We start from the raw sequence: 72,089 nt of genomic DNA, 5'->3' as shown, positions 1-72,089 counted from the left end.
ACAACAGTCTTTTGAGAAACTGGGGTTTGGCTTGTTTGGGTAACACTCACCTCTCCTACCTTATTCTGGGGTTTTTCTTTATGTTCACCCCTCCCCTCACCACTAACACTCTTTTCACGCCCCTCAGGGTTTATAGTAGTTGTTACAACTATTTTCTTTTAAGAGACAACAGAGGTGGCTTTCTTTGACTTGGATTTGGAAATTTTAGGTTTGGTGGCCTTGTAGGAATCTTTTGGGGCATTGATACAGATCCATGGCCACACCTGAAGACAAAGAAATGGTAGGGTTGGAAGTAGTAGGAGTTGAAGAAGTATTTACCTCACTTACCTGAGGTGCATCCATTATTGGTAAATATACCAATGGCACCTTATTGTTGAGGTCAATCCATAAAAGGTCTATAAGGACCCTCTTCTTTTGGACCCAGCATTTGAGCTTATTACTCTCATTATTGATGACCAAACCTTCAGCAACATAGTTAGCCAATAATATAAAGAATCTAGCATAATAGATGTTTTGAGCTCTATTAGCCTTGTTACCTAATTCGGTACCTAATTCTAGCATAACATAGTTGCTAAAATTATAGTACCTATCAGAAACTAGCATATAGAGCATATTAACAAGAGCTGAGGTTATAGCATCAAAGTTGCTAATTTTCCCAGAGAAAACCTTGATAAAGGCATCACTGAGAAAACTCCACTCCTTCCTAAGGCATTTTCTCTTAATACTGCCTAAACTGGTGGAATTAAGGGAATAGCCTATGGAATCTAACATGCTAGATACATCATTATCAGTGTGTGGTGTCATGGCATTATTTTCAAGTAATTTAAAGCAAGACTGTATATCATCAGAGTTAATACAGTAATCTTTACCTTTGAGAGAGAAGAAAATGGTCATATCAGTGGAGTTGAACTCAGCAGTTGTCCATATCTCCTCAACTACCTTATAGTATATTGTTGGGGCCTCCAGCTTTGTATAGCTTAGTTTACAGTTCTTGATGAAATCCATCATCTTGTGGTAGTCTGAGTGAGCTTCATTCTTTTCCACCAAAGCTAGGAAATTGTTCTTCTCATTGACAAACCCGGATTGGGACATCATCTTTACTACTGGTGCCATTGTTGTGGGTATGAAGTTGCAGAGAAAGTTGGAGAAGAAGAGTAAAAGCTTTTGAAAATTCAAGAAAGCGTAAAGTGAAAATAAGAAATCAAAAGGGCTTTTATACTTTCTCAAATTAAAACATATAGAAAATGATTAAACAATATTTTGGGTAAATTACAACCGTTTAAGAATTAAGGAAAAACTATAGGTATTCTAAAAACTACCCGTTAATACATATACATACAACTGTATACATGTATCAACGGATAAGAAAATAGAATCAACGGTTGTGATTCACTTGAATCCACTGATGTGACACTTCAACGGATAAGGTAAACTGTCATCCGTTGAAGAGTAACACAGTTTTATCTATCGAAGGATAAAATTTCCAGAAATGTAATTGTCTTTCAACGGATAATGGACATCCGTTGATAGAACAACTTTGGCTTTCAACGGATAGGGAATATCCATTGATATAATAAAGTTAACTTAAAGCCAACTTTGCTCTTGCAATAAATTCATTTCAGGCTGCATATCAAATTACAATTTGGACATGAATTTAAGAATAATTAAGCATACACAACTCACTAACCAACCTTGTGAATGTTGATTCATCAAGTGGCTTGGTAAAAATGTCTGCAATTTGTTTTTCACTTGGAACAAAATGAAGTTCCACTGTACCATTTATCACATGTTCCCTTATGAAGTGGTATTTGATGTCAATGTACTTGGTTCTTGAATGCTGCACTGGGTTTTCAGTAATGGCAATGGCACTTGTCTTGTCACAGAATATTGGAATTTTGTCAACATTTAGCCCATAGTCAAATACTTGATTCCTCATCCATAATATTTGTGCACAGCAACTACCTGCAGCAATGTACTCAGCCTCTGCTGTTGATGTAGAAACAGAATTTATGCTTCTTACTGAACCATGATACAAGCTTATTCACTAGAAATTGACAGGTGCCAGTTGTACTTTTCCTGTCTATTTTGCAACCTACATAATCTGCATCTGAGTAGCCAATTAGATCAAAACCAGACTCTCTAGGTACCAAATTCCTAGATTTGGAGTCCCTTTGAGATATCTGAAAATTCTTTTAATAGCAACTAAGTGAGATTCTCTAGGATCAGCTTGAAATCTAGCACAAAGACATGTAGCAAACATTATATTAGGTCTACTAGCAGTTAAATATAGAAGTGAACCAACCATGCCTCTATAGCTTGTAATGTCCACAGACTTTTCAGCCTTGTTTAATTCAAGCTTAGTGGCAGTGGCCATAGTAGTTTTTGCAGATGAACATTCCATTAAGTCAAACTTCTTTAAAAGATCATAAATATATTTAGTTTGACTAATGAAAATTCCACCACTAACTTGTTTAACTTGTAAACCAAGAAAATAAGTTAGCTCTCCCATCATGCTCATTTCATATTTACTTTGCATTAAATTAGCAAACTTTTTACAAAGTTTATCATCTGTAGAACCAAATATAATATCATCTACATAAATTTGAACAAGTATTGTAGAGCCATTAGAATTTCTAAAGAAAAGAGTTTTGTCAACAGTACCTCTAGTGAAGTGATTAGCTAGAAGAAATTTTGACAAAGTCTCATACCAGGCTCTAGGTGCTTGCTTTAGTCCATAGAGTGCTTTCAACAGATAATACACATGGTCTGGAAAATTTGGATCTTCAAACCCTGGAGGTTGACCCACATAGACTTCTTCCTCCAATTCTCCATTCAGAAATGCACTCTTGATATCCATTTGATAGGCTTTGAAATTGGCATGGCCTGCATAGGCTAGAAAAATTCTGATGGCTTCAAGTCTTGCAACAGGAGCAAATGTCTCATCAAAATCTATTCCCTCTTGTTGCGAGTAGCCCTTAACAACCAATCTAGCTTTATTCCTTATAACAATGCCATTTTCATTTATCTTGTTTCTGAACACACATTTTGTGTCAATAGAACTCTTGTTATTTGGCTTGGGTACCAGCTTCCATACTTTGTTCCTCTCAAATTGGATTAACTTCTCTTGCATTGCTAAAATCCAATCTGGATCCAATAGAGCTTCTTCCACTCTCTTAGGTTCCTCCTGTGATAGAAACTATTGTATAGACATTCATCTTGAGTAGCCCTTCTTGTTTGCACTTTAGATGTTACATCACCAATGATAAGTTCAAAGGGATGACTCTTGGTCCATTTCCTTTGAGGTGGTAGATTAGCTCTAGATGAGGTGGCCTCAGTATTGTCATGATGTGAGATAGAGCGTTGATTAGTTGAGATTCCCCCTGAGTTGGTCCTTTGCAGGGAACTAGGAGTTCTATCAACTGATGATCTAATTTGATTATCCGTTGATGAACTATGATCAACGGATGCTCTATTATGTACTTCAACGGATGATGCACTTTGTGAAAGAGATATGTCCTAAGTCCAATCACGTATGAGGATTTAGGAATAACTTTTATGTAATCTGTTTTGATTTCATTTATATTAATAAAAGACTTGTTTTGTTTTTTATTACGGGCTCTATCTATTAAGTGTTTAAATAAGATATACCATAGTTTAGAGTAAAGCTTTTATGGATTATGATGAGATCATAATAGTGAGACCTAAAAGATGATACTCTAAACTTAAATAGTTCCTGGTCATAGGATTACTAACTGGTAATTAATAATCCGCAAAGATTGGTACATACTATGCTTGCTCCCTTCAGGAGGATGTCTGTTCTCATAGGCATTTATGTGGTGACACTATAGCTAGTATGTAGGTGCTTATTATAGAATAAGTTCACTGAACATGACTCGCACAGCTGAACAACTGATGGAGTTCACTCACGTGTCAGCAGTTGTTCACATAGTGATAGTTGTACAAGTATCCTTAGACTTGAGGTCATCATAGTCATCTTGTGTACACTGAACTATGCTTTGGTTTAGTTCTTAGTCTCCAGGGACAATTATTAGGGCTCTACTGGGTATAGGAATTTGTACATGAAGATAGTGTATGATCAATAAAGCATCTACCCCTTCCAGTGAAGGAAGAGAATGTTCTAAGCTGATCCACTTATGCTAGTTCAGGAATCTCTGGCCAGAGTGAATGAAATTAGAAAGGAGTTTCTAATTTACATAGAACTGAGCATAGTGAATGGAAAAGCAAATGATTAAATTAGATAGGCTTGACACAAGATCCATGCCTTGTATTTAATCTGGACATTGGTGGGTAGAAGGAGTTAATTGTACGGTAACTATTCACTGACAGGTTCTTGGTATTCTGAGCAGTGAATTCATATTATCCGGATAGTCGCGATATGTTGAGAAGCATCACTCACGATGTAGAATAAATATAATTAATCAGATAATTATATTTAGTGAATTTTAATATTCATATAAATAATTAATAAAAAGTTTATTATTATTTATTTCTACTACTGGCATAATATTGAACCTACAGGGTCACACCATAAAAGAATATTTCCTTTGATGAATAATGAGAGAGAGAATTATTTTTTCTAAATAGTTAAGAAAAAGAAATAATGATTAAAATAGTTTTAATTATTATTAAAGCATTTTATGAAGATAAAATGTGGGGGTTAAAATATATAAAGATATATTATAAAACCCTAGGAGAGTCCTATAAATAGAATGAGATGGATGGCTCATTTGACAAGACACACAATTTTGGTTTTGTGAAAACCCTAGCCTCCATCTTCTTCTTCTCTCTCTCTCCCAAAACTCCATTTTTATAAAAGCTTAGTTTTATAAAAAGGTTCATCGAAGAGGATCGTTCTTGGTGGATACCGGTAGAGTGCTTCACACACTGAGGAGCAACTGCTAGCACTCCAATTTTATAAAGCTTCGATTCACGAGGTATGGTTTCGATTCCTCAGTTTTTCCCTTTTATATGTTTTTTATATGTGCGGTATATGGTTTTTACGGAATAATTGTTATTTCACGCTTCCGCTCATCCGTAAATTCCTTCATTGGCATCAGAGCTAGGTTCTGCATATAGAGATTCATATAAAAAATTTCAGATTTTTTAATGCATGTATGGATTTATTATGATTTTTGCAAGTTTATTTGGATTTAATTATGAATTAATTCGAAATAATTTTGCATGAGATTTTGACTACTGATCTGGGTTCTACAAGTGTTGTAGATCATCTAGATATTTTTTTCATAATTTTGTGATGTGTAGATTATTTGTTATGAATTTTTTAAATTGTTTTAATTAAAATTCATAAAATAATTATGCATGTGAATAATTATGATTAAAATTTGCACAAGGACCCATGGCTGATTTGGTATTTTTCTGCTACTCCCTGATTAAGAAATCATATTATTTTGATTTTTATTAATTTATTAATTAACTGTTAATTAATTTATTAATAAAAAATTAAAATAATAAAAAAATATTAATAAGAGTTATTAATATGGGAGTAAAGGGAAAGGGGGGTTACATCTCCTAAATTGAAACAGCAGCAGAAAGGCAACAGGCATTAGCAGGAAGAAGAAACAGAAATAAAAAAAACCTGCTGCGGCTGTGCAGGCGCGTGCGCTGCACGCGGGGAAGGGGTGAGTTGCGCATTCCGTGAATGTGTTACACACTGTTGTGGATTTACGGAATGCGTTACACGCGTAAATGGCTCAACAGTGTTGTAACGCATTACGTACATGCGTTACAGCCCGTATGTCCACATTAAATTTGATTTTTGGGAGTTTCGTAACTCCATTTTGGGCGTGCAATATATCGTTGGATTCGTTTTTCCGAGACGGATCTAATGGAGTGGTCAAATATTTTTTATATAAAAGTTTTGAACTTTTTATATTCCCGAAAGTGTTTTAAAGCTTGTTTTAATTGTTTTAATTGCTTTTAAATGCTATAATAAATCCATACATCAATATATCAATGTGTGACATGATATTATTTGCATGCTTACTTGTTTATTTATTTTTATATATGAGATATGAGATATATGCCTGTGTTTACCATGCGATGATAGATTTAGGTGAACTTAAATCAATATAAGGCGTGCTCTAGAAAATCTAGAATAGAAATCATTTCTTGCCTTGACAATAATATTATGAATACAATCATGAGATTCTTGTGTTTATGAAACACGTAATTAAATATGAATTTTCAATTTGAGAGAAAGGATGATTCTGTCAACAACAGATTTCTATCTGTAAGAAAGGGTTATTAAGTGACGCCTCTTGACAATGCTCCACCCGATCTGGGAATCATCTGATTATCGATTATTGATTTGAAATATTTAATTTAAAAGGAAGAATCTCTTTATAATATGATTATGATTGTAACGTAATATAATCCCTCTAAAATTAAATAATATCAAGTAGTAATTGGCCAATGATACAACGGGCTTGTGTCGGTCATAGCCTTCCAACATAATAGAAAGTGGTTCTTATTTTAAATCATTGTCGTTTCGTGCTACAGCCGAGGGCTTTGATTTTGAAATAAGAAATACTTGTCTATTACATAGAGATGTGTACATTGAATTAGAATCTAAAGGTCGTTACGTGCCACAGCCGTGGGCCGTTGGAGACTGATTCAATTGTACAGAATGTTGGGTTAGACTTGACTTAGAATATTGAGTTTGTCGTGCCAAAGCCGTGACTCAAGTATTCAAGAGGCTAAAGTTTGATTAGGGAATAACATAAGATGTAATTGACAAGAGTTGTCTGCCTATTGAACATTACATGGCGGTTCGTGCCACAGCCGAGGTTGTGTGATGGAATGTAGAATCCCTATTCCCACTAGCATTATGAATGCTTAATTTTTCACGTAGGGGGTTGAATAAATTAGATAAACTAGTGGGAGCCACTTATGAATAAAGACCCGATTCATATAGTGTTTTGAAATGAAATTGAATATTTGCTAAGTGTTGTTATGTGTTTATCATTTATAGATTTACTATATACGTTATGTCTTCTGCACTATCACTCTGGAGTATACTAGATGCTCACAAGTTGACTGGTCCTAATTTTGCTGACTGGCTTCGAAACTTAAGAATTGTTCTCAGGGTGGAGAAGCTGAAATATGTGCTTGACTCACCTAAGCCTACTGAACCTGCTAACGATACACATAATGATGAACATGTTGTGTATCGTAAGTGGATAGATGATGCAAATGTTGCTCAATGCATCATGCTAGCTTCCATGAACATTGAGCTACAGAAGCAACATGAGCATATGGATGCTCACACTATCCTAATGCATCTACAAGAGTTGTATGATGTGGCGGGGAGGACAGATCGATATGAGATATCGAAGGAGCTGTTCGGTTGTAGGATGTCTGAGGGATCATTTGTGAATGACCATGTACTTAAGATGATCAATTTGATTGAACGTTTTGGACATCTTGGTTTTGCCATGGATGGGGAGCTGAGCCAAGACTTGGTCTTGCAATCACTTTCGGGTTCGTTTTCGCAGTTTGTTGTGAACTTTCACATGAATAAGCTGGATGTCAGCCTGGCTGAACTCCACAACATGTTGAAGACTGCGGAATCGAATTTTCCCCCTAAGAAGAGTTTTGTTCTTCTAATTGGTGAAGGTTCCAATCCTAAGAAAAGGAAGAGGAACCCTTCCAAGAAGAAGAAAGTAGGTGAAGAAAAGTCGGTTCCACCAAAAGCTGAAGACCCCAAGAGCAAAGTTGTTTGCTTTCACTGTAACAAGGTGGGGCACTGGAAGAGGAACTGCAAGGTTTACCTTGCAGAGTTGAAGAAGAAGAAGGGGAGTGAGACTACCACTTCTGATTCAGGTATGTTCATGATATAAATGAATATGTCATTAAGTCAAATTTCTACTTGGGTATTAGATACCGCCTGTGGTTCTTACATCTGCAATTCGTTGCAGGGACTAAGGAGAAGTAGGACTCTTGAGGAAGAGGAGGTGATTCTACTGATGGGAAATGGAGCAAGAGTTGTTGTTGAAGATGTAGGATCTTTTATACTAAGGGCATTAGCCACCATTTTGGCTTTCCCTGGATGATAAAGAATCTCATAATCGTAATCCTTGATTAGCTCTAACCACATTCTCTGGCGCATGTTGAGCTCTTTCTACGTGAAAATGTACTAGAGCACTTATGGCTTATGTAAATCTCGCACTTCTCTCCATACAAGTAGTGCCTCAAATCTTTAGGGCAAAACTATTGCCATGAGCCCAAGCTCATGGGTGGGGATATCGAATTTTATATTTCCTTAATTGTCTTGACGCGTACGCGATTACCTTGTTGTGCTGTATAAGAAGCACCCTAATTCCTTAAGCGAAGCGTCACTATAATTCACAAAATCTCCTTTTTCATCCGGCAACGCCAACATAGGGGCCGCCACCAACCTTTGCTTTAGTTCGTAAAAGCTTTTCTCGCATTTCTCTGTCCATTCAAACTTCTCAGTCATACGAGTAAGCCGCGTTAAAGGGGTTACTATCTTTACGAACTTGAACGAACCTCCGGTAGTAATCGGCCAATCCTACCTCTGGTAGTCGCCCTAACCATATTCATCAATTCCTCAGTGGTCCTTTATTTATTCTTGTCAGGATCCTCCACGGGATTCTTCTCAGCAACAATCCCTTCTAGGACAACATCCTCAACCGCTACATCCTCAATATGAACATCATCCGGTCCCGCGTTAGGACGCTCTATCGGATCCATAATCTGATCTCCAATAAGTAATAAAACATCATCGCGTTGTTGCTCCTCAACCTCAGGGTTCGGAGTCCCGCTACCATATACGATAACGAACTACGCTTCCATCACGATATTTATAAGGGTTCCCATAAGGGTTCTAACTGTCAATACTACGTTAGGTAGTCCGACTATGAACTTGGCAAAAGTTCTTATTATCTTAGTGAACTTATTATTTTAACGTCATACCATCTCTGAGGTTTATAACGCTTAGCTCTGATACCATTTCTGTAACACCCCCAAATCCGGGGTCGGGGATTCAGGTTGTCACGAGTTCCATTTCACTTATCAATACTTAATCTTAACAGTCAACCAACTAATGCGTATTGTGACCCCAAAATATACACACACACACCACAAGTTATAGTCTCAGAGATGAATACCAAAAATAACACAAGTCATTTTATTCCACATTTATAAACCATTTCACCATAAAAAAGGTTTGTGAATAATTTACATATTCTTTGCCATTATTACAATTCATAAATATACATAAGTCTGGCACAACAAAAGTTGAAAGCCAAGCCTACTGGTAGCTCCTACCTCAGCTACAACGGCATCAACGCCTACAGGAAACTGCGGAACGTTTCCTAACCGCTCACGAATTGGGAGCTTGATCCTGTTCATCTTGTCTATCTGTTGTTGTGTGATGAAAGAAGAAAGCAAGGGTGAGCAACAAGCCCACCGAAATAATATGTATAATAATTAACAATATATGAGCATCTTCATAGTACTCATGAAAGTCTTGGTCAAAAAGAAATGAACCAAGTTTGTTATCTTAACGCGACCAAGTCACAAAATATTCAGTATATATATACATATATACTTTTCACAATCTTTGAAATCCTCTGACATGTATAATATACACAGAGTTCCAGTTTATAATTGTATAAAAATATCGTTGCAAGGTGATCTCATATATCTAACCTTGTCTCAACGTTTTTCTGAAAATCTTTGACATGCATAAGATAATCATTTACTAGATATAAGTTTAAAAGATGAAGTTACAAGATACTCCAATATACTTATATCTTTTCCAAATACTACTTGAACTACCACCGTTCAAGTTATAATCAGTTTCAAAAGTTCATCACACTGATGAGACTACAAGATAAGACTTGAATAGATTCAATCTTTGAAATATCATTTGAAAGAAATGAAGTTACGAGATACTTCATTAAGTCCCGATATATATATATACACCTATATATATATACATTTCATACACTCCTCGAAAACCTCTGTTATAAAAATTATAAACAGAGTTGCAATATCCAATGAATTTGGAAAGGAGAAAACCTTGGCATAAACCTGATATCTTGCTGATCAGGAAAAGATACCAATAAGTAACCTTTTCTACTAGTAGATGGACGAATTCCCCACTGGTCATCACCCTGGCCACATTAGGACCTATGCTGGACTGCCACTCAGCCACTTACGCATTGATGGACTCCTACTGAGCCACTTACACTTTCATGGACGCCCACTGAGCCCATGTTGCTTATGCCGACTCAAATAGATGAACTTACTTCCCGAACGATGGGCAAGTAATCAAGATGTTTTCTCAAAATAGCAACCTCGTTGTGAATGTAAAATACACCACTGAGCCGGATCCCTCAGGTTTTGAGCGAGTATTTAAATCCCCTTCGAAAGGAAGATCTTAAATATAAAAATGAGTTTTGGGTTCCGCTCTAACTTTTAAAAATCATTTTGAAGACTCGAAAACATTTTTAAGAATGTTTGGAGTAATGCTGATTTAATGAAATAAATCAGTCCCGATATATTAGAAAATATCTGAATATTATTATTTAAATAATATTCCCATAAAGGATAATCTCTATAAAAATAATTGAAGTAGAAGTTTTAAAACTCATACTTGAAATGAATAATAAATAACCAAAGATATACATATACGAAAGTACGATCTTTATTTGAATAATCAAAAATAAGTTTGATTATCGAAACATTATTCTTTAATAAAATAAAGAATATTATTTAACAAAATAAGCGGAGTCATAAGTCCTCGAATGAATATTCAAATTAATATTCATTAAATAAAATAAACGGAGTCATAAGTCCTCGAATGAATATTCAAAATAATATTCATTAATTAAAATAAAGTTTTCGAATAAACCTTATTCGATTAATAGTTTTGAAAACTATATCTATATATATACATATATATATATAATATACTTGGGAACATCGACTCCCGGTTTTAGAAAATGTTCGCCTTTGGGTCCCCTATACTAAGGGTATACGCAATTACTGCTTATCTCTAGCATAGGTATTATGCAACTTATAAGTATTTGAATCAACAGTTAGATATCAAGATTACAAATAGACATGCATATATACCATATCACATGCTCCAATATATCGCAAGATTTGCTAATAACAATCATGCACTTATCACAAGATAATGCATATACATATATTTACATCACAACAACAGTATAACGGGTAGAAAACTTGCCTGAGCGACTGGGGGTGGTAAAAGGCCTGGGACGAGCCTGGTAACCTATAAACAATATATAAGTTAGAATTAAACCAAAGTCGCTTAAGAATCTATACTTTAACCAACTAGACTCTAACGCTCGCTTCTGCGCTTAACGATTCACTTAAGTCGCTCGAGTACCCTCGGCTCCACCATTTTTAATAAATTAACCATTACGAATTTTAAGGCGATTCTTTCACGAGTACTTTACCAACTTCCTAATCCACATTAAATAATTGTTTTGTAATCCAATTAGTCTTTTAGGGGCCTTAACCAAGGTTTCAAAGTAAGACGAGGGGTAATGGTCCGTTCGCGAAACGCCGTTACTTAAAACGGCCGTTTCTCCTAAACCGTACATCGGATTCAAGCGAATCACATATCAAAACGAAGCTTGTAACATGAACTATCTAATCATGGTAATGGTCAAAAACTAACAGTGAATTCACTGGTCCTGATGTTAAGAACAAAAGCAGTCTAAGGTAAATCGGGCATTACGACGACTATGTTTACGCGATTACCAAATTTGTACAACTCCAAATCAATCACCAACCAACTCATAACCATCAATACAACAAAACTTCACATAAACCATACCACATCAGTCCATAAACTCCAAGTTTTTCAACTCAAACAACCACAATCAAGACCTATGAACTATAATCAAGCTTCAATTACCAAAACACTTCCAAATCAAACCAAACTACTAATAATCACAATCTATGCTTCTCATTTCACAAAACCAACCATTAAACTTACTAATAAATAAATTAAAGGCTAGGGTTTGAAGTTTATACCTTCCTTGGGAGGTGTTAAGTTGCTAGGAAGCCTTAGGGAGCCTCCTATAAGCTTGATCTTTCCAAAGAAATCAAGAACACAAAGTTAGGCTTTGAAGTTTCTAAAAGTCCGATTGAAAGAACTGTAAAAATGAGGGTCTTACCATGCTTATTTGGACGAGACTTGTGAACAAGAGTTGTAGACCATCTCAATACCTTTCCAACGAGCTATAGAACACAACATTTGAGTGAGAAATGAAGGAGATACAGTAGTTTTAATGTGCTGGTTCTGTTTTGGCCGAGAGCAATGGAAATGGGGGAGGAAATGCTTTTGCTTTCTTGTGTTGGTGGAATAATGTGGTGGATAATGATGGGTTGTCTTGATATTTGCTAGGTTAATAATAAACAAAGGAGTTAGTGGAAGATGATCTCATCATTTGCCATGTGTTGGTGATTTGTGGTGAGATGAGATCATCCCTAGTTAACTAGATAAGTAACTAGCCATTCCTTCCTAACTATCACTTGGTTTCTTGTTTGATCAACCATCCACTTGCCTTGCCACTTGCAAAGGTATTTACAAGAGTCATTATTTATTTCTTTGTCCGGTTATCACTCAATCTCGTTGATCGTTTGGTTAAATACCTTAATAGTTTTATTGATAAAATCTTCTTGGTATTTTTAATACCTAAGTTAATTCTCCTTTATAATCCTTGAATTTAAAATCCTTCATCTTAATATTAATTCCTAAAATCCCTTAATGTCTGTTGGAAATCTCGGGGAAAAATAAAAGTGCTCGTTTTCGAAATCCGACGGCTTTTGCATACACTTATTTTCTTTATGGAATACTAATACGATCTTAGAATTTCCATAACAGTACTCCTATATATCGTGGTCTGATAATTTTTATTAATCAGCATTGTCAGCAAAAGTTACTATTCATCCGGGTTTCAAAAATTTCCAAAAAAATTGGGGTTATTACAGTCTCCCCTCCTTAAAAGGATTTCGTCCCGGAATCAGATAGAAAACAGTTGGGGATGCTTTTCTAGCATTGCACTTTCTAAGTCTCAAGTAAATTTTCCCACATTGTGGTTCTACCACCAAACTCTGCCTAGTTTGATAACCCTTCTCCTAAGCACTTGTTCCTTTTCGATCTATAACCCCTTTCTGGTTGCTCCATATAGGTTACGTCTGGTTGCATGCCTATGCGCTCATATGGCCCTATTTGTCTGGCATCCGAATTATACTTCCTTAACATTGATACATGGAACACGTTATGAACTTGTTACATGTTCCGGGGTAGGGATAGCTCATATGCTAACTTCCCAATACGTCTTAATACCTCAAAGGGTCCAACAATTCGTGGGCTTAGCTTTCCTTTCTTTCCAAACCACATCCATCCTTTCCGAGGGAATACCTATAACAGCACTAGGTCCCCTACTTCATATTCTTTGTCCTTTCATGTCAAATCAACATACTTCTTATGTCCATCTTGGGCTACTACTAGTCATCCTCTGATTAGATCTATTATATCATTGGTCCTTTGGACTGCTGCGGGTCTGAGCATCTTGCGCTCTACAACTTCATCCTAACATAAGGGAGATCGACATTGTCTTCCCTCAAGGATCTCATAAGGCGATACCTCGATACTGACATACGATCGATTATCGTAAGAAAACTCAATCCGCGTTAAGTTATCATTCCAAATTTCTTTCAAGTCTAGTGTACAGACTCTCATTATCTCATCTAGATCTACAGCTTTTGCTTCTCAATACCCAATCTTTTCCAGTTCGTAATCGTTACTATCTTCCATACCAAATTTTATACTGATTACACTTTTGCTCGTTAGCGTTCTATAACATTTTAATAATCGCGTCAACCTTAGTATCACGAACGCGTTAGAATCAAAATACCACCATACTTGGTACCACTTCATCTCTAGCTGCCTCCATCTTCAAAAGCTTGGTCTTTCATATAGAAGTAAAAGAATTTATTGAGAGATCACTATGATCATGAATACTTGTTACATTGCATAGTTAGTACAGAAGGTGGCCAGCCTTTAGTACTTGACAAGCAATTAAACAATAGATGGTATCCTACTAGGCTTCTATCACACAGATAGATAGTCATTCGGCAATACCTCCCCTTCTGGAAGGGTTGTTCTTCTCAGCTTATATGAAATGAAAAGGAGAGAAAAGAACGAATTGAAGAGAATTGTATATATGTAAAAATATACTGCCACAAAATATCTGGCTTGGAATCTACCTCTGAACTATAGAGGCTTGTCATAGGAGAACAAAACATATATGTATATATATCAACATCAAGTATTATAACAGCGTAATTCATGTGCCTAAATATTTACTATTCCGTCCATCGTCCTATGGACCCATGCTCTCGCTCGAGCTTATAAACAATCACCGTTGAAACTCCCTCGACAGCGAAAATCGAATCTGGGATTTCATTCTAGACATCATCGTTACTAAAATTCTATGCTTGCACTGCAACCTTCCTCGTATAGTAATATGGCTCTCTATTCATAAGAAGGAATAAATATTCAATAGGTAGATAATCGACTTAATTAGTCTATCAACGATAACTTATACATCACCACAACCCGATTAGTGGTACTCAATCTCAACATCCATTCTAATACATCTCTTATGGTTGTAATCGACTCATTACTCGCAGAATCATTGCTGCATTACTATGGTCCATCGCTGACCTACCGTAGTCATTCGCTTTCCTCGGAACCTTAATATTTAATCATACGGAGTCCATATTTGTTGTATCAAAATCTTTTAAGGAGTTAACATAATCACCATTCATGATTCATGAAGAACACTCCAAATCTTGACGTACATTCATGACATGAAGCAGATAAAATTGCAGAAGAGTTTCAATCAAAGCAACGATAGCAGGTTAATACCATTATTAACCATATGCCTTCAATAGAAGACTTAACTCAAAGTTTCGTTTAGTACTTCTTGAAACATGGTCCTGGCTTATCTCAAGATAGTACCTTCTAAGATAGATAGCCCGCTCATGGCGATTACACGAATTAAACCTTTACCAACTACTATTACGGTTGGGTATTGCACAGTCATCAGAAGGAATGTCAATCTTCCAAACCATAATACAACCTTCACAGCTTTAACCATCATCATTGTATTCCTCTGGCACGAGCGCCTATAATTGTCCTCTTACACTTAAAGTGTCGGCCATCTCTTTGCCCTTTCCTGATAGTAAAATTTCCTTACAATCAATGTCATTTTAACCACCTCCAACTAAATTTTCTACCTCATTTCAATCACTGCTTATGTGAAAATGCTTTTCTTAAGCCCTGGGGAGAAAAGAAAAAAAGATCACCATTTTTCCATAAGTCATTGCCTTAGTCTTTAGATGTGAACATTGTCACGGATGACTCTCGATCATACTTAGGACGTCTCTTATCTTGGTTCCTTCTTGTTTTCACCAATCTCGACCCGTATTGGGTCGATCTATACTTTCTTATGGTTCAACACGTGCCCCAACTGGCATTATTATAATTACGTCACATTTCCTTTATCAAATTTTCTATTCTTGAGAACTTTGAATATTACATTTTTCCTTGTAAAACCTCTAAGGTTATCCTTGAATCCTTCATCAACTACACCCTAGGTACAGGGCATATCAAGATACCATTTACTAATACCAGAATCATTGTCTATATACTTCTGAAAAATTTCTCCACTGATCATATCAGTGGAGTTGAACTCAGCAGTTGTCCATATCTCCTCAACTACCTCATAGTATATTGTTGGGGCCTCCAGCTTTGCATAGCTTAGTTTACAGTTCTTGATGAAATCCATCATCTTGTGGTAGTCTGAGTGAGCTTCATTCTTTTCCACCAAAGCTAGGAAATTGTTCTTCTCATTGACAAACCCGGATTGGGACATCATCTTTACTACTGGTGCCATTGTTGTGGGTATGAAGTTGCAGAGAAAAGTTGGAGAAGAAGAGTAAAATCTTTTGAAAATTCAAGAAAGCGTAAAGTGAAAATAAGAAATCAAAAGGGCTTTTATACTTTCTCAAATTAAAACATATAGAAAATGATTAAACAATATTTTGGGTAAATTACAACCGTTTAAGAATTAAGGAAAAACTATAGGTATTCTAAAAACTACCCGTTAATACATATACATACAGCTGTATACATGTATCAACGGATAAGAAAATAGAATCAACGGTTGTGATTCACTTGAATCCACTGATGTGACACTTCAACGGATAAGGTAAACTGTCATCCGTTGAAGAGTAACACAGTTTTATCTATCGAAGGATAAAATTTCCAGAAATGTAATTGTCTTTCAACGGATAATGGACATCCGTTGATAGAACAACTTTGGCTTTCAACGGATAGGGAATATCCATTGATATAATAAAGTTAACTTAAAGCCAACTTTGCTCTTGCAATAAATTCATTTCAGGCTGCATATCAAATTACAATTTGGACATGAATTTAAGAATAATTAAGCATACACAGCTCACTAACCAACCTTGTGAATGTTGATTCATCAAGTGGCTTGGTAAAAATGTCTGCAATTTGTTTTTCACTTGGAACAAAATGAAGTTCCACTGTACCATTTATCACATGTTCCCTTATGAAGTGGTATTTGATGTCAATGTACTTGGTTCTTGAATGCTGCACTGGGTTTTCAGTAATGGCAATGGCACTTGTCTTGTCACAGAATATTGGAATTTTGTCAACATTTAGCCCATAGTCAAATACTTGATTCCTCATCCATAATATTTGTGCACAGCAACTACCTGCAGCAATGTACTCAGCCTCTGCTGTTGATGTAGAAACAGAATTTATGCTTCTTACTGAACCATGATACAAGCTTATTCACTAGAAATTGACAGGTGCCAGTTGTACTTTTCCTGTCTATTTTGCAACCTACATAATCTGCATCTGAGTAGCCAATTAGATCAAAACCAGACTCTCTAGGGTACCAAATTCCTAGATTTGGAGTCCCTTTGAGATATCTGAAAATTCTTTTAATAGCAACTAAGTGAGATTCTCTAGGATCAGCTTGAAATCTAGCACAAAGACATGTAGCAAACATTATATTAGGTCTACTAGCAGTTAAATATAGAAGTGAACCAACCATGCCTCTATAGCTTGTAATGTCCACAGACTTTTCAGCCTTGTTTAATTCAAGCTTAGTGGCAGTGGCCATAGTAGTTTTTGCAGATGAACATTCCATTAAGTCAAACTTCTTTAAAAGATCATAAATATATTTAGTTTGACTAATGAAAATTCCACCACTAACTTGTTTAACTTGTAAACCAAGAAAATAAGTTAGCTCTCCCATCATGCTCATTTCATATTTACTTTGCATTAAATTAGCAAACTTTTTACAAAGTTTATCATCTGTAGAACCAAATATAATATCATCTACATAAATTTGAACAAGTATTGTAGAGCCATTAGAATTTCTAAAGAAAAGAGTTTTGTCAACAGTACCTCTAGTGAAGTGATTAGCTAGAAGAAATTTTGACAAAGTCTCATACCAGGCTCTAGGTGCTTGCTTTAGTCCATAGAGTGCTTTCAACAGATAATACACATGGTCTGGAAAATTTGGATCTTCAAACCCTGGAGGTTGACCCACATAGACTTCTTCCTCCAATTCTCCATTCAGAAATGCACTCTTGATATCCATTTGATAGGCTTTGAAATTGGCATGGCCTGCATAGGCTAGAAAAATTCTGATGGCTTCAAGTCTTGCAACAGGAGCAAATGTCTCATCAAAATCTATTCCCTCTTGTTGCGAGTAGCCCTTAACAACCAATCTAGCTTTATTCCTTATAACAATGCCATTTTCATTTATCTTGTTTCTGAACACACATTTTGTGTCAATAGAACTCTTGTTATTTGGCTTGGGTACCAGCTTCCATACTTTGTTCCTCTCAAATTGGATTAACTTCTCTTGCATTGCTAAAATCCAATCTGGATCCAATAGAGCTTCTTCCACTCTCTTAGGTTCCTCCTGTGATAGAAACTATTGTATAGACATTCATCTTGAGTAGCCCTTCTTGTTTGCACTTTAGATGTTACATCACCAATGATAAGTTCAAAGGGATGACTCTTGGTCCATTTCCTTTGAGGTGGTAGATTAGCTCTAGATGAGGTGGCCTCAGTATTGTCATGATGTGAGATAGAGTGTTGATTAGTTGAGATTCCCCCTGAGTTGGTCCTTTGCAGGGAACTAGGAGTTCTATCAACTGATGATCTAATTTGATTATCCGTTGATGAACTATGATCAACGGATGCTCTATTATGTACTTCAACGGATGATGCACTTTGTGAAAGAGATATGTCCTAAGTCCAATCACGTATGAGGATTTAGGAATAACTTTTATGTAATCTGTTTTGATTTCATTTATATTAATAAAAGACTTGTTTTGTTTTTTATTACGGGCTCTATCTATTTAAGTGTTTAAATAAGATATACCATAGTTTAGAGTAAAGCTTTTATGGATTATGATGAGATCATAATAGTGAGACCTAAAAGATGATAACTCTAAACTTAAATAGTTCCTGGTCATAGGATTACTAACTGGTAATTAATAATCCGCAAAGATTGGTACATACTATGCTTGCTCCCTTCAGGAGGATGTCTGTTCTCATAGGCATTTATGTGGTGACACTATAGCTAGTATGTAGGTGCTTATTATAGAATAAGTTCACTGAACATGACTCGCACAGCTGAACAACTGATGGAGTTCACTCACGTGTCAGCAGTTGTTCACATAGTGATAGTTGTACAAGTATCCTTAGACTTGAGGTCATCATAGTCATCTTGTGTACACTGAACTATGCTTTGGTTTAGTTCTTAGTCTCCAGGGACAATTATTAGGGCTCTACTGGGTATAGGAATTTGTACATGAAGATAGTGTATGATCAATAAAGGATCTACCCCTTCCAGTGAAGGAAGAGAATGTTCTAAGCTGATCCACTTATGCTAGTTCAGGAATCTCTGGCCAGAGTGAATGAAATTAGAAAGGAGTTTCTAATTTACATAGAACTGAGCATAGTGAATGGAAAAGCAAATGATTAAATTAGATAGGCTTGCCACAAGATCCATGCCTTGTATTTAATCAGGACATTGGTGGGTAGAAGGAGTTAATTGTACGGTAACTATTCACTGACAGGTTCTTGGTATTCTAAGCAGTGAATTCATATTATCCGGATAGTCGCGATATGTTGAGAAGCATCACTCACGATGTAGAATAAATATAATTAATCAGATAATTATATTTAGTGAATTTTAATATTCATATAAATAATTAATAAAAAGTTTATTATTATTTATTTCTACTACTGGCATAATATTGAACCTACAGGGTCACACCATAAAAGAATATTTCCTTTGATGAATAATGAGAGAGAGAATTATTTTTTCTAAATAGTTAAGAAAAAAGAATAATGATTAAAATAGTTTTAATTATTATTAAAGCATTTTATGAAGATAAAATGTGGGGGTTAAAATATATAAAGATATATTATAAAACCCTAGGAGAGTCCTATAAATAGAATGAGATGGATGGCTCATTTGACAAGACACACAATTTTGGTTTTGTGAAAACCCTAGCCTCCATCTTCTTCTTCTCTCTCTCTCCCAAAACTCCATTTTTATAAAAGCTTAGTTTTATAAAAAGGTTCATCGAAGAGGATCGTTCTTGGTGGATACCGGTAGAGTGCTTCACACACTGAGGAGCAACTGCTAGCACTCCAATTTTATAAAGCTTCGATTCACGAGGTATGGTTTCGATTCCTCAGTTTTTCCCTTTTATATGTTTTTTATATGTGCGGTATATGGTTTTTACGGAATAATTGTTATTTCACGCTTCCGCTCATCCGTAAATTCCTTCATTGGCATCAGAGCTAGGTTCTGTATATAGAGATTCATATAAAAAATTTCAGATTTTTTAATGCATGTATGGATTTATTATGATTTTTGCAAGTTTATTTGGATTTAATTATGAATTAATTCGAAATAATTTTTGCATGAGATTTTGACTACTGATCTGGGTTCTACAAGTGTTGTAGATCATCTAGATATTTTTTTCATAATTTTGTGATATGTAGATTATTTGTTATGAATTTTTTAAAATTGTTTTAATTAAAATTCATAAAATAATTATGCATGTGAATAATTATGATTAAAATTTGCACAAGGACCCATGGCTGATTTGGTATTTTTCTGCTACTCCCTGATTTAAGAAATTATATTATTTTGATTTTTATTAATTTATTAATTAACTGTTAATTAATTTATTAATAATAAAATTAAAATAATAAAAAAATATTAATAAGAGTTATTAATATGGGAGTAAAGGGAAAGGAGGGGTTACATCTCCTAAATTGAAACAGCAGCAGAAAGGCAACAGGCATTAGCAGGAAGAAGAAACAGAAATAAAAAAAACCTGCTGCGGCTGTGCAGGCGCGTGCGCTGCACGCGGGGAAGGGGTGAGTTGCGCATTCCGTGAATGTGTTACACACTGTTGTGGATTTACGGAATGCGTTACACGCGTAAATGGCTCAACAGTGTTGTAACGCATTACGTACATGCGTTACAGCCCGTATGTCCACATTAAATTTGATTTTTTGGGAGTTTCGTAACTCCATTTTGGGCGTGCAATATATCGTTGGATTCGTTTTTCCGAGACGGATCTAATGGAGTGGTCAAATATTTTTTATATAAAAGTTTTGAACTTTTTATATTCCCGAAAGTGTTTTAAAGCTTGTTTTAATTGTTTTAATTGCTTTTAAATGCTATAATAAATCCATACATCAATATATCAATGTGTGACATGATATTATTTGCATGCTTACTTGTTTATTTATTTTTATATATGAGATATGAGATATATGCCTGTGTTTACCATGCGATGATAGATTTAGGTGAACTTAAATCAATATAAGGCGTGCTCTAGAAAATCTAGAATAGAAATCGTTTCTTGCCTTGACAATAATATTATGAATACAATCATGAGATTCTTGTGTTTATGAAACACGTAATTAAATATGAATTTTCAATTTTGAGAGAAAGGATGATTCTGTCAACAACAGATTTCTATCTGTAAGAAAGGGTTATTAAGTGACGCCTCTTGACAATGCTCCACCCGATCTGGGAATCATCTGATTATCGATTATTGATTTGAAATATTTAATTTAAAAGGAAGAATCTCTTTATAATATGATTATGATTGTAACGTAATATAATCCCTCTAAAATTAAATAATATCAAGTAGTAATTGGTCAATGATACAACGGGCTTGTGTCGGTCATAGCCTTCCAACATGATAGAAAGTGGTTCTTATTTTAAATCATTGTCGTTTCGTGCTACAGCCGAGGGCTTTGATTTTGAAATAAGAAATACTTGTCTATTACATAGAGATGTGTACATTGAATTAGAATCTAAAGGTCGTTACGTGCCACAGCCGTGGGCCGTTGGAGACTGATTCAATTGTACAGAATGTTGGGTTAGACTTGACTTAGAATATTGAGTTTGTCGTGCCAAAGCCGTGACTCAAGTATTCAAGAGGCTAAAGTTTGATTAGGGAATAACATAAGATGTAATTGACAAGAGTTGTCTGCCTATTGAACATTACATGGCGGTTCGTGCCACAGCCGAGGTTGTGTGATGGAATGTAGAATCCCTATTCCCACTAGCATTATGAATGCTTAATTTTTCACGTAGGGGGTTGAATAAATTAGATAAACTAGTGGGAGCCACTTATGAATAAAGACCCGATTCATATAGTGTTTTGAAATGAAATTGAATATTTGCTAAGTGTTGTTATGTGTTTATCATTTATAGATTTACTATATACGTTATGTCTTCTGCACTATCACTCTGGAGTATACTAGATGCTCACAAGTTGACTGGTCCTAATTTTGCTGACTGGCTTCGAAACTTAAGAATTGTTCTCAGGGTGGAGAAGCTGAAATATGTGCTTGACTCACCTAAGCCTACTGAACCTGCTAACGATACACATAATGATGAACATGTTGTGTATCGTAAGTGGATAGATGATGCAAATGTTGCTCAATGCATCATGCTAGCTTCCATGAACATTGAGCTACAGAAGCAACATGAGCATATGGATGCTCACACTATCCTAATGCATCTACAAGAGTTGTATGATGTGGCGGGGAGGACAGATCGATATGAGATATCGAAGGAGCTGTTCGGTTGTAGGATGTCTGAGGGATCATCTGTGAATGACCATGTACTTAAGATGATCAATTTGATTGAACGTTTTGGACATCTTGGTTTTGCCATGGATGGGGAGCTGAGCCAAGACTTGGTCTTGCAATCACTTTCGGGTTCGTTTTCGCAGTTTGTTGTGAACTTTCACATGAATAAGCTGGATGTCAGCCTGGCTGAACTCCACAACATGTTGAAGACTGCGGAATCGAATTTTCCCCCTAAGAAGAGTTCTGTTCTTCTAATTGGTGAAGGTTCCAATCCTAAGAAAAGGAAGAGGAACCCTTCCAAGAAGAAGAAAGTAGGTGAAGAAAAGCCGGTTCCACCAAAAGCTGAAGACCCCAAGAGCAAAGTTGTTTGCTTTCACTGTAACAAGGTGGGGCACTGGAAGAGGAACTGCAAGGTTTACCTTGCAGAGTTGAAGAAGAAGAAGGGGAGTGAGACTACCACTTCTGATTCAGGTATGTTCATGATATAAATGAATATGTCATTAAGTCAAATTTCTACTTGGGTATTAGATACCGCCTGTGGTTCTTACATCTGCAATTCGTTGCAGGGACTAAGGAGAAGTAGGACTCTTGAGGAAGAGGAGGTGATTCTACTGATGGGAAATGGAGCAAGAGTTGTTGTTGAAGATGTAGGATCTTTTATACTAAGGGCATTAGCCACCATTTTGGCTTTCCCTGGATGATAAAGAATCTCATAATCGTAATCCTTGATTAGCTCTAACCACATTCTCTGGCGCATGTTGAGCTCTTTCTACGTGAAAATGTACTAGAGCACTTATGGCTTATATAAATCTCGCACTTCTCTCCATACAAGTAGTGCCTCAAATCTTTAGGGCAAAACTATTGCCATGAGCCCAAGCTCATGGGTGGGGATATCGAATTTTATATTTCCTTAATTGTCTTGACGCGTACGCGATTACCTTGTTGTGCTGTATAAGAAGCACCCTAATTCCTTATGCGAAGCGTCACTATAATTCACAAAATCTCCTTTTTCATCCGGCAACGCCAGCATAGGGGCCGCCACCAACCTTTGCTTTAGTTCTTAAAAGCTTTTCTCGCATTTCTCTGTCCATTCAAACTTCTCAGTCATACGAGTAAGCCGCGTTAAAGGGGTTACTATCTTTACAAACTTGAACGAACCTCCGGTAGTAATCGGCCAATCCTACCTCTGGTAGTCGCCCTAACCATATTCATCAATTCCTCAGTGGTCCTTTATTTATTCTTGTCAGGATCCTCCACGGGATTCTTCTCAGCAACAATCCCTTCTAGGACAACATTCTCAACCGCTACATCCTCAATATGAACATCATCCGGTCCCGCGTTAGGATGCTCTATCGGATCCATAATCTGATCTCCAATAAGTAATAAAACATCATCGCGTTGTTGCTCCTCAACCTCAGGGTTCGGAGTCCCGCTACCATATACGATAACGAACTACGCTTCTATCACGATATTTATAAGGGTTCCCATAAAGGTTCTAACTGTCAATACTAAGTTAGGTAGTCCGACTATGAACTTGGCAAAAGTTCTTATTATCTTAGTGAACTTATTATTTTAACGTCATATCATCTCTGAGGTTTATAACGCTTAGCTCTGATACCATTTCTGTAACACCCCCAAATCCGGGGTCGGGGATTCAGGTTGTCACGAGTTCCATTTCACTTATCAATACTTAATCTTAACAGTCAACCAACTAATACGTACTGTGACCCCACAATATACACACACACACCACAAGTTATAGTCTCAGAGATGAATACCAAAAATAACACAAGTTATTTTATTCCACATTTATAAACCATTTCACCATAAAAAAGGTTTGTGAATAATTTACATATTCTTTGCCATTATTACAATTCATAAATATACATAAGTCTGGCACAACAAAAGTTGAAAGCCTAGCCTACTGGTAGCTCCTACCTCAGCTACAACGGCATCAACGCCTACAGGAAACTGCGGAACGTTTCCTAACCGCTCACGAATTGGGAGTTTGATCATGTTCATCTTGTCTATCTGTTGTTGTGTGATGAAAGAAGAAAGCAAGGGTGAGCAACAAGCCCACCGAAATAATATGTATAATAATTAACAATATATGAGCATCTTCATAGTACTCATGAAAGTCTTGGTCAAAAAGAAATGAACCAAGTTTGTTATCTTAACGCGACCAAGTCGCAAAATATTCAGTATATATATACATATATACTTTTCACAATCTTTGAAATCCTCTGACATGTATAATATACACAGAGTTCCAGTTTATAATTGTATAAAAATATCGTTGCAAGGTGATCTAATATATCTAACCTTGTCTCAACGTTTTTCTGAAAATCTTTGACATGCATAAGATAATCATTTACTAGATATAAGTTTAAAAGATGAAGTTACAAGATACTCCAATATACTTATATCTTTTCCAAATACTACTTGAACTACCACCGTTCAAGTTATAATCAGTTTCAAAAGTTCATCACACTGATGAGACTACAAGATAAGACTTGAATAGATTCAATCTTTGAAATATCATTTGAAAGAAATGAAGTTACGAGATACTTCATTAAGTCCCGATATATATATACACCTATATATATACATTTCATACACTCCTCGAAAACCTCTGTTATGAAAATTATAAACAGAGTTGCAATATCCAATGAATTTGGAAAGGAGAAAACCTTGGCATAAACCTGATATCTTGCTGATCAGGAAAAGATACCAATAAGTAACCTTTTCTACTAGTAGATGGACGAATTCCCCACTGGTCATCACCCTGGCCACATTAGGACCTATGCCGGACTGCCACTCAGCCACTTACGCATTGATGGACTCCTACTAGTAGATGGACGAATTCCCCACTGGTCATCACCCTGGCCACATTAGGACCTATGCCGGACTGCCACTCAGCCACTTACGCATTGATGGACTCCTACTGAGCCACTTACACTTTCATGGACGCCCACTGAACCCATGTTGCTTATGCCGACTCAAATAGATGAACTTACTTCCCGAACGATGGGCAAGTAATCAAGATGTTTTCTCAAAATAGCAACCTCGTTGCGAATGTAAAATACACCACTGAGCCGGATCCCTCAGGTTTTGAGCGAGTATTTAAATCCCCTTCGAAAGGAAGATCTTAAATATAAAAATGAATTTTGGGTTCCACTCTAACTTTTAAAAATCATTTTGAAGACTCGAAAACATTTTTAAGAATGTTTGGAGTAATGCTGATTTAATGAAATAAATCAGTCCCGATATATTAGAAAATATCTGAATATTATTATTTAAATAATATTCCCATAAAGGATAATCTCTATAAAAATAATTGAAGTAGAAGTTTTAAAACTCATACTTGAAATGAATAATAAATAACCAAAGATATACATATACGAAAGTACGATCTTTATTTGAATAATCAAAAATAAGTTTAATTATCGAAACATTATTCTTTAATAAAATAAAGAATATTATTTAACAAAATAAGCGGAGTTATAAGTCCTCGAATGAATATTCAAATTAATATTCATTAAATAAAATAAACGGAGTCATAAGTCCTCGAATGAATATTCAAAATAATATTCATTAATTAAAATAAAGTTTTCGAATAAACCTTATTCGATTAATAGTTTTGAAAACTATATCTATATATATACATATATATATAATATACTTGGGAACATCGACTCCCGGTTTTAGAAAATGTTCGCCTTTGGGTCCCATATACTAAGGGTATACGCAATTACTGCTTATCTCTAGCATAGGTATTATGCAACTTATAAGCATTTGAATCAACAGTTAGATATCAAGATTACGAAATAGACATGCATATATACCATATCACATGCTCCAATATATCGCAAGATTTGCTAATAACAATCATGCACTTATCACAAGATAATGCATATACATATATTTACATCACAACAACAGTATAACGGGTAGAAAATTTGCCTGAGCGACTGGGGGTGGTAAAAGGCCTGGGACGAGCCTGGTAACCTATAAACAACATATAAGTTAGAATTAAACCAAAGTCGCTTAAGAATCTATACTTTAACCAACTAGACTATAACGCTCGCTTCTGTGCTTAACGATTCACTTAAGTCGCTCGAGTACCCTCGGCTCCACCATTTTTAATAAATTAACCATTACGAATTTTAAGGCGATTCTTTCACGAGTACTTTACCAACTTCCTAATCCACATTAAATAATTGTTTTGTAATCCAATTAGTCTTTTAGGGGCCTTAACCAAGGTTTCAAAGTAAGACGAGGGGTAATGGTCCGTTCGCGAAACGCCGTTACTTAAAACGGTCGTTTCTCCTAAACCGTACATCGGATTCAAGCGAATCATATATCAAAACGAAGCTTGTAACATGAACTATCTAATCATGGCAATGGTCAAAAACTAACAGTGAATTAACTGGTCCTGATGTTAAGAACAAAAGCAGTCTAAGGTAAATCGGGCATTACGACGACTATGTTTACGCGATTACCAAATTTGTACAACTCCAAATCAATCACCAACCAACTCATAACCATCAATACAACAAAACTTCACATAAACCATACCACATCATTCCATAAACTCCAAGTTTTTCAACTCAAACAACCACAATCAAGACCTATGAACTATAATCAAGCTTCAATTACCAAAACACTTCCAAATCAAACCAAACTACTAATAATCACAATCTATGCTTCTCATTTCACAAAACCAACCATTAAACTTACTAATAAATAAATTAAAGGCTAGGGTTTGAAGTTTATACCTTCCTTGGGAGGTGTTAAGTTGCTAGGAAGCCTTAGGGAGCCTCCTATAAGCTTGATCTTTCCAAAGAAATCAAGAACACAAATTTAGGCTTTGAAGTTTCTAAAAGTCCGATTGAAAGAACTGTAAAAATGAGGATCTTACCATGCTTATTTGGACGAGACTTGTGAACAAGAGTTGTAGGCCATATCAATACCTTTCCAACGAGCTATAGAACACAACATTTGAGTGAGAAATGAAGGCGATACAGTAGTTTTAATGTGCTGGTTCTGTTTTGGCCGAGAGCAATGGAAATGGGGGAGGAAATGCTTTTGCTTTCTTGTGTTAGTGGAATAATGTGGTGGATAATGATGGGTTGTCTTGATATTTGCTAGGTTAATAATAAACAAAGGAGTTAGTGGAAGATGATCTCATCATTTGCCATGTGTTGGTGATTTATGGTGAGATGAGATCATCCCTAGTTAACTAGATATGTAACTAGCCATTCCTTCCTAACTATCACTTGGTTTCTTGTTTGATCAACCATCCACTTGCCTTGCCACTTGCAAAGGTATTTACAAGAGTCATTATTTATTTCTTTGTCCGGTTATCACTCAATCTCGTTGATCGTTTGGTTAAATACCTTAATAGTTTTATTGATAAAATCTTCTTGGTATTTTTAATACCTAAATTAATTCTCCTTTATAATCCTTGAATTTAAAATCCTTCATCTTAATATTAATTCCTAAAATCCCTTAATGTATGTTGGAAATCTCGGGGAAAAATAAAAGTGCTCATTTTCGAAATCCGACGGCTTTTACATACACTTATTTTCTTTATGGAATACTAATACGATCTTAGAATTTCCATAACAGTACTCCTATATATCGTGGTCTGATAATTTTTATTAATCAGCATTGTCAGCAAAAGTTACTATTCATCTGGGTTTCTAAAATTTCCAAAAAAATTGGGGTTATTACAGTCTCCCCTCCTTAAAAGGATTCCGTCCCGGAATCAGATAGAAAACAGTTGGGGATGCTTTTCTAGCATTGCACTTTCTAAGTCTCAAGTAAATTTTCCCACATTGTGGTTCTACCACCAAACTCTGCCTAGTTTGATAACGCTTCTCCTAAGCACTTGTTCCTTTTCGATCTATAACCCCTTTCTGGTTGCTCCATATAGGTTACGTCTGGTTGCATGCCTATGCGCTCATATGGCCCTATTTGTCTGGCATCCGAATTATACTTCCTTAACATTGATACATGGAACACGTTATGAACTTGTTACATGTTCCGGGGTAGGGATAGCTCATATGCTAACTTCCCAATACGTCTTAATACCTCAAAGGGTCCAACAATTCGTGGGCTTAGCTTTCCTTTCTTTCCAAACCACATCCATCCTTTCCGAGGGAATACCTATAACAGCACTAGGTCCCCTACTTCATATTCTTTGTCCTTTCGTGTCAAATCAACATACTTCTTATATCCATCTTGGGCTACTACTAGTCATCCTCTGATTAGATCTATTATATACTTGGTCCTTTGGACTGCTGCGGGTCTGAGCATCTTGCGCTCTACAACTTCATCCTAACATAAGGGAGATCGACATTATCTTCCCTCAAGGATCTCATAAGGCGATACCTCAATACTGACATACGATCGATTACCGTAAGAAAACTCAATCCGTGTTAAGTTATCATTCCAAATTTCTTTCAAGTCTAGTGTACAGACTCTCATTATCTCATCTAGATCTACAGCTTTTGCTTCTCAATACCCACTCTTTTCCAGTTCGTAATCGTTACTATCTTCCGTACCAAATTTTATACTGATTACACTTTTGCTCATTAGCGTTCTATAACATTTTAATAATCGCGTCAACCTTAGTATCACGAACGTGTTAGAATCAAAATACCACCATACTTGGTAGCACTTCATCTCTAGCTGCCTCCATCTTCCAAAGCTTGGTCTTTCATATAGAAGTAAAAGAATTTATTGAGAGATCACTATGATCATGAACACTTGTTACATTGCATAGTTAGTACAGAAGGTGGCCAGCCTTTAGTACTTGACAAGCAATTAAACAATAGATGGTATCCTACTAGGCTTCTATCACACAGATAGATAGTCATTCGGCAATACCTCCCCTTCTGGAAGGGTTGTTCTTCTCAGCTTATATGAAATGAAAAGGAGAGAAAAGAACGAATTGAAGAGAATTGTATATATGTAAAAATATACTGCCACAAAATATCTGGCTTGGAATCTACCTCTGAACTATAGAAGTTTGTCATAGGAGAACAAAACATATATGTATATATATCAACATCAAGTATTATAACAGCATAATTCATGTGCCTAAATATTTACTATTCCGTCCATCGTCCTATGGACCCGTGCTCTCGCTCGAGCTTATAAACAATCACCGTTGAAACTCCCTCGACAGCGAAAATCGAATCTGGGATTTCATTCTAGACATCATCGTTACTAAAATTCTATGCTTGCACTGCAACCTTCCTCGTATAGTAATATGGCTCTCTATTCATAAGAAGGAATAAATATTCAGTAGGTAGATAATCGACTTAATTAGTCTATCAACGATAACTTATACATCACCACAACCCGATTAGTGGTACTCAATCTCAACATCCATTCTAATACATCTCTTATGGTTGTAATCGACTCATTACTCGCAGAATCATTGATGCATTACTATGGTCCATCGCTCCTACCGTAGTCATTCGCTTTCCTCGGAACCTTAATATTTAATCATACGGAGTCCATATTTGTTGTATCAAAATCTTTTAAGGAGTTAACATAATCACCATTCATGATTCATGAAGAACACTCCAGATCTTGACGTACATTCATGACATGAAGCAGATAAAATTACAGAAGAGTTTCAATCAAAGCAATGATAGCAGGTTAATACCATTATTAACCATATGCCTTCAATAGAAGACTTAACTCAAAGTTTCGTTTAGTACTTCTTGAAACATGGTCCTGGCTTATCTCAAGATAGTACCTTCTAAGATAGATAGCCCACTCATGGCGATTACACGAATTAAACCTTTACCAACTACTATTACGGTTGGGTATTGCACAGTCATCAGAAGGAATGTCAATCTTCCAAACCATAATACAACCTTCACAGCTTTAACCATCATCACTGTATTCCTCTGGCAAGAGCGCCTATAATTGTCCTCTTACACTTAAAGTGTTGGCCATCTCTTTGCCCTTTCCTGATAGTAAAATTTCCTTACAATCAATGTCATTTTAACCACCTCCAACTAAATTTTCTACCTCATTTCAATCACTGCTTATGTGAAAATGCTTTTCTTAAGCCCTGGTGAGAAAAGAAAAAAAGACCACCATTTTTCCATAAGTCATTGCCTTAGTCTTTAGATGTGAACATTGTCAAGGATGACTCTCGATCATACTTAGGACGTCTCTTATCTTGGTTCCTTCTTGTTTTCACCAATCTCGACCCTTATTGGGTCGATCTATACTTTCTTATGGTTCAACACGTGCCCCAACTGGCATTATTATAATTACGTCACATTTCCTTTATCAAATTTTCTATTCTTGAGAACTTTGAATATTACATTTTTCCTTGTAAAACCTCTAAGGTTATCCTTGAATCCTTCATCAGCTACACCCTAGGTACAGGGCATATCAAGATACCATTTACTAATACCAGAATCATTGTCTATATACTTCTGAAAAATTTCTCCACTGATCCTTAAAGGTTGTTGTTACCTTAATCCTTTCCGATTCATACTGTCAAGACTCATACTACCCCTATTAAGGGTGAAATGTCAACCTTTATGCATTCCCCTAGGATTCATTTTAAGTTACCGAGTAACTATCCTTAATTCCACCTTTAAAAAGGTACATGCATCCTTCCATGGATAAATCAAGTCATATATCCTTGATAGATTATCTTATTTAATCATTCCCATCTCGATAGTCTATACCAAATTTCACAATAGCATCCTTATTCAAAATGACGTCAATCAATATGGCCTCCAAAAGATAACAACGATTATCCGCTTTTCTTTCCTGATTTAGTAATGATAACAGGGATGTTCTAGAAGATATTGGTTGTGTTCAACGTGAACTTTTAGTTCTAACTAGTCATTTACCTCTTTATTTATCTCAACAGTCATCTTAATGGGATATCTTTTATACCTGGCATCTCCCTTTCTGGGTATCATGCCACCGGTCTTACACTTCACATTCTTGAAGGTCACTTCCTTCATCCAATTTTCCTAATTTCTTACCTTCTTGTCTCCTCGGTTTATCCGCGTCTCATTATTAATCCTTCGAACTATCTCAAGGTTTCCTCGCATCCTCCCAACCTATGGGGGATAAATATATGTATCATTTATGCTTTCAACCATCAACTTTAACTCATTGTGAATCACCTTCATCCTGACGATTATATACTTTTCTATTTCTATTGCTACGAGTCTTTAGGGTTTCCTCGTACCCTACTCCCTTATCATTCCTCAAACTGTATTGCCTTTTTATTTCTTTCCACTTTAGTCTCCCTTTATTTTCCTTTCTCTTATAATCATTTCATGAACCAACACAGCATAAATATTGATTTCAAACATCACGTCGTTCTGGGATTCTTGTTCTCAGAATGAATCTTGATAACTTTTACAACTTAGATTCATAATTCATCATACTCGTCCGCTTTTGTTCTGGCTCTAAAGCTTTTACACTATCTCCATAACCTTGGGAATTACTTTCTCGAAAACAATTGACTGGACTTTAATCACTTTATCATAACCTCTGGCTCCGTGCCTTCCTTGGCCTTTCACCAGCGGGTGGCCTCTCTCTTAGGAAGGTAAGTGGCAAAAAAATAGTCTTTTGTGCTTCGTCAATCATTTAGAATCTCAAATAATTCCTCTATTTCCTTTAGCCAGGATTTTGCCTCGACTGGGTCAGCTTGTTCCTTGGAACTCTGAGAGCTTAGCGACTTAAAGGTCCTGAAAGAATTTAACACCACATTATTTCCTCAGGGTGGTGTTTGGGGGTAAAAGTATTAGTTATGTTTAGGCAGGTCCATGAATTGCCTCATAGGAGTACCGTCTCGGGTCTCCTTTCCTTACTCGACTTTCTGTTTCCTTAGTATGAAATGTTTCATCCTTCTCCCACAATCAGGGTTAACTTATACGTTAAAATCCTTGTTTTCCACTTCATTATATTATGGGCTCCTTCTTTCTTAATGGCGTCCTCCCTGACTATCACATTCAGGGTTTGCCCTAACTCTTATTCCTCGAACTATGACTTTCATCTAAGATCCAGTCCTTAAGCTCTTGAACATTTGGAACCCAAATTCTGTAGGGATACCTCATTATTCCCTCATCATCTTTCTAGGTATTAATCTCTTCTCCGATCATTGGTTCTCTGCCTCTATTCATCACTTTTTCTTGGCACAATATGATCTTCTCCAATAATTCAGGCTGTATTGCAATCTCAAACAGCTTTTCGGTACCGGCTCTGGTTACCTTCACTTCTATTTCCATTTTCTCAAAATCTCTTATCAACTCTTCCAAAGACATTTTCATCTTGAGTCTCTCTTTTATACTAAGGGCATTAGCCACCATTTTGGCTTTCCCTGGATGATAAAGAATCTCATAATCGTAATCCTTGATTAGCTCTAACCACATTCTCTGGCGCATGTTGAGCTCTTTCTACGTGAAAATGTACTAGAGCACTTATGGCTTATGTAAATCTCGCACTTCTCTCCATACAAGTAGTGCCTCAAATCTTTAGGGCAAAACTATTACCATGAGCCCAAGCTCATGGGTGGGGATATCGAATTTTATATTTCCTTAATTGTCTTGACGCGTACGCGATTACCTTGTTGTGCTGTATAAGAAGCACCCTAATTCCTTATGCGAAGCGTCACTATAATTCACAAAATCTCCTTTTTCATCCGGCAACGCCAACATAGGGGCCGCCACCAACCTTTGCTTTAGTTCTTAAAAGCTTTTCTCGCATTTCTCTGTCCATTCAAACTTCTCAGTCATACGAGTAAGCCGCGTTAAAGGGGTTACTATCTTTACAAACTTGAACGAACCTCCGGTAGTAATCGGCCAATCCTACCTCTGGTAGTCGCCCTAACCATATTCATCAATTCCTCAGTGGTCCTTTATTTATTCTTGTCAGGATCCTCCACGGGATTCTTCTCAGCAACAATCCCTTCTAGGACAACATCCTCAACCGCTACATCCTCAATATGAACATCATTCGATCCCGCGTTAGGACGCTCTATCGGATCCATAATCTGATCTCCAATAAGTAATAAAACATCATCGCGTTGTTGCTCCTCAACCTCAGGGTTCGGAGTCCCGCTACCATATACGATAACGAACTACGCTTCTATCACGATATTTATAAGGGTTCCCATAAGGGTTCTAACTGGCAATACTACGTTAGGTAGTCCGACTATGAACTTGGCAAGAGTTCTTATTATCTTAGTGAACTTATTATTTTAACGTCATATCATCTCTGAGGTTTATAACGCTTAGCTCTGATACCATTTCTGTAACACCCCCAAATCCGGGGTCGGGGATTCAGGTTGTCACGAGTTCCATTTCACTTATCAATACTTAATCTTAACAGTCAACCAACTAATGCGTACTGTGACCCCACAATATACACACACATACCACAAGTTATAGTCTCAGAGATGAATACCAAAAATAACACAAGTCATTTTATTCCACATTTATAAACCATTTCACCATAAAAAGGGTTTTTGAATAATTTACATATTCTTTGCCATTATTACAATTCATAAATATATATAAGTCTGGCACAACAAAAGTTGAAAGCCTAGCCTACTGGTAGCTCTTACCTCAGCTACAACGGCATCAACGCCTACAGGAAACTGCGGAACGTTTCCTAACCGCTCACGAATTGGGAGCTTGATCCTGTTCATCTTGTCTATCTGTTGTTGTGTGATGAAAGAAGAAAGCAAGGGTGAGCAACAAGCCAACCGAAATAATATGTATAATAATTAACAATATATGAGCATCTTCATAGTACTCATGAAAGTCTTGGTCAAAAAGAAATGAACCAAGTTTGTTATCTTAACGCGACCAAGTCGCAAAATATTCAGTATATATATACATATATACTTTTCACAATCTTTGAAATCCTCTAACATGTATAATATACACAGAGTTCCAGTTTATAATTGTATAAAAATATCGTTGCAAGGTGATCTCATATATCTAACCTTGTCTCAACGTTTTTCTGAAAATTTTTGACATGCATAAGATAATCATTTACTAGATATAAGTTTAAAAGATGAAGTTACAAGATACTCCAATATACTTATATCTTTTCCAGATACTACTTGAACTACCACCTTTCAAGTTATAATCAGTTTTAAAAGTTCATCACACTGATGAGACTACAAGATAAGACTTGAATAGATTCAATCTTTGAAATATCATTTGAAAGAAATGAAGTTACGAGATACTTCATTAAGTCCCGATATATATATATACACCTATATATATACATTTCATACACTCCTCGAAAACCTCTGTTATGAAAATTATAAACAGAGTTGCAATATCCAATGAATTTGGAAAGGAGAAAACCTTGGCATAAACCTGATATCTTGCTGATCAGGAAAAGATACCAATAAGTAACATTTTATACTAGTAGATGGACGAATTCCCCACTGGTCATCACCCTGGCCACATTAGGACCTATGCTGGACTGCCACTTAGCCACTTACGCATTGATGGACTCCCACTGAGCCACTTACACTTTCATGGACGCCCACTGAGCCCGTGTTGCTTATGCCGACTCAAATAGATGAACTTACTTCCCGAACGATGGGCAAGTAATCAAGATGTTTTCTCAAAATAGCAACCTCGTTGTGAATGTAAAATACAACACTGAGTCGGATCCCTCAGGTTTTGAGCGAGTATTTAAATCCCCTTCGAAAGGAAGATCTTAAATATAAAAATGAGTTTTGGGTTCCGCTCTAACTTTTAAAAATCATTTTGAAGACTCGAAAATATTTTTAAGAATGTTTGGAGTAATGCTGATTTAATGAAATAAATCAGTCCCGATATATTAGAAAATATCTGAATATTATTATTTAAATAATATTCCCATAAAGGATAATCTCTATAAAAATAATTGAAGTAGAAGTTTTAAAACTCATACTTGAAATGAATAATAAATAACCAAAGATATACATATACGAAAGTACGATCTTTATTTGAATAATCGAAAATAAGTTTGATTATCGAAATATTATTCTTTAATAAAATAAAGAATATTATTTAACAAAATAAGCGGAGTCATAAGTCCTCGAATGAATATTCATAAAATAAAATAAACAGAGTCATAAGTCCTCGAATGAATATTCAAAATAATATTCATTAATTAAAATAAAGTTTTCGAATAAACCTTATTCGATTAATAGTTTTGAAAACTATATCTATATATATACATATATATATATAATATACTTGGGAACATCGAATCCCGGTTTTAGAAAATGTTCGCCTTTGGGTCCCCTATATTAAGGGTATACGCAATTACTGCTTATCTCTAGCATAGGTATTATGCAACTTATAAGCATTTGAATCAACAGTTAGATATCAAGATTACGAAATAGACATGCATATATACCATATCACATGCTCCAATATATCGCAAGATTTGCTAATAACAATCATGCACTTATCACAAGATAATGCATATACATATATTTACATCACAACAACAGTATAACGGGTAGAAAACTTGCCTGAGCGACTGGGGGTGGTAAAAGGCCTGGGACGAGCCTGGTAACCTATAAACAACATATAAGTTAGAATTAAACCAAAGTCGCTTAAGAATCTATATTTTAACCAACTAGACTCTAACGCTCGCTTCTGCGCTTAACGATTCACTTAAGTCGCTCGAGTACCCTCGGCTCCACCATTTTTAATAAATTAACCATTACGAATTTTAAGGCGATTCTTTCACGAGTACTTTACCAACTTCCTAATCCACATTAAATAATTGTTTTGTAATCCAATTAGTCTTTTAGGGGCCTTAACCAAGGTTTCAAAGTAAGACGAGGGGTAATGGTCCATTCGCGAAACGCCGTTACTTAAAACGGTCGTTTCTCCTAAACCGTACATCGGATTCAAGCGAACCACATATCAAAACGAAGCTCGTAACATGAACTATCTAATCATGGCAATGGTCAAAAACTAACAGTGAATTCACTGGTCCTGACGTTAAGAACAAAAGCAGTCTAAGGTAAATCGGGCATTACGACGGCTATGTTTACGCGATTACCAAATTTGTACAACTCCAAATCAATCACCAACCAACTCATAACCATCAATACAACAAAACTTCACCTAAACCATACCACATCAGTCCATAAACTCCAAGTTTTTCAACTCAAACAATCACAATCAAGACCTATGAACTATAATCAAGCTCCAATTACCAAAACACTTCCAAATCAAACCAAACTATTAATAATCACAATCTATGCTTCTTATTTCACAAAACCAACCATTAAACTTACTAATAAATAAATTAAAGGCTAGGGTTTGAAGTTTATACCTTCCTTGGGAGGTGTTAAGTTGTTAGGAAGCCTTAGGGAGCCTCCTATAAGCTTGATCTTTCCAAAGAAATCAAGAACACAAAGTTAGGCTTTGAAGTTTCTAAAAGTCCGATTGAAAGAACTGTAAAAATGAGGGTCTTACCATGCTTATTTGGACTAGACTTGTGAACAAGAGTTGTAGGCCATCTCAATACCTTTCCAACGAGCTATAGAACACAACATTTGAGTGAGAAATGAAGGAGATACAGTAGTTTTAATGTGCTGGTTCTGTTTTGGCCGAGAGCAATGGAAATGGGGGAGGAAATGCTTTTGCTTTCTTGTGTTGGTGGAATAATGTGGTGGATAATGATGGGTTGTCTTGATATTTGCTAGGTTAATAATAAACAAAGGAGTTAGTGGAAGATGATCTCATCATTTGCCATGTGTTGGTGATTTGTGGTGAGATGAGATCATCCCTAGTTAACTAGATAAGTAACTAGCCATTCCTTCCTAACTATCACTTGGTTTCTTGTTTGATCAACCATCCACTTGCCTTGCCACTTGCAAAGGTATTTACAAGAGTCATTATTCATTTCTTTATCCGGTTATCACTCAATCTCGTTGATCGTTTGGTTAAATACCTTAATAGTTTTATTGATAAAATTTTCTTGGTATTTTTAATACCTAAGTTAATTCTCCTTTATAATCCTTGAATTTAAAATCCTTCATCTTAATATTAATTCCTTAAATCCCTTAATGTCTGTTGGAAATCTCGGGGAAAAATAAAAGTGCTCATTTTCGAAATCCGACAGCTTTTACATACACTTATTTTCTTTATGGAATACTAATACGATCTTAGAATTTCCATAACAGTACTCCTATATATCGTGGTCTGATAATTTTTATTAATCAGCATTGTCAGCAAAAGTTACTATTCATCCGGGTTTCAAAAATTTCCAAAAAAATTGGGGTTATTACAGCCAAAGTCATTGAGGCCCACGAGCAGAGGTCGTCAAGGTCCACGAACATGAGTTGTTCATGGACTAGGCCTAGTATGGCTGAAAGAACAGAGATATGATCGTACCAAAAATTAACTCTTAATGATACATAAATAAAATAATTATATGAATTATAATATGGCACGTGCTTTGCACAGGTATTCATGCTAGTTTTATTATAGTATTGGTACATTGATGAATGTTACAAAATTTTAACACACTTCTAGTTTATTGTTCTTCTTGTTGACAACGAAATATAAAGTCAAATTTTAGTAAATGAAACTTGTGAATTGATCAGGTCCGACCTAGAGGGATGATATTTAGGTCGATTGTGTAGGCCCCAAAATTTTGAGAAAAGTACAAAAGATCATGAACAATAATTTAATGACAATAGAGTCGACGGAATATGTATTTCAACACTTAAGTTTTGCAATTCAACAAGGTCTCGTGACGCAGCTTGTTGTTCGTTCGACTCGCACTCTAAGTTGAGTGTTTTAAAAGTCTATATAATTAGAAGAAGAAGAAGAAGAAGAAGAAGTAACGCCTTGTTCGTACGTTTGATTCTCAAAAACGTAACGTTTTTAAGGTTTTTCTTTGTATTTCTTATATGTTATCGGATTTCGATAACGCCTTCGTTCTTACGTTTGATTCTCAAAAATGTAATATTTTTAGGGTTTTTCTCTGTATTTCTTATATGTTTACTGATTGATTATGATTTTTACGAATAAAATAAAATAATAAAAGGGCTATATATATTTATGGAATATTGGTTCATTTTGGATCGTTTTGGATCGATAAATTAGTTACTTAGCCGCTAAGTAACTATAAAAACGACTCAATTTAATACCCGTATTGGATAAGTATCCCAACCGGGCTTTTTATAAAACACCTTATACGAATATAATGTAATATTATCCCGTCTTTCGAGAATAAGGGTTTTGTTGATATATCGAAATAATTATTGTATCGAAAATTGTACGCCGGGACGCATACGGGTCAAACCGTAATCCGGATCGAAAAAGTCAAAACACGGAAAATGTCCGGAATTACCAGATTAGGGTATGAAGGAGTTTTCAAAAGAATTTCGGGTTGTAAAAACATAAAAATGGTTGAGGTTGGATGATTCCCGGCTTTATAAAATAATTTTTAAATTATTTAGAAAATAATTAATAAATTCGTAAATTAGTATAAAGTCATATAACGCTCCAAAAATTACCAGATTAATACCACAATTATCTATATTTTATTCTGGACATATTACAATTAACATACTCACACTTAATCACATATATACATCTATTTATCAATATCAATCAACAGATAATTCACCAAAAATCACATAATAACCATATAATAATCATTTATTGATAAAATAATTACACGCGATATCCCGGATATTACAGTTATAGTCTAGACTACCTATCCTAATTCCTTACATAAACTAATATAGAGTATCATGAGCGAATCATTTCAACTGGACAGGTTTAAATATGACTCTCAACCTCAACACTTCGGAAAAATCAATATACATTACCTATTTATTTTGTTTATATACGCACATACTAATTACATGCACTAAAATATTTATTATCTTAATTTATTATTTGAACTATTGTTGTCATTTGAATATTTAATTTAGTCAGTTTCTTATTTAAGTTGATTAAAAAATTTAAGTTTGCATAATTTAACTTTTGTTGAGTAACCAAATTTAATGCACATTTTTCATTCACTCATAGAAAGATGTGAAATGATCATAACTTTAGTATTCGTGTTTATGATTAATTTATAAAGAAAAATATGTATATGTAATTATAGTACATCAGGAGCAAGAAATTTTGAGTGAAAGTCATATATATGGTAAGTTAGAATCAAGAAATATTTGAATTAGAGGCGAAAATAGAAATAAATTATATTTTATGATTTTCTTTTTGAAAAAGAAATCTATTACACCCCTTTAATATTTTAATTATAACTAGTAACATAAGAGCATTTTCAAGATATCTCTTGAACTCACGTGTAAGAACCGCTATTGACCGTTTTTTTTTTTGGAAAAGTTTTAAAACCATCTCTTACATTAAAAATAGGGTGTATAATAAAATTAAAATTTAAAAATGATGATGATAATGATAATAATAATAATAATAATAATAATAATAATATATAAAGATCTAACTAGTAGATTGTTGTCTGTTTTTAAAAAAAATTAAACAAACTCTAACATTAAAAATGGGGTGAGTAATAAAAATAGTTTTAAAGACTATACTTATATAAAAAAGAAGACGAGTGCGTTATATGGCGCATCTTATATCGTCTTATTCAATTTTTTGAATTTTCTCATTTTTTGAGTTATTAAATATTAAAAACTACAATTAACTTATATTTTTCTAAATTTTCTCTTCAAAGCAAAAAAAAAATGAGTTAATCATATTGTTATGCCCAGATTCTTTTGGATGGATGGACAGGTTTTGGCATCTGTGAAACTGCCTTCGGCTATGACCTGAAAAAGAAGAGAATGTGAGGGATTGTTCCCCCGATTCACCTCCGGTGTGAGGATAAGAATCTGGTTGTAAAGTGGGTAAAGAAACACAAAAAAGTAAGGTGTTTGAGAGAATGAGAATGTTCCTCTTATTTCTTACTTTCCTAGGGGTTTTATACCCAATTTTACATTAATATTCTTCCGTTACACGTCATTAATGGGGAGAAATGAAAAGGGGGCATTAGGATTGCATGATCCCAACGGTTCGAGGAGAGATGGGTCTTAGCATGTGGCACTTCGTGGGTCTTCGGCTCATGGGCCTGGTGGACCTTCAGCCCAGTAGCGTAATTGTCAGATGGGCCTTCGTTCGGTGGGCCTTATTGGGCCCATAGCCAACACTTATTAAAAGCTATAATTACCTTATATTCTTCTAAACTTTCTCTCCAAGTGTTAATCTTGCGCAACAAGTCTTATATTCTTCTAAATTTTCTTTTCAAGTCAAACAAAGTTAATTTTGCACAATAAGTCAAAAAATAATAATAATATCATGTTTTTAAATCAATACATCAGAATAAAATTATAAAATAAATGATTTTTTATTGGAGAAGAGTTTATACATATCGACAGCACCTGCAACAATGGTGAGCCGCTTCCTTCCGTCTTTTCATATGTATTTGTATGTATAAGTATGTGTAAGTATTGTTTCTGAATTGAACTCTTAATTATATGATTATTTTTTATTGTATTGTGTGATTAAAGTTGTGACTGTACTGATGTTTGTGTTTTATAATTTGTGTTTCGCTTGCAAGTCCAGGTATGGTTTTATGAATTACTTTAAGGTATTTTTGTTCAGTAAAGTAATATAATAGTTATATTTTTAGGGTTGTTCTTATATTTATTATTTAATGTGATCATAAACACGTCAGTAATATGTGGTCAATTAAATTGATGGATGCTAGGAGTAGGACGTTAAAGTCTGAAGTTTATATGACTGTTGCGAAACGCAGTTTATTAGACATTGGGTTGAACTCTAGAGTTTCGATGGCAAGAAAATCGTAGAAAAGTTCAGAAAAAGCCGATAGTTCTTTTCAAAAGTTATTATTCAGAATGATCAATACTAAATCGAAAATTCAAATAATTTTATTTATTTATTATATTCTTTAAGCACATTTATAATGATGCTGCGAAGCGCGGCTTAGTAAACTAGTATAAAGATATAATTGGATCTCCTCTTTCAAAGTTTTAGAGTGATTCAGCACTCAATATCGTATCGTATTAAAATATTTAGAGTGACCGGTCACGGATCGTACGAGAAATCTGGTTAACTGACTTTGACTCCCTACAGCTACCACAGTACCAGTACCGCTACCACCCCCAAAAATTTAGCTTTTTACTAGTGTTCTAACAGTTGGCCGACTACCCCATTAATCGATTGATTAATCGGAATTTGAGATGACTCAGTCTCGATTAATCAGAAATTAGGTCAAATACATTTTTTAAACGGTCAAAAATCGGCTCATTCGATTAAAGGGTGAATATTAATTAAAAAACACTTTTATACAAAAATTGAAATTCAAAATAATTGTTAATATTTAATAATAATATATTGATTTATATTGACTATCGTATGTTTTTAAATCCTCTTGCAGCTATCCAATTCTCTAATAATTGAGTCAGTTTTTTCATCTCCCGAAAATTTCCTTGATCGGTTCATTTACTTCACAATCTATTCAGTTTAGCTGATTTGATATGTAACTAATTTAAACGGATCACGAATTTATATATAATAACTAAGTATTGAGCAGTAATTATTATGTATAAACCAATTATCAAATAATTGTTATAAACCAATCTATTATATATCTAATACAGCAACAGGGGGTTCGCTGAGCAAATTTAATCATAAATACAATAATTAATATACATACAATATTTGTTTTAACCATTAATGTTCATTCATTATTTAATCATAAATACAGTAATTAATGAGCAAATTTAATCATAAATACAATAATTAATATCCATACAATATTTGTTTTAACCATTAATGCTCATTCATTATTTAATCATAAATACGGTAATTAATATCCATACATTATTTATTTTAATCATTAATACTCATTCATTATTATATAATTAATACAGATTCATATTTTTATTACCTCAATTAAAACATCATTAATATGCAAGTCATTAAAAATAATTTCTTCATAAAATTTACATACTCTATTAAAAAAAATTAGTATAAAAAATTTAAATAATAACCATTGTATAAAAATTCATAAAATAAATAAGTTATCACATCATTAACTTATTAATATCGATTAGTTGTTTCGTACTTAATATATATATTTATTTATAACTAATTATTTTAGAGATACATGCATACATCATATAATACATAAGTTATCCCATAATTGACTTACTAATATAGATTAATAATTGCATACTTAATATATATATATATATTCATTTATAACTAATTATTATAGAAATACATGCACGCATGTATACATACATACATACATCCAAACATATGTACGTATATATTTATATATATAATAATTTAGTTAGAGATGTTATATTTTCAGTGTAGGTTCTTAATTATCAGAGCAAGACAATAAAATTATTATATTACCCTCAGTTTATTTTTCTATTTGGCATGGCGTAGTTTTGTCTTATCCTTTTTATTTGCTCCAAAAATTAAAAACCTAATCTTCAAATGAAATTTCTCTTAAATTTCCCTTAAATTTCCCTTTTAGTTAATGATTCAATTTTTTTTGTCTACAAAAATTGTCCTTATTTTTAACGTAAGTTAAATTCAAAAAAACGATAATACATACATTATTAATTATCAAATTAATAATATAAATAAGTGAATTTTAAATATAAAGTAAAATAAATATTAATATTAATAGTAATAATTTTAAATTTCATTAAAAAGAAAAAATATTTCATTTTAATAGTAGGTCTATAAAACATATATATTAAAAATTCTAATAATAATAATTATTATTATTATATTATAGTAATAATAAGTATAATATTATTATTATTATTATAACAAAATAAACAATATTAATACATGAGAAACTTGAGTACAAAATCATGTTATTTATAAAAAGTGGTAGTACATTTAAATTATAATATATTTTATTTTTATAAAATATTATTGTTCGTCATTAATTTTAATGATATTATCACAGTCTACCACTGACCTTTAATAACACAGTTGACTGGCATATACCATATTTATCACATTAACACTAATATTTAGATCTACTATAAACATTTGCGAATTAAATATTACAAACAAATGAACTAGATAAACTTATATATTAAATATGATTATGTGCATCACAATCATTTATACCTCTAACTGATTATATATTTATATCTAACCATGTCATACTTTAAGTATTATATTTTTGTATTTACACAAAAATCAATAAATTAAGGGCTTTTATATATATATATATATATATATATATATATATATATATATACACACACACACACATACATATATATATACACACACAATATGTATATATAATATATATACACATATGTATATATGTATATGTATGTGTGAATTTATGTAAAAAAAACATTTAACTTATGGTCTTCATAATTCATAAAATATATGATAATGTTGGTTTATATTGGTATTTTACTGCGTCATTGTGACATGAACAGATAATTTAACTAAATTAAATAATCTTGGTAAAGTTTACATATGAAATACAACCAGAAAGCGCCTAGTATGCCGAGAGATGTGAATTTATTAATATTTTTTTTTAGAGAGGAGAAAGAGTTACTGAGGTCGGAAATTAAAATTGAAAAAAACTAAAATTCAAATAACAATTATAAAACAAAATCTTATGTAAACAAACACCTATATTATGTAAAATTACTAAAATTTCTAAAAAACTTCCATGGATCATCCTAAACGGTAAAAAATAAGAAATGCCACTACAAGTCTCTACGTCAATTTTAGATAAACACTATTGTACTAATGTCATCACAATAAAAATCTACTCATATATACAAATAAATCCATCATCATTAGGAGGGGGGACAACATGAAATATTATCAACAAGTATAACTAAAATAATATCGATTCACCCAATTTAGAGCATGCATGTGTATTGCACGGGATATAGAGTTAGTTAAATATTAAATATGAACTAATGATATGCGATATTATTTTTTAAATTTTATGGAAAGCTTGTGTAATTAAATTGTAAAGCACAAAAATAGTGTGAGCGGGGCGCGGCCGTTGTAATAGGGTTTTTAATGGTGTTTTTAAAACGTAAATTCATTCAAAACGGCATTAACGGTAGGCCCTGTTTGGCAAATTAACAATCACTTTCCAAAGCATCGAATCAGCTGTCAAAGTCTACACATTTTGCTGCTACTAATGCTCTGCAAGTCTCTGCACAGTCTCAGCTCTGCAGTGCTCACTTTCATATGTTTCAGTCTCTTCTTTAAGGTACGATCTTTTAAATCTTTAATTTATTTATCTCGTTTGTTTATTTTTAATCTGTTTTATTATCTTGTATCTTGTGTTTTAGCATGTCCTAGTTGATATATGACTCATTTAAATTTTGTTTTAATAGCTCACATTTAGACTAACTAGTTGTTGCCTAATTTTTTAATCTGGGTGTTTCAGATCTGATAAGAATTTAATCAGTACTAGTTCAAGATGGCATTTTATGAAGAAATTAAGATCTGGGTATTGTTTATCTGTTTGGTATCTCAATTGGGTCATGGCTTTTATCTTCCGGGGAGTTACCCTCATAAGTATGTTGTTGGTGATCCGTTATCGGTTAAGGTTAATTCGATTACTTCAGTCGAGACTGAGATTCCATTTGGTTATTATAGTCTGCCTTTCTGTAAGCCCGAGGAAGGTGTTAAGGACAGTGCGGAGAATTTAGGCGAGCTGTTGGTTGGTGATAGGATTGAGAATTCTCCGTATAGGTTTAAGATGAATATGAATGAGTCGGAGATTTTTTTATGTCAGACCAAGCCTTTGTCGAGTGAGGAGTTTAAGCTCATGAAAAAGAGGATTGATGAAATGTATCAAGTTATTGTGATTCTTGATAACTTGCCTGCTATTCGGTATATGAAGAAAGATAATTTTAACTTGAGGTGGACTGGATATCCGGTTGGGATCAAGGTTCAAGAAAAATATTATGTTTTTAATCATTTGAAGTTTACTGTTCTTGTGCATAAATACGAGGAGACCAATGTTGCTGGTGTTATGGGTACTGGTGATGCTGCTGAAATGATCCCTACTGTGGGAAACTCTGGACCAGGGATTCCAGGTTACATGGTTGTCAGATTCGAAGTGGTCCCGTGCAGTTTCAAGCATAATGCTGGGTCGATGAAGAAGTTGAAAACTTATGGTAAATACCCTTCTGGAATTAAGTGTGAACCTACTACTGTGGCAATGGCTATTAATGAGAATGAGCCAGTAGCCTTCAGCTATGAGGTCTCGTTTGTCGAGAGTGATATCAAGTGGCCATCTAGATGGGATGCTTATTTAAAGATGGAAGGAGCAAAAGTCCACTGGTTTTCCATTCTTAACTCTCTTATGGTGATCACATTCTTGGCTGGTATTGTCCTTGTGATTTTCTTAAGGACTGTCAGAAGGGATCTGACACGTTATGAGGAGCTTGACAAGGAGGCTCAAGCCCAAATGAATGAAGAGCTGTCAGGATGGAAGCTTGTTGTGGCTGATGTTTTCCGCGCTCCAAGCAATCCTACGTTGTTGTGTGTTATGGTAGGGGATGGAGTCCAGATTCTTGGAATGGCAGTCGTGACAATTTTGTTTGCAGCCCTTGGATTTATGTCCCCAGCTTCTCGAGGAACATTGCTCACAGGCATGCTATTTTTCTACATGTTTCTTGGAATTGCAGCTGGTTATGTTGCTGTCCGCCTGTGGAGGACAATCTTTTGTGGAAATCAAAAAGGGTGGGTCTCTGTTTCTTGGCGGGTTGCATGCTTCTTCCCTGGTATTGCCTTTTTTATTCTGACCACACTGAATTTCCTACTATGGGGTAGTCATAGCACGGGAGCCATTCCCTTTTCTCTCTTCGTAGTTCTCATTTTGCTCTGGTTTTGCATCTCTGTTCCCCTTACTTTAATTGGTGGTTATTTTGGAGCAAAGGCACCTCATATTGAATACCCAGTTCGTACAAACCAGATTCCCCGAGAAATTCCTGCTCAAAATTATCCATCCTGGTTGTTAGTTCTTGGAGCTGGCACCCTCCCATTTGGCACACTTTTCATTGAGCTTTTCTTCATCATGTCCAGTATTTGGATGGGCAGAGTGTATTACGTTTTTGGATTCCTTTTTGTTGTTCTGATCCTTCTTGTGGTGGTTTGCGCCGAAGTGTCACTGGTTCTGACCTACATGCACCTTTGTGTGGAGGACTATAAATGGTGGTGGAAGTCTTTCTTTGCTTCCGGTTCTGTTGCAATATACATCTTCTTGTACTCCATCAACTATCTTGTTTTTGACCTTAAGAGTTTGAATGGACCCGTCTCGGCAACTCTTTACTTGGGATATTCTCTCTTCATGGTTTTAGCAATCATGCTTGCAACTGGCACAGTTGGGTTTCTTTCTTCATTCTGGTTTGTCCATTATCTGTTTTCGTCTGTGAAGCTGGATTGAAGAACCTAATCTTATAGACACATCCTGGAGAGTTTATGTTATATGTACTCTTTCTTAAACTTGTTAATTTCAGAAATATAGAGGAAACAAGATATTATTATTTGAGCAGGTTTGTTTTTGCAATTTTATAGAGGAGATTATAGTTTGTTAGTTGCACTCCCTTTGGTAGAATGAAAGTGATTACTATTATTCTGTACGGCTTGTTAATGTAATTCAAAATACAAACTCTGGATTTGTATTTTGAAGGAAAAAGTGTATGAAAAATGGGCTATTAGTGCCCCTTAAATGAATATAGACATTTTCTACTTACATAATCAACCAGTATATATTAAGAATTGAACAAGAACAACAAACAAATTTGGCATTCACTGTACACGACACGACGGATTCAAGTCATTTTCATTTCTGCCCTTTCCCTTCCTCTTCATTCAAGATGCGATTTTGGAAATCAGAGACCATAAGTGGTAGACCTTCCCATAAGGGGACCTTCGGCTCCCAGTTTAGAAGATCTTTCGCTTTGCTAATATCTGGTTTTCGCTTGTGAGGATCATCTGCAGTGTTCTCTCTAAATTCTATGACTGCACTGGGATCAATTGTTTCTTTCACAACCTGTAATCAACAAAGAAGCAACTTCCAGTATAGCGACAAAAACAAGGCCTTTAGTAACTAAATATGAATTAGAAAGAAAAATCGTTATAAACACAAACCTGAGCAAGCTCTAACATGGTGAACTCGCCAGGATTGCCCAGGTTAAAAGGCCCTATGTGTTCACCTTCCATCAGAGCCATCAATCCATTTACCTGATAGGAAAATTTAACAAGTCTACTTCAACATCACTCTTTTAATAATCAAAGAGTGCCTAAACTGTCAATATAACTCTTCATAACATTCTTCAAAAAAGTTTCAACTTCCATTTTTCACATATATAAGTTCAGAATTGTGTTCTGTGTAAGCTTTGCACATAATATAGAAGCTTTTAACACCAGAATCCGCAGTTTGGTCTCTTCTAGTGCTCTAGGCAAAATATGAACTTATATGCCTAGATTTACACTAGGCTACCACTAAAGATGGTTTTCGCAACATTAAAATAATTCAAGAGTAAAATGTACCAAATCTGCTACATATTGGAAGCTCCTGGTTTGCTTTCCATCTCCATACACTGTCAACGGTTGCTTGCGGATGGCCTGCAGAAGATAGGCACAGCGGAAGAATTCTTATGTGCTGATAAGTTTGTGGATAGGTGCATCAAATTATTACAAAAACAAAGAATACCTGTGCAACAAAATTGCTGACAACACGACCATCATCTAGGCACATGCGAGGACCATATGTATTGAATATCCTTGCAATACGCACCTGCAAAAAGCACAACCAATGTGCAAGGTTTACACCTGACAGCTTCTACACAGTGCAAGAACTGAATTTTCTACAATACGATATGGCAAAAGATCAAGACAATATCTTATTTTACCTTTAAGATTAGATATTGAATTCAAAACTGTGATATTCATGCAAGGAACCAGACCAAGTAACCATTGTTACTAAAAGTTTCAGCACTTGTCAATAAATTTTTTGGCTAAATTATCAATTATCAAAAAATACCACCTCAGAACTGTGTCAATCCGAAACACTCCAATTAGCTACACAAAATAGTCCACCTTCATTCTGATTTCCTCTTTGGATTCTCAAACTATTGACTACATTCACTTTACCTGCTAAAATAACTATTTCTTCAGGTAATAACTATATCATGAAGCTTCTGTACGATATTACAACCTTGATATTTGGAAATACAGTAACAAGTCATAGTAAATCAAACTTTCAAAAATGGATTAGGAGGAACTTTTCCCTGCCAAAATCAATGATTCTTTCCCTCATGAAATAAAATCGACACAATAGGTAATTCTAGCAGGCAAATTGAAAATTTTGCCTGTAACAATGTCATTTTAAGTAAGCCTTTCACTAAAATAATCAGCTGAGAGGGTAAGATGTGGTCGCTCATTAATCTGAGATGGAACATACAGCAACCCTTTGTTTATAAACATTGGCAGAGCCTTTACAAGTAATATTGTTATAGATATTTTACAGGTCCTGTTGTCTTATCTAAGATTGTAGAGGTGTTGCAGACTGAATTCTCTTCTCGGGTTGGAACTGCTAATATAACAAAACTATCTGAGGTATTTTACTGACACAATGTCATCATATATATAGAACACCGTCCAAGAATTCCCTAAGTTCTCTAATTTATACAATTGACGATGTGATTGTAGATTATAACTAAACATAATCATAATTTGTCCCAAAACCTGAATAATTTGAAATACGTATAAAATTAAAGATAAATTTATCCATACCAATAATGTAAAGGTATATGCTAATTATACACAACCTTGAGTCTTATTGAAACTAAACTACATTTAGAAAAGAAATACCCCATTTACTCTTAGAACTTAAAAGATAGATTTTTAATTTATAAAAATTAAAATTATTATAGCAACCCCCCCCCCAGAGGCTGCATCTGCGCCACAAGTAATACCGCTAGTTAGTACATGCATCATGAAGAACTTTAACTGCAATAAGTTTTTATTAATAAAGAATCAAAGATTTTTCTTAGCTACTGTATGCATCATGAACGGCAAGATCTAATAATCAAATCTAGAAAAATTAGGATAAAAACAAACAAACATCTAATCTTGGAAACGTTTAAGTGGAGATATTTCTTATAAATAAACTTCCTAGATCAGAACCACATCTGCATCAATTTGGACATTGTAGATAGCATAGTTTAGTTGCTGCAGTTCTAATATGTGCTCCACGACATAATACAATATGGCATTTGCAATCCAATAATGAGCACTATATTTGATCAAGCTGTATGCATACACTGATACACAAGGCAAATTGATGTGTATCTGAAGACTATTGCCTGTGATAATGAGGGCAGAAACATAATCGACTGTAAAAACACCATTAAATGGTAGTATGGTACTAATCCTTTACAGTCCAGTAGGCTTTTCTGTACAGAACTTTTACTTACTAATTATAAAAGAGTACAAAAGGGATTACACAGAAACAAAGTTTAATATTTTACCTCAACATCTGCCCCTCTATGATAATCCATAGTCAAGGTCTCCGCTGTCCGCTTCCCTTCATCATAGCAACTCCTCACACCTAAGCTTTTAATGATATGAGCATCTTGAAACAAACAGAAACAAGCAATCTAGACAACATAAAATTTGCAATAATTCACCTATCGGATTCACATTTCCCCAATAAGTCTCCTTTTGTGGGTGCTCAAGCGGGTCACCATAAACTTCACTAGTACTCGTAAGCAAAAACCTAGCCCCAATCCTCTTGGCAAGACCCAACATGTTTAAAGTACCCATCACATTTGTCTTGTAATCACAGTTAAGGATATCAAGCAATTCAATCAAATTACATACAGCTCAATCACCCTACTCATACTAATACACATAAAATCCAAACCAGCATACTCAATTATTGTATCCTGGAACAAAAACAGCTAAAAACAGACTAATAACAAATGAAGAATCCATGAATAACTAACATAAATACATAGAAAAAAAGGATATAATAGTCTTGACAGGATTATACTTGTAATGAACAGGAGAAGCAGGACAAGCTAAATGATAGATCTGATCCACTTCCAACAAAATAGGCTCAACAACATCATGCCTAATTAACTCAAACCTCGAATCCCCGAAATGATGCATAACATTTTCTTTCCTTCCTGTAAAAAAATTATCAATCACAATCACCTCATCACCTCTACCAATCAACTTATCAACCAAATGACTCCCCACAAATCCAGCACCACCAGTAACCACAATGCGCAATCTCTTTCGCCTTATTCCCACCGGAACTCTTCGTATAGCAGCTGTCATCATGCCAGTATCTCCATAACTACTCACACCCTCATGATCCAACACACTAACAGAAGATAACAAGCGAGGATCAGAATGCGATAAACGAGACAGAGTAGGCTGCATTATAAAGAAAGCAGAAGTAATGAGAATGCCAACAAGAATAAACAACAGCCTTTGTTCTTTAATGATGTAATGAATGGATCTTTGTAAGAGAGATCTGGAATGTTTATGGGCTTTTGGAGAATATGTATGATGTTGGTTCATTTCAATGTCTCTTAAATGAGACACTGGTGATGATTGTTTGTGTAATTGTTTCATTGTCTGCATTTCTTGAAACTTGTGTTTCTTGATTTTGGACAACAAGATCAGATGTTGTTTAGTAGAAACAACATAGTTTCCACTGTTTTTTTCACTTGATGATCATGTGTGTCTTAAAAAAACACAGTTAACTGATTTTTAACCAACCGGGTAAAAGGACAGTTTTGTAGTTCAAAAAAGGTTGTAATAGTTTTATTTAGGATTTTAAAGCCCATTTTTCAGTTGGGCCAAATGCTAGAGAGTTTGGTTGTGTTGGGCTTCTAATGGTTTGGGCTAATGAGTATGGAGTACACCAGAACCTATGAGAACTCTCGGAGGGGAAATGTAGTTTGAAATAATAATAAAAATAACACCTTTTTTGTGAAAATTAACTAAAATCACAACTTTTTTAAAAAACGGCTAAATTTTATAATTGGGATAGCTATTGAGAAATGGGTATTCCCGTCCGTCCAAAATAAGTATTTTATATAAAATGAGATACTACCAAATGGGTATCCGAGGTTATAACGATCATTTATTCTTTTTTTTTGCCAGAAATAAAATGCATTAAAATTTCAAGTCTTCTAACAATACATGAAGAAATTCTGGATGAACATCAGCTCTATTCCAGATACGCTCAGCTATTGAACTCGAGTTTCTCGCTATAAAGTGAGCAAACTTGTTCGCAGAACGCTTAACAAAATTTAACGTTACATTACGTTGTTTTAGAAATGAGAGAAGATCCTTGCATTCACTTACTACTAGAGCCGGCCAAACGAACGGGCCGAGCGTGCCGGGCCGATTTTTGGACGGGCCGGTTAGTTGACATCTGAAACCGTGAACGGCACGCGAGGATATACGGTTCGGGCCGAGCCGGGCCGATTACAGAGTTGGAGGACTCGTGAACGGCACGTGAATAAAGCGAATAACACGGTTCTGGCGAATAGGCGGTTTGTGCGGTTAACAAACGAATAATTTGATTAAACTAGAATAAAGAAAACTGATAGGTAGGCGGTTAACCGCTCGATTAAACTAGAACAAACGAATAATTTGATAGGTAGGCGGTTCACCGCCTTCATCAAATTCAACTCCAAAAACTATACCCCCAACTCTCTCTCTCTGCCTCTTTCTCTCTCTCCCTCCCTGCCTCTCTCTCAGTCTCTCTCTTCCTCTCTCTCTCTCTCAGCAACAAACAACAAGTTTTGAAATGGGTACATCTTGGAGTAGCAATAACAACCCCAACAGAAGAAGAAACCAAAACAATCAATACCCACCATCACAACTAATCTCATCATCAATTACTTACACTACATACCCACCTGATCCTTATGCCAATCCCCCACAGCCTTACCCACCTTACAGAGGCGCCCATGGAACCGTTCTTGGTATGACTTCCAATATAAGAAATAATTTATTCTTGGCGCGTGAACTTTAATCGCGATTTACGAATTATTCGCGGGTCGGTTAACCGCGAATAACCCCCTCAATTTTCTGTCTGTTCGTCAACGAATTAGCCGGTTCGGGCCGGTCCGATTCCGGGCCGGTTCCGGTTTTATAAAATAGTGTTCGTATTCGGTTCGTTAAACTTGACGATTAGTGCCGAATAATTAACCGTTCGTTAACGCGCCGAATTAGGCGAATTTTGACGAGCCGAATTGCGAACGGGCCGAGCCAAACTGCTCGTTTGGCCAGCTCTACTTACTACTCTGCCCAGGTACGACAAATTAGTAGAAGAGCATCTGACCGCTTGTATCAATGCAAGATAATCTGTTTCTATAACCACCTCGGAATACTCTTTTTCCTTCACCCAACTCAAGGCATCTCGGCACCTATAGCTTCTGCCATAACAGGATCTAATCTTCCTTCCTTACATTTTGAATACGCCTCAATCAGATCTCCTAAATGATCACGAACAATCATCGAGAAACTATAAGAATTAGTCTCCTCAAAGAGAGCAGCATCAGCATCAGTGTTGATCTTAACATCTCCTAACTGTGGTGGTTCCCAACGCTCTTTGCCATCCGCTTGGGTCATGAACCCCAGAAAATTGTCAAATGACTTATCTTGAGCGTTCTTCCATTGATTAAGACATATATTTGCTGATGATATCACTTCTGAGGCTTCCATACTCTTTTGATTCCATACAATGTTGTTCCTATTTTTCCACAAGGACCACATGATCATGACTATCCTCTCGACTTCCTCCCTTTTATACTGTTGGGTTATATTAGACATGCACTGACTAAACACAGTGTGTGAGAAAGCTCCTGATAACTTACCTGAAGCAACCCAGCATACACTTGCAAATGGGCATGATACCAGAATGTGCATAACTGTTTCTTGCTCGACATTACACACTGGGCAAAAAGAGTTAACATTCACCCTTCTATACTGTAATTGTTCTTTCGTGGGCAGGCAATCTGATATAGCTCTCCAAATAAAAATTTTAACTTTCTGTGGAATTTTCAAGTTCCAAATGCTACGCCATAAACCAGAATTATTACTCAAGTTTTGATTTACCTCCAGACCCTGTAGCACTGCATATGCACTCTTCACTGTGTAAGTTCCTAACTTCTCTTTATTCCAATACCATGAATCAAACTCAACTCGTCCTATAGGGATTGATAAAATTAGATTAACATCTCTGTCTTCAAAAATATCATTGAGCAACTCAACATCCCATTCCTTTTGATCTGTAATCATTAAAGAAGACACTGGTTGACCCTTTATAGCATCATGAACTGTCTGCACATAAGGATTATTTTTATCTGGAAGCCAAGGATCTTTATCGATAATGATTTGATTACCTGTTCCTACTCTGCGAACGGCGCCTTACGATCATTTATTCTTAAGATGAGTATTCCAGTTAACATTTTATTAAGAGAAATGCTAAAGTCCCAAAAACAGTTCCCAAAACCGTACTTAAATGATGAGTTGTTAACATGTTATTGGATGTTCACTCATAAATAAAATGGGTCCCTCGTATATTAATATGAATTGCACGAATTAAATAATGACACGTGTTATTTTAAAAATATTTTTGCAAAACTTTTTGGGTATGCAGCATTCTCTTTATAAAAAAAAATCAGGGAACAAATCTAAGCAACTGACCGAGACAAAAAAAGAACATCCATCTGAACAAAACAAAACATGAACAAAACAGCCACAATATTATAGATACCCTCCATACCCTAACCATAACTGGGACTACAACAGGACCATAACTTCCTCTTACATCTCAGTTCTCACCATGCCCAGCTGCTTCAACTCCTGTATCATCTTCTTCTAGCCTGTCCTCGAATATTACGTACCTAATAGATGCAGCACCTTGGACCCCATATTCATCAGCAAATCAGCAGTAATGCTAACCTCATTTGGCCCACCCAATCCATCTCCCACAACTAACTTCATCTGGCCTTGTTCTTGGGGACCAAGCATCTAATGAACCTTGAGAAACTCGGAAATTTCTTCTTCTTTTTTACTAAATTTAATGATACATTAGATCCACGTCTTATAGTAAACAACTTGGAAATGCTCTTAGTTCATATCAAGTTTTACGGTCTTTCTCACTAATTCCAATAAAAATGATCTATTTTTATTGGTTTTTATTGGTGGAATTGATGTGAATGCAGACCATTAACATTTATTATTCAACCACCAATAAAAAGAGCTTATTTATATGGAAATTAGTGACTATTGTGTGCCTTATGGGAGTCTTGGACACACCATAGAAAATTCCCAAGTTTTAATATCTAAACATCTTGAGTTCAGTTTTTGATGATTCGATAAAATTCAAGTTCTCGCGAGCTTTACTTGAACTTGATCACAAATGTGGTGATATGATAAAATTTAAGTTTTGACGATTGTCGCCAGGACTTGATCATAAGAATATGTGTATAATTATTGGATTAGATAACTTTATGCAATTTTTTACTCAAAATAACTATCCAAATATTATAGTATCGAAAGACAAGATGAAGAATCAGAGCAAAAGATGTTCCGAGACATAATAATATTCAAACCGATCGAATTTATCTTTGTATTTCTATCAAAAATGAAAAATTTAATCTTTAAACCCATCGAATGCAATGCACGACCACATAAATTTCTTTTTTAAAAAAAACTTAAAATTGAATGTGGTCAAGGGAAACATTTGAACCTCGGGGATATAACTTATAAGAATGACAAAGGTGACAAGAAATCGTGGGGGCTATTAATGTTCAACACCCCCACGCCCACGACCACGAGTTCGAGTTTAGAGAGTTTGGACGGCTGTCGTTTTCGTTCATGCATTTACGTATTTTAATCATTTAACGGATCTACAGCTGTTTGCTCTTATTATTTTTCTGAAAAGATAGATTTCTCACACATTTTATTATTGAAAACTTTTTGTTATATTTCAACTCTAAGTCCGAATCTATTATTGATTAATTAATGACTAAGTTATAGGATTAGAAACTAATACGAAGCTTCTTTGGACATTACGGGATATTATGGGTTGGGTGATCTAATTTTTGGGTTTAATGTGAGGTGATCTAATCTTTGGGTTTATAGGCTAGTAATTAGAATAATATCAAAGCTTATGGATGCTCACACTATCCTAATGCATCTACAAGAGTTGTATGATGTGGCGGGGAGGACAGATCGATATGAGATATCGAAGGAGCTGTTCGGTTGTAGGATGTCTGAGGGATCATTTGTGAATGACCATGTACTTAAGATGATCAATTTGATTGAACGTTTTGGACATCTTGGTTTTGCCATGGATGGGGAGCTGAGCCAAGACTTGGTCTTGCAATCACTTCCGGGTTCGTTTTCGCAGTTTGTTGTGAACTTTCACATGAATAAGCTGGATGTCAGCCTGGCTGAACTCCACAACATGTTGAAGACTGCGGAATCGAATTTTCCCCCTAAGAAGAGTTTTGTTCTTCTAATTGGTGAAGGTTCCAATCCTAAGAAAAGGAAGAGGAACCCTTCCAAGAAGAAGAAAGTAGGTGAAGAAAAGCCGGTTCCACCAAAAGCTGAAGACCCCAAGAGCAAAGTTGTTTGCTTTCACTGTAACAAGGTGGGGCACTGGAAGAGGAACTGCAAGGTTTACCTTGCAGAGTTGAAGAAGAAGAAGGGGAGTGAGACTACCACTTCTGATTCAGGTATGTTCATGATATAAATGAATATGTCATTAAGTCAAATTTCTACTTGGGTATTAGATACCGCCTGTGGTTCTTACATCTGCAATTCGTTGCAGGGACTAAGGAGAAGTAGGACTCTTGAGGAATAGGAGGTGATTCTACTGATGGGAAATGGAGCAAGAGTTGTTGTTGAAGATGTAGGATCTTTTATACTAAGGGCATTAGCCACCATTTTGGCTTTCCCTGGATGATAAAGAATCTCATAATCGTAATCCTTGATTAGCTCTAACCACATTCTCTGGCGCATGTTGAGCTCTTTCTACGTGAAAATGTACTAGAGCACTTATGGCTTATATAAATCTCGCACTTCTCTCCATACAAGTAGTGCCTCAAATCTTTAGGGCAAAACTATTGCCATGAGCCCAAGCTCATGGGTGGGGATATCGAATTTTATATTTCCTTAATTGTCTTGACGCGTACGCGATTACCTTGTTGTGCTGTATAAGAAGCACCCTAATTCCTTAAGCGAAGCGTCACTATAATTCACAAAATCTCATTTTTCATCCGGCAACGCCAACATAGGGGCCGCCACCAACCTTTGCTTTAGTTCTTAAAAGCTTTTCTCGCATTTCTCTGTCCATTCAAACTTCTCAGTCATACGAGTAAGCCGCGTTAAAGGGGTTACTATCTTTACGAACTTGAACGAACCTCCGGTAGTAATCGGCCAATCCTACCTCTGGTAGTCGCCCTAACCATATTCATCAATTCCTCAGTGGTCCTTTATTTATTCTTGTCAGGATCCTCCACGGGATTCTTCTCAGCAACAATCCCTTCTAGGACAACATCCTCAACCGCTACATCCTCAATATGAACATCATCCGGTCCCGCGTTAGGACGCTCTATCGGATCCATAATCTGATCTCCAATAAGTAATAAAACATCATCGCGTTGTTGCTCCTCAACCTCAGGGTTCGGAGTCCCGCTACCATATACGATAACGAACTACGCTTCCATCACGATATTTATAAGGGTTCCCATAAGGGTTCTAACTGTCAATACTACGTTAGGTAGTCCGACTATGAACTTGGCAAAAGTTCTTATTATCTTAGTGAACTTATTATTTTAACGTCATACCATCTCTGAGGTTTATAACGCTTAGCTCTGATACCATTTCTGTAACACCCCCAAATCCGGGGTCGGGGATTCAGGTTGTCACGAGTTCCATTTCACTTATCAATACTTAATCTTAACAGTCAACCAACTAATGCGTATTGTGACCCCAAAATATACACACACACACCACAAGTTATAGTCTCAGAGATGAATACCAAAAATAACACAAGTCATTTTATTCCACATTTATAAACCATTTCACCATAAAAAAGGTTTGTGAATAATTTACATATTCTTTGCCATTATTACAATTCATAAATATACATAAGTCTGGCACAACAAAAGTTGAAAGCCAAGCCTACTGGTAGCTCCTACCTCAGCTACAACGGCATCAACGCCTACAGGAAACTGCGGAACGTTTCCTAACCGCTCACGAATTGGGAGCTTGATCCTGTTCATCTTGTCTATCTGTTGTTGTGTGATGAAAGAAGAAAGCAAGGGTGAGCAACAAGCCCACCGAAATAATATGTATAATAATTAACAATATATGAGCATCTTCATAGTACTCATGAAAGTCTTGGTCAAAAAGAAATGAACCAAGTTTGTTATCTTAACGCGACCAAGTCACAAAATATTCAGTATATATATACATATATACTTTTCACAATCTTTGAAATCCTCTGACATGTATAATATACACAGAGTTCCAGTTTATAATTGTATAAAAATATCGTTGCAAGGTGATCTCATATATCTAACCTTGTCTCAACGTTTTTCTGAAAATCTTTGACATGCATAAGATAATCATTTACTAGATATAAGTTTAAAAGATGAAGTTACAAGATACTCCAATATACTTATATCTTTTCCAAATACTACTTGAACTACCACCGTTCAAGTTATAATCAGTTTCAAAAGTTCATCACACTGATGAGACTACAAGATAAGACTTGAATAGATTCAATCTTTGAAATATCATTTGAAAGAAATGAAGTTACGAGATACTTCATTAAGTCCCGATATATATATATACACCTATATATATATACATTTCATACACTCCTCGAAAACCTCTGTTATAAAAATTATAAACAGAGTTACAATATCCAATGAATTTGGAAAGGAGAAAACCTTGGCATAAACCTGATATCTTGCTGATCAGGAAAAGATACCAATAAGTAACCTTTTCTACTAGTAGATGGACGAATTCCCCACTGGTCATCACCCTGGCCACATTAGGACCTATGCTGGACTGCCACTCAGCCACTTACGCATTGATGGACTCCTACTGAGCCACTTACACTTTCATGGACGCCCACTGAGCCCATGTTGCTTATGCCGACTCAAATAGATGAACTTACTTCCCGAACGATGGGCAAGTAATCAAGATGTTTTCTCAAAATAGCAACCTCGTTGTGAATGTAAAATACACCACTGAGCCGGATCCCTCAGGTTTTGAGCGAGTATTTAAATCCCCTTCGAAAGGAAGATCTTAAATATAAAAATGAGTTTTGGGTTCCGCTCTAACTTTTAAAAATCATTTTGAAGACTCGAAAACATTTTTAAGAATGTTTGGAGTAATGCTGATTTAATGAAATAAATCAGTCCCGATATATTAGAAAATATCTGAATATTATTATTTAAATAATATTCCCATAAAGGATAATCTCTATAAAAATAATTGAAGTAGAAGTTTTAAAACTCATACTTGAAATGAATAATAAATAACCAAAGATATACATATACGAAAGTACGATCTTTATTTGAATAATCAAAAATAAGTTTGATTATCGAAACATTATTCTTTAATAAAATAAAGAATATTATTTAACAAAATAAGCGGAGTCATAAGTCCTCGAATGAATATTCAAATTAATATTCATTAAATAAAATAAACGGAGTCATAAGTCCTCGAATGAATATTCAAAATAATATTCATTAATTAAAATAAAGTTTTCGAATAAACCTTATTCGATTAATAGTTTTGAAAACTATATCTATATATATACATATATATATATATAATATACTTGGGAACATCGACTCCCGGTTTTAGAAAATGTTCGCCTTTGGGTCCCCTATACTAAGGGTATACGCAATTACTGCTTATCTCTAGCATAGGTATTATGCAACTTATAAGTATTTGAATCAACAGTTAGATATCAAGATTACGAAATAGACATACATATATACCATATCACATGCTCCAATATATCGCAAGATTTGCTAATAACAATCATGCACTTATCAAAAGATAATGCATATACATATATTTACATCACAACAACAGTATAACGGGTAGAAAACTTGCCTGAGCGACTGGGGGTGGTAAAAGGCCTGGGACGAGCCTGGTAACCTATAAACAATATATAAGTTAGAATTAAACCAAAGTCGCTTAAGAATCTATACTTTAACCAACTAGACTCTAACGCTCGCTTCTGCGCTTAACGATTCACTTAAGTCGCTCGAGTACCCTCGGCTCCACCATTTTTAATAAATTAACCATTACGAATTTTAAGGCGATTCTTTCACGAGTACTTTACCAACTTCCTAATCCACATTAAATAATTGTTTTGTAATCCAATTAGTCTTTTAGGGGCCTTAACCAAGGTTTCAAAGTAAGACGAGGGGTAATGGTCCGTTCGCGAAACGCCGTTACTTAAAACGGCCGTTTCTCCTAAACCGTACATCGGATTCAAGCGAATCACATATCAAAACGAAGCTTGTAACATGAACTATCTAATCATGGTAATGGTCAAAAACTAACAGTGAATTCACTGGTCCTGATGTTAAGAACAAAAGCAGTCTAAGGTAAATCGGGCATTACGACGACTATGTTTACGCGATTACCAAATTTGTACAACTCCAAATCAATCACCAACCAACTCATAACCATCAATACAACAAAACTTCACATAAACCATACCACATCAGTCCATAAACTCCAAGTTTTTCAACTCAAACAACCACAATCAAGACCTATGAACTATAATCAAGCTTCAATTACCAAAACACTTCCAAATCAAACCAAACTACTAATAATCACAATCTATGCTTCTCATTTCACAAAACCAACCATTAAACTTACTAATAAATAAATTAAAGGCTAGGGTTTGAAGTTTATACCTTCCTTGGGAGGTGTTAAGTTGCTAGGAAGCCTTAGGGAGCCTCCTATAAGCTTGATCTTTCCAAAGAAATCAAGAACACAAAGTTAGGCTTTGAAGTTTCTAAAAGTCCGATTGAAAGAACTGTAAAAATGAGGGTCTTACCATGCTTATTTGGACGAGACTTGTGAACAAGAGTTGTAGGCCATCTCAATACCTTTCCAACGAGCTATAGAACACAACATTTGAGTGAGAAATGAAGGAGATACAGTAGTTTTAATGTGCTGGTTCTGTTTTGGCCGAGAGCAATGGAAATGGGGGAGGAAATGCTTTTGCTTTCTTGTGTTGGTGGAATAATGTGGTGGATAATGATGGGTTGTCTTGATATTTGCTAGGTTAATAATAAACAAAGGAGTTAGCGGAAGATGATCTCATCATTTGCCATGTGTTGGTGATTTGTGGTGAGATGAGATCATCCCTAGTTAACTAGATAAGTAACTAGCCATTCCTTCCTAACTATCACTTGGTTTCTTGTTTGATCAACCATCCACTTGCCTTGCCACTTGCAAAGGTATTTACAAGAGTCATTATTTATTTCTTTGTCCGGTTATCACTCAATCTCGTTGATCGTTTGGTTAAATACCTTAATAGTTTTATTGATAAAATCTTCTTGGTATTTTTAATACCTAAGTTAATTCTCCTTTATAATCCTTGAATTTAAAATCCTTCATCTTAATATTAATTCCTAAAATCCCTTAATGTCTGTTGGAAATCTCGGGGAAAAATAAAAGTGCTCGTTTTCGAAATCCGACGGCTTTTGCATACACTTATTTTCTTTATGGAATACTAATACGATCTTAGAATTTCCATAACAGTACTCCAATATATCGTGGTCTGATAATTTTTATTAATCAGCATTGTCAGCAAAAGTTACTATTCATCCGGGTTTCAAAAATTTCCAAAAAAATTGGGGTTATTACAGTCTCCCCTCCTTAAAAGGATTTCGTCCCGGAATCAGATAGAAAACAGTTGGGGATGCTTTTCTAGCATTGCACTTTCTAAGTCTCAAGTAAATTTTCCCACATTGTGGTTCTACCACCAAACTCTGCCTAGTTTGATAACCCTTCTCCTAAGCACTTGTTCCTTTTCGATCTATAACCCCTTTCTGGTTGCTCCATATAGGTTACGTCTGGTTGCATGCCTATGCGCTCATATGGCCCTATTTGTCTGGCATCCGAATTATACTTCCTTGATATTGATACATGGAACACGTTATGAACTTGTTACATGTTCCGGGGTAGGGATAGCTCATATGCTAACTTCCCAATACGTCTTAATACCTCAAAGGGTCCAACAATTCGTGGGCTTAGCTTTCCTTTCTTTCCAAACCACATCCATCCTTTCCGAGGGAATACCTATAACAGCACTAGGTCCCCTACTTCATATTCTTTGTCCTTTCGTGTCAAATCAACATACTTCTTATGTCCATCTTGGGCTACTACTAGTCATCCTCTGATTAGATCTATTATATCATTGGTCCTTTGGACTGCTGCGGGTCTGAGCATCTTGCGCTCTACAACTTCATCCTAACATAAGGGAGATCGACATTGTCTTCCCTCAAGGATCTCATAAGGCGATACCTCGATACTGACATACGATCGATTATCGTAAGAAAACTCAATCCGCGTTAAGTTATCATTCCAAATTTCTTTCAAGTCTAGTGTACAGACTCTCATTATCTCATCTAGATCTACAGCTTTTGCTTCTCAATACCCAATCTTTTCCAGTTCGTAATCGTTACTATCTTCCATACCAAATTTTATACTGATTACACTTTTGCTCGTTAGCGTTCTATAACATTTTAATAATCGCGTCAACCTTAGTATCACGAACGCGTTAGAATCAAAATACCACCATACTTGGTACCACTTCATCTCTAGCTGCCTCCATCTTCAAAAGCTTGGTCTTTCATATAGAAGTAAAAGAATTTATTGAGAGATCACTATGATCATGAATACTTGTTACATTGCATAGTTAGTACAGAAGGTGGCCAGCCTTTAGTACTTGACAAGCAATTAAACAATAGATGGTATCCTACTAGGCTTCTATCACACAGATAGATAGTCATTCGGAAATACCTCCCCTTCTGGAAGGGTTGTTCTTCTCAGCTTATATGAAATGAAAAGGAGAGAAAAGAATGAATTGAAGAGAATTGTATATATGTAAAAATATACTGCCACAAAATATCTGGCTTGGAATCTACCTCTGAACTATAGAGGCTTGTCATAGGAGAACAAAACATATATGTATATATATCAACATCAAGTATTATAACAGCGTAATTCATGTGCCTAAATATTTACTATTCCGTCCATCGTCCTATGGACCCATGCTCTCGCTCGAGCTTATAAACAATCACCGTTGAAACTCCCTCGACAGCGAAAATCGAATCTGGGATTTCATTCTAGACATCATCGTTACTAAAATTCTATGCTTGCACTGCAACCTTCCTCGTATAGTAATATGGCTCTCTATTCATAAGAAGGAATAAATATTCAATAGGTAGATAATCGACTTAATTAGTCTATCAACGATAACTTATACATCACCTGTCATCTCCTGTGCTTCCGTGCATAACAGAGAGCATACGGCACAGACATATGCAGATGCAATATATATACTTACAAATTATATATATATATGATTATTTAATTACGAATTTTAATTACAAGAACTTCAAAAATTCATAATAAAAAATCTATACATCCTAAAATTATGAAAAAAATACCCAGACGATCTACAACACTTGTAGAACCCAGATCAACATTCAAAATTATTCTGAGAAACGATTTCTCATCAGACAAAATTAATCTATGATATAACTTGTAAAAATCATAATTAATTCATACAAACACATAAAATTCTGAAATTTTTACCACAGATCTATATGCATACAACCTATGCTCTGATACCATTGTTGGATTTTTAAACGCAGCGGGGTGTGGCAAAACACTTTTACACATACAAAATCCAAATAAAAGAATATAAATCGTGAATAAAAATTTGAGGGATCGAATCTAACCTTTTAAAATAATTCGGAGACAACGATCAGAGATCCTTAGCAGTTGCTCCTCAAGTGTGAAGCACTCCACCGGTATCCACCAAGAAAACGATGTTAAGGAGGAGGAAGAAGGTTGAGAGAATTGGGTTTTTCAAACTTTTTGGGTTTTTGGGTTAGAATAAAATTAGGGTCTATAATAGTGTATTTATAGGCAAAATTTTCAGCTGAAATTTTCCCATAAATATTATTATTATTATCCCATTTATTATTCTCATTAATAATTAAAACACCTTTTAATCATTAATCCTTTTTCTAAACACTTTAGAAATAATTCTCTCTCTTGATTTAATTTCCAAAAATTAAATCCTTTAATTAATAATATTAAGAACTTTTCTTAATTAATTTATAATCAATTAAATCTCATTTAATCAATTATTAAATTTGTCAATTAATTATTTATTTCACAAATAAATAATTATTTAGTCATTATTAATTAATTCCTCCACCATTAAATCATTCTCTTTTTATGGTGTGACCCTGTAGGTTCAATATTAAGCCGGTAGTAGAAATAAATAATAATAAAACTATTTTATCATTATTTATTAGAATTCTCTAATTTATTAAATATGATTAATTAATTAATCATATTTATTCTACATCGTGAGTGATGCTTCTCAACATATCGCGACTATCCGGATAATATGAATTCACTGCTTAGAATATCAAGAACCTGTCAGTGAATAGTTACCGTACAATAAACTCCTTCTACCCTACAATGTCCCGATTAAATGCAAGGCATGGATCTCGTGTCAAGCCTATCTAATTCAATCACTTTGCTTACCATTTACTATGCGTAGTTCTATGCAAATTAGAAACTCCTTTCTAATTTCATTTACTCTGGCCAGAGATTCCTGAACTAGCATAAGTGGATCAGCCTTGAACATTCGCTTCCTTCACTGGAAGGGGTAGATCCTTTATTGATCATACACTATCTTCGTGTATAAATTCCTATACCCAGAAGAGCCCTAATAATTATCCCTGGAGACTAAGAATTAAACCAAAGCATAGTTCAGTGTACACAAGATGACTATGATGACCTCAAGTCTAAGGATACTTGTACAACTATCACTAAGTGAACAACTGCTGACACGTGAGTGAACTCCATCAGTTGTTCAGCTGTGCGAGTCATGTTCAGTGAACTTATTCTATAATAAGCACCTACATACTAGCTATAGTGTCACCACACAAATGTCTATGAGAACAGACATCCTTCATAATGAAGCAAGCATAGTATGTACCGATCTCTGCGGATTATTAATTACCAGTTAGTAATCCTACGACCAGGAACTATTTAAGTTTAGAGTTATCATCTTTTTAGGTCTCACTATTATGATCTCATCATAATCCATAAAAAGCTTTACTCTAAACTATGGTATATCTTATTTAAACACTTAAATAGATAAAGCCCGTAATAAAAACAAAACAAGTCTTTATTAATATCAATGAAATCAAAACAGATTACATAAAAGTTATTCCTAAATCCTAATACACGATTGGACTTAGGACATATTCCTTTCAGCCAGCACGTCACAACACCTGCTATGTCAGCAGACACGTCAGTATTGTTGGTCCCACGTGTGGGCCCACCTATCACGTGGGTTGCCATGTCAGCAGTGTGTTGCATTGCATCTGGCCCCACTTCTTCGATGTAAGATGCCACATAAGCAGCGTAGGTACCACAGGTGTAACCTATATTCCCACGACAGCTGCCATGTCAGCAGTGTGGGTCCCACGCGTGGGACCCTCTTCCACATGGCAACATATTACTTTGGCAGATGGCTAATGCAACACCACAAATTCTGCAACACCATTATTTATAGGCAATGTCAGCTGAAATGTAATGCAACTATATTTTCTCATGGTTGTAGATAAGCCAAAATCTTATATTTATTGCAACGCTTTTCTTGCAAAACTCAAAAAAAAACATCACATACGAGCATTTATGGCATAGTGCCGAAAACATAAACAGGTGATAGATTGCATTCGGAAAACTACCTCACAAACTATGAGGAGGCCCCTCCATTAGCTCCTTTTGTGAGCTATCTTTGGTAACGATATCATGCCAGTACAATAATTCCATTCTGGTAGCCCTAGGTACATGTTGGACCCTAGATCATATTGTCAACCCCGATTTACTCCTTCATGAGCTACCATGAAAATCCTGCAAGTTATAAAACACCTTCAAATACTATATTTCATTATCGACTGGATCCTAGCTAGTCATAGGGCTATACATACCCGACCTGAGTCGAGCTGATTTTTGACATAAACGAGTCGAGTTTATATTTTTTCTGATGAATCGAACTGTGTCGAGCTTCTTTCTTGAATAAAAAAGCGTGTTCGAACTCGAATTCATTTACTAACGGGCCGAACTTGAGGTTGTTCGCAACAAATACGAGTCGAGCCGAGTTCGAGCCCAACCGAGCAACTCTTTGACAAATAAAATATCAAAATAAAAATCAACCTTGTCGGTCCAACCTAACCAATTCGAGCCCAACCAAATTATCTAAACATTTAATTTAAGCCCAACCCTATTATCTAAAAGACTAAACTTATATTATCAATCCCTCTATCATCTGTTCTTTGTTCTGAGTTCTTGATCCTATATTACCATTTTTACTTATCTTGAAAACATCAACAAATCTCGTCAAAAATATAACAACCCCCATGACCTCACCACTTGCTTTTCCCACCATTCTTAATCCTAGTATCAAGCTCTTGTTTGTTGAGACGGGTGTTGACTACGATCAATACTGGAAAATTACCTCCTCCTTATTTTAATTAAGTGCGGCTTCTGATTCAGGATTTTATCAATAAAGTGCAGCTTTAGATTTAGGGTTTTATTGAGAAGTGAAGAATTTGTAAACAGTTGTTTAAAGATATTTGTTCCCTTAGAACCAGAACCCCTTCGGCTTGAACTAGATAGATATTGCTGGAGGGAGGTCTCTAGTACGGACCCGGAGGCCTGTCCGGGTGGATCCAACACGGGAACTTTCCAAGGGCAAGTGAAAAGGCTTGGATCAACCACATCTGTATACATGTCATAAACATCCTTGATGCCACTTTGCCATTCCATATCCAGGTTCACATGACGCATCTGATCATCATGATCATCCATCATCTAAAGAAACTCATTGGATCCATGATATAATTCACAAGCTTTCTCCACTCTATCTTCCTCCTTTTCATCTCCTTGGCATGCTTCTTCTCAAGGAGAGCGGCTTTGTCCTCTGCTTGATGTGCCTTAGACTCCCACTTATCTGAAGAGATCTTCATCTTTTTCATGGAGGTTTGCAGTGCAGCATAGTCACTCCCCATCTTGATGCTTTATGTAGAAGATGCAATAAAGTAGGGATTGGCCTTGCAAAGAAAAAAAAAAGAGAAGTCGTAAGAAGGTTAACTCCAAAGGGAATAGAGGTAAAATACTAAGATCAAGCAAGACTCAAGAGGGCCGAGTCCCCAACACAGAAAGTCCCGGTCGGCCTCGAGTAGATTCTCACCCGATGAGACGTGAAGAAGGTCTAGGGGAGTGATGCAATTCTTGGATCATTCAAGAACAAGGGATGAACTTTTGAACACCAAGTCATTGGTGGATATGCCCCATAAAGGTTTGAAGGGGATCTTCACATTTTCATCTGAATCTTTGACCCTTTTCTTTCCAGAGCCGGAGGCCTCAAGGAGTGTCGGGACTTTGGGAATGCAATTAACCTGCTTGGCAGCTTCCCTGGCCATCATTCCCGTAATCATGTCACTCTTATCAGTACGTGCATCCAGGGCCTCATCAACTTAAACAAAACAAAGAAAAAATGGATATAAGAACAAACTTGACCAAGTTTGAGATAGAATAAAAATAAATATCCTCTCTAAAAAGGTTGTTAATGCCAGCCTCGACGAGCTTCGTCTCCGTAACAAACTCCCAATAAGGGGTCCTTCCATTATCATCAATAAGGAGATCAAGATCGTAGAGCTCAGCATTTGTGAGGTGAAGGATGTAGTGAGCAATGTCTACTGGACAGCTGAAATCATGTATGAATTAAACTCCCCAGTCACCCTACTTCCCCTCCAAGACCATAAACTTTTTGTTCCACTAGTTATTAAAGTCATTGAGAGAATACGTGTTCACAATGTGAGGAACACGGGGCATGTGTTGTAGAAGAACCCAGTCAGGCCTGGAGGAAGGAGATGCCTTCAACATGAAAATACTTCAGAACATTGAAACACTCAGTGGAATACTAAGGTCGTTGGCACTCAGATTGCAAGTCCTCTCATTGGACTTGGCTTTGCAAACTTCTACACAATCAGGCCCGAGGTAACTTGACTGAATCTCATCGACATCCTCTTCATCGAGCATGCTCTTATGCTTGAATGCATCAAATTGAACGATGCTCGGATACTCATCATCCTACGCATCAAGCATGCTTCTTAAACTATTGGAACAACGGTTATGGGAATAGGGAAAATGAAAACTATACCTTTCAGAGATCGGATTGTAGTTCTCTTTTGCATGGCTTTCTTGGCCGAGATGGAGGGCTTGCTAGGGCCTTGAGACATCTTAAAAAACTTAAGAAGTTGAGAGCTTCTAAAACTTGAGAAAACTTGAGAGGAGTTGAAATGAAAGTGTGAATGAAAATGAGCACTTCTCATCTTCTTTTATAGAAGAATAGGTAAATGCTACAACAGGTCATAACTCTGCTTGGTTCGTGCCAGCAGGTATCTCTCGAAAAAAGACCTAAAAATGGTAGGAAAAATGATCAAGAGATTAGAAGAAAGGACATAATAAACAAACAAAGTGACGCAGAACGTCGCTTATTGTATCAGTTGTTATTTCCCAAGGAACTAATAATGAGATTTACAGAAGGGGGGTCGAATGTAAATCTCAAAACTTTTTCAAGTTTTGAGCAGTTTGAAAAGCTAAGTGTATGATGAACAAATGTGTGTGAATTGCTTTGTGCAGTTGCAGACAGGTGTATATTCAAAAACACATATGTAAAGAACACAAAGGCTTTAAAAACTTTTCTGATGGATTATTGTTCCACCAGAGATGTATATTTCATAAAATATGTGATACAAAGAATTTTACACAGCTGCTTCCTAGTACAAACTAGATGATTTTCTCTCTTAGTTTTTCTAAACAGCTCTGGAAAATTCACACCTAATTACTAGCTGCAACCTAGTTTATATTCCACCAAGTTTACAAGTGAAGACAAAAATAAATACAATTATAAAATTGGTCTTCACATGTTTTTTCTTCTTTTCTCTATCCAATGCAACCAAAGATAAATTGTGAATCTTTGAATACTTCATTATTTGCACCAGAATGGAAATGCTGGTTTTCTTTCATTCCTCCAAAAGGCTACCACATTCCAATTGTCTCTATCAACCCATGTGCCTCTTTCAGCTTATGAATTGTCACTATCAACTGCTATAGAACTGAGCATCCATTGAAGCTTTCATCCGTTGATGGCTTTATCCGTTAATGCCCTTATCCGTTGATGCACCTATCCGTTGATGTTTTGGTGACATCAGTTGATGCTTTAGCTGTGGCGCCCTCCAAACCCGGGTCAGAAGTTTGGGGTCCATACACACATACCTTATTTATAACATGCTTATAATAATAATAAAGATAATAATAATATGCAGTGACCCTACTTACCAACTACTATAGACCGCAACAGGTTAAAGTATGCACACAAGCCAAATACATCTACTTATATTACAAACCGTTCAAAACCCAACTATCCAAACTCAGAACTGAGTATTAAACGTTATTACAAACTTTTACAAACTTAAAATTATCCCAAAAGAAGCCTACTAGCTCAGCTTGATCAACCTGAACCCCTAGCTCTCGCGCTGGACTGGGGATCCTCGTTACTAACTGGTTCCTTTTTAACTGGAACGAACATAAACAACATCGCACAAATGAGCTAACTAGCTCAGCAAGTCACAATGACAAAACTGAGAATAATGATCATCAGGTAAATATGGTTATGATATCAAGTGAACAATGGATTATGATTTAGAACTGGATATTATATTTTCATTTTAAAAACCAAGGTTAGGCTGCTGATCAGTCATGTACTAACCCCGAGCAAAGCACACAACACTGCTCTAACTACTGGGTCCAAGGCACATATTGGCCTAACTTGACCATTATATGGTCTGACCACGAATCTGGTCCACAATTTTATAAAAACAATCCAATTCTACCATAATAACAGAATAAGCAGTAATAAACAATAAACAGGATCATTAACAACATTGGACGTTCAATAATGAAAATGGTTTCAATCTGTATAAAGATCAATATGGCATTTCCAAAGCTTGGCTGTTAGGTAATGAAAGAATTGGATAACAAAGGAATCAACATTTCAGGGTTCCAAGGATTTGGTCTTTCAAAGCATAAGATACAATGGTTTGAATGTGTAAGCAATCTGGTTCAGTGTTTAATATTTAGTTTGTATGTATTTGTGGAGTAGTATCGTATATTTAAGGTTCGTATATGGGTATACAACAATCAATGGTCTAGAAAGAATCAGGTTACGGCTCAAGATCAATAACTGGAATCAAGGTTTAGGGTCCAGTGCTTCAAAGCACTTGCAATATAGAACAGGAATATCAATCACTGCAATATCTCGAGAAGGTTCTGAACACTTTCCTGGTACTAGCTTACTACACCGCACTTGCTCTCAATCACCACTGTCTTACTCCTTGACTATCTGTTTCCCTTTCCTACGCCTTGCCTCTTCTGCTCACATATCATAAGCATCTATCAATATTTAACTCATACGATTCTATTTGACACATACTTCTATCTACCCTTCGATTCACCCAAATCCGGTTAACAGATTGAAAGTTATGCAATAAACAAGTAAACATCGAATATACAGACCGACAGATAACCAACAAGTCACATATAACACATAACACGTCACATAATCAATGATATATCATTTATAAAGAAGTCTCAGGTCATAAATAGGCTTTCGGATATTTAAAATGATTTTTAAAACATTTTTCGGAGTTAAAACAGATCGTTGAATCAATTTCGAAGTAGTAAATAGGGTTCGGTTGGCCAATTCTGGCTTCAAAACAATTTCATAATAATTATCGAGCCTTGATAAAAATTTAAAATAATATTTTAAAGCTCGAAACTATTTTTCGGAATTTTTAAATCATTTTTATATAATTAAATCTAATTAAATAATTAATTAAAATTTATTAATAATTAATTAAATAAATTAATCAATTAATTTTCGAATTAATTGACCAATTAATCAATTAATTATTAACTAAAACTAATTAACTAATTAATTTAGATTTATTTTTGAATTAAAAATAAATTTTGGAATTAAATTAATAATTTTTTTGGAATTTTCAGAAATTAAAATCGAATTTTTATAATTAAAATAAATAGGAAATATGATTTTTAAATATTTTCAAAACAGGAATCCAAAATTTGCAAGTTCTGGAAACCTCAGGGACCTAACTGTTTCTTCCCCAAAAGATAAGGTACCAAACTGCAATTTTACAACCCCCGTCGCCGGAAAATACAGGGTTGGCCGGAGAACACGATTCCGGAACCCTCACCTCACCACAAGCTCCAGATCACATCTACAGACAACCAGGAACTTATTCATGCAATCAAATCATTCAAATAATCCCAGACTTGGCCGGCAATTGGCCAAGAACATCGTCGGTTTCCGGCGAACTTCGGAAATTTTCAAAACACAACTCCCTTCGATTCAGACATCCTCTGGTAACGAGATATATACCAATCGATTGCAAATTTCATAAGGGACATAATCCACTATAAATCAACAGCTAATAACCCCTAAATCAAAAAGCCCCAAATTTCAATTGAAAACATTCATACGGGTTATAAACCCTAATTTTAAAATTCGAGAATTAAACCCACTTTTGAGCATGTTATTGAACTCCAAATCAGACGTATGACATATGAAAATCATCAGGAAACAAGCTCTACAACATGCAAGCATCAAATCATACAAACAATCATCCGAACAAAAATTCATATTTTAATAAAATTAATTCAAAAATAAATAATTTTTCAGAAAATAAACCTTGATTTCTGCAGTGATTTGGAACATATAATCTGATAGAACACCTCAAGACCTTGGATTGAGTACTCGAGCTTTTCAAACGGACTCCGGTAACACCTCCGATTGTTGGTTTGATTCTTAGAAAGGTTTATGAATATATGAATTTTCTCTGGAAATTTATATAATTACTGACTACAAATGATTTTGATACGAAATAAATACGGTAAAGGCTATTTATAATTACGGAAAATTAGTATCCCGTCGGATCATTCCGGATATAAAACGGTACGTTTATTTGTAAAAACTGATCCAAACGGTATCGGTTTTCGGGACAATTATCCAGATCAGTACAATTTGTACTGCGGTCTTGGTCTCAGCGCCTGGTTACACGTATAACGAGGTGATAATTGGGATAGTTTAATAAAAAGCTCCCGTTTATCGAAAATACGAGTTTTATTGATTTACCGAAACGAATATTGTATCGAAAATGTTGTGCCGGGACCCGCGCAAGACAAACCGTACGCCGGATCGAAAAAGTCGAAACATGGAATATGCTCGGAATATTACAATTGGGTTAGGA

The 72,089-nt window shown here is 35.4% G+C and overlaps 2 protein-coding genes across 2 annotated transcripts; one reads left to right on the top strand and one right to left on the bottom strand.

The window, feature by feature from the left end:
- Nucleotides 1-44,453: 44,453 nt before the first annotated feature.
- LOC141704858 (transmembrane 9 superfamily member 11-like) lies at nucleotides 44,454-46,906 on the top strand. The gene is made up of 2 exons (XM_074508019.1): nucleotides 44,454-44,611; nucleotides 44,792-46,906. Exon 2 carries the CDS (start codon nucleotides 44,825-44,827, stop codon nucleotides 46,796-46,798), a length of 1,974 nt encoding a protein of 657 aa, XP_074364120.1. The 5' UTR covers nucleotides 44,454-44,611; nucleotides 44,792-44,824; the 3' UTR covers nucleotides 46,799-46,906.
- Nucleotides 46,907-47,053: 147 nt separating this feature from the next.
- LOC141704859 (UDP-glucuronic acid decarboxylase 1-like) lies at nucleotides 47,054-51,117 on the bottom strand. Its single transcript, XM_074508020.1, has 7 exons — nucleotides 50,377-51,117; nucleotides 50,049-50,196; nucleotides 49,890-49,969; nucleotides 48,071-48,154; nucleotides 47,908-47,982; nucleotides 47,506-47,598; nucleotides 47,054-47,407 (listed from the first exon to the last, which is right to left on the bottom strand). Exons 1-7 carry the CDS (start codon nucleotides 51,010-51,012, stop codon nucleotides 47,198-47,200), a joined length of 1,326 nt encoding a protein of 441 aa, XP_074364121.1. The 5' UTR covers nucleotides 51,013-51,117; the 3' UTR covers nucleotides 47,054-47,197.
- Nucleotides 51,118-72,089: the final 20,972 nt, after the last annotated feature.

This window comes from Apium graveolens, unplaced genomic scaffold (assembly GCF_009905375.1).
Source record: "Apium graveolens cultivar Ventura unplaced genomic scaffold, ASM990537v1 ctg8319, whole genome shotgun sequence".
Taxonomy (NCBI): domain Eukaryota; kingdom Viridiplantae; phylum Streptophyta; class Magnoliopsida; order Apiales; family Apiaceae; genus Apium; species Apium graveolens.
Note: the sequence above shows the minus strand (reverse complement) of the source record. Positions and strands in the feature narration are given on the sequence as shown.

Bases quoted from the DNA above. Each gene is read 5' to 3' on its own strand.
- LOC141704858 (XM_074508019.1), top strand. From the start codon at position 44,825: ATGGCATTTTATGAAGAAATTAAGATCTGGGTATTGTTTATCTGTTTG.
- LOC141704859 (XM_074508020.1), bottom strand. From the start codon at position 51,012: ATGCAGACAATGAAACAATTACACAAACAATCATCACCAGTGTCTCAT. The intron at 47,599-47,907 runs GTACATTTTACT...TTTTCCTATCAG, and splicing joins TCCAATATGTAGCAGATTTG to GTAAATGGATTGATGGCTCT. The intron at 47,408-47,505 runs GTTTGTGTTTAT...TGTTGATTACAG, and splicing joins CCATGTTAGAGCTTGCTCAG to GTTGTGAAAGAAACAATTGA.